This window comes from Paramacrobiotus metropolitanus, unplaced genomic scaffold (genome assembly GCF_019649055.1).
Source record: "Paramacrobiotus metropolitanus isolate TYO unplaced genomic scaffold, Prichtersi_v1.0 Parri_scaffold0000001, whole genome shotgun sequence".
NCBI lineage: Eukaryota > Metazoa > Tardigrada > Eutardigrada > Parachela > Macrobiotidae > Paramacrobiotus > Paramacrobiotus metropolitanus.
In genome coordinates, this window is record NW_026570221.1 from 1,643,529 (window position 1) to 1,715,395 (window position 71,867).

Genomic DNA, 71,867 nt, shown 5'->3' on the forward strand with positions numbered 1-71,867 from the left:
TTGATGCCCCATCCAGCCAAAACCAAACCTGTTCTTAATCATGCTTCTGACGGAAGGGTTAACGTACATGCTCGACTCGAGAATTTGGAGTGGTCACTGTGTACGGGAAAGACCAATAAGACTTTAATTGGCTTTGAATATTTAATGTTACGCCTACGCGCTTCTGGCCGTCAACGGTCTTTGTGCCTGTGCGGCCATTCGCAGTGTTTACCTTACCGGGTTACGAAACATTTTGCAACATCATCTAGTGTAGATATTCTGCTCCCAAAACTATACGAATTTGATCGGGCACGCAATAAGAAATAATACCAGAGGTTGCAAGAATAGCAAGATAATACATAATAGGCTAATTTCTAGTAAGTAGATAAACTAATTGTAAGATTGTATTTCGCGTAAATAATATACAAGTGCTCAGTGTACTTGCGTACAAATAATGTCCCTTATGAACAGTACCTCTGAGAAAACATGAAAGAATATATCATCTATATAGATTATTCTTGCGAAAGCCGTGCCTATAATGAGGTTTTACATATTTTCTAGTCTTAAATTTTAAAAGTGCGCTCGGTGTTATCCCAGATGGGCATATCCAACTTATGTAAGCTAAAGATCCAGCAAACGTTCATACCATGCATATGAGATTTATACCAAATTAATGTAAAAACTTTTACGCAGCTAAGTACAAACAAATACGCAAAAATTATTAAGCAGTTGGTAAGTGCTTAATTCAAAAGCTGTTTTTTGAACATGGAAGCGTAAAAAAAATCTAGGATATAAGAAAAGATGTTCAACTTTGGTCAATATGTACACATATCCATAAATATATATATATATATACATATATATATATATACATATATATATATATATATATATATATATATATATATATATATATATATATATATATATATATATATATATATATATATATATATATATATATATATATATATATATATATATATATATATATATATATATATATATATATATATATATATATATATATATATATATATATATATATATATATATATATACTGTATGGCTAATGGGCAATCCAAACTTCCCGTTTTTTAGGCTAAAAAAAGTAAAGAGTAATGCTCGACAATAAACTGTTGCGTTACAGTCCAAGATTGCACACTCTACACCGATTATACACTTTAAATTTGCGCTACAGAAATTTGGTTAACATTGGCATAATAAACGAAACATCGAAAACGGAAATTATTCGGCCCAGTTAACAAACGCTATGTCATTTATTCTATTATCTGTTCACGGCCTGGTGGGCAATGGCATGCAAACCGGGCCTGGTAATATTATTATTATAATTGTTTATATAAATGCATACACTCGCATGTTAACTGATTTGTGGTGTTGTTTATACTCCAGCACATCATATACAGAGTATAATGTCGTGCAGTATGCAATTTAGCGCGTCAGCGACGCATGACCCTTCGTATCACATGTCTTCCGACAATCGTCTTCGTATATTAGATGTACAAAAACTTTGCCACAAGGGAATCCGTGAATCATTGCGCGGGAACTGAAAGAAGCCCGGAAGGGACGCAGAAAGCAGGAAGATACTTCCGTGTAGCCTCAATCGCTTGTACAGTGATACAGTACACTTTTTCCAAGCTCCGCAGTTCCGTTATACCGATCGACTGTGTGAGTATATCCGGCTAAAAAGACCGGCAGTGTTTCGCGCAAGATGTTGTCCTCATTCCCCGTGAACACCCAGCTCAGTATGGAGCTGTTCTCTCAGCTGTCAGTTGGGATTGTTTGCCAATTCTCTGGTTTTACCAGCTGGACGTATATGGAGATGTTGTAAATCGGAGTAATCACTTATGCCGGCGATATAACATATTTTCACCGGGTTTACTTATATCCCGGTCAACAACTTGCATGCTGTCGACCAGGATTCTACCAAACTGTATTTTGCTGCAGAGGGATTTGTGTGATCAAATCTTCGGCTGAATCGACCGACTTGTTATTTTGGTAAGATTTACAACATTTAGTGCAGTGGAATTAATTCAAAGTAAATTTTAATTTGACGGTCAAGGATGCACGTACAGTAATTAAAACAAAATTTATGTGCGTGGAAATTCTTGTACAAATTTGTACATGCAGAGACATAAACTGCATGCTGAGTATGATTGCTCATTGCACTGCATGAATTCTCAAGTTTGTTATTTTTTGCATTGATGTTATTCCTGCTGGAAAAGAGAGAAATACCATATAGACTGTAAAATTTGGGCAACCGATACTTCACACACCTCACCATCAGGATCGTGGATGTCTATTATTTTCTATTACGAAATGCATATAAACCGTGCCAGTAATCTGTTATCAGTATTGTTTGTAAAATTATTAAAAATTGTATATTAACAATGTTTGCCAAAAGTAACAGATCTAGATTACCGGCATCACTTGTCCTAAAATTTGCTTTTACGCTTGGTTCGGGAAGATGTAATCATAAATGGTTTATATACACATTTCCAGATTGGTGTATTTCCTATGCATGCAATTTTGCATATGAGTATTACACGTGCCAGTGTTCTGTAATTGTGCGACACTGGTGTGCATTAGAATCGTATTGCTCTGCAGCAATTGATTTGATGCTGACAACGCCGAAAGCACAGCTGCTAATTTAATTAAGCGCTTTTCTGCATCGTATTTCCGGTACGCCGACTGCACCCTGCCTTTTTAAATACACACGGGAGTACCCATATTTTTTACGCATTGTCAAGAAAATGTTCATCCCTAGCTGGATGAGCAAATGAGCGTATCGATATACTGCCTATTGGTATCGCTGTAGCGTTTGATCTGTCCGAAACGATGCGTGGCAGCATGCAATTGCAATCAATATAGAGCCGGCGTTGCGGGATGCACTTGCGGGGATGTTCATGGCCGTTATATGTTTTCAGGCCCCACTAATTGTCTCCACCTCAGCAAGTGTCCGTGCCACGCATGGCCGTCGCAATTCTCAGTTTCCGTCGGGAATTACAAGTTCGCCAACTGCAAGTCCCGGAAGCCATTGCCTTTCCCCGCTGTAGTCCGCGTCATGAGAACGACGAACAGCAGCGGCCCCAGCAAGTCCTCCTCTTCTCCGGTCTGGCACAACTGGTGCTCGGCGTATCGGTGCTCATCACACTTAAAATGCAGCTGGAACGTAAGATACGCTTGAAATTGTGAGGTCACCGTTATGTGGATTTATAATGTTGCATATACATGAATATATAATATATTCATATTTCGAATATTTTCCCAAAGTATATTTTTCCCATACGTCATATTTAGCAGACATCTGTATTCCGCACACCATGCATTTTCACTCTTGTCGCTCGTACAAAACCAGAAAAGTCGTCAAGTGAACGAACACCAAGGTGCCCAAATTAATTCGCAATTAGACATATACACAGGGTACATGTACATGTTTTCGTAAAGTTCGCTTCATTGATATGCAGTGAGACGCAGTGCTACCGTGTAGTACACGGAAAGACAATTTTTGTCAATAGGAAAATATTTCTGCCAGCACGTACGGTAATTTGAGAAATACATATCGATCTTCTGGGAACAGAACAAAGGCGCGCAGAATTGTTAAGGTGTAAAGATGCAACGGGCCCATGTAGGCGGCAACACCCGTTGTGAACAGTGCAGCGGAAATGATAATATTCCCCTTTTACATAAAATGTTTTCTTCTACACACACAGATGTCCTACCAACGGCCACCGTGGCTTGTGCCTGGCTGATGTTTACCGGCATCACGGGACTGTGCGCTTCGTGCTACGTGACAAGCAGTGTCGATCATCGATCCCTGGAATATCATAATCGTCCCTATCGGAAATCGTTTATTATTTGTTTGCGAGTGTACATTGGATTATTGTTAATTGGGGTAAGGTTATACGCTGTGCACCGGTGTTTGTGTGTGTGCAGCAGCGTGATCAGCAATTATTACTGTACATCTGAATGTACTCGTACCGTATAGTCTCTACTTTACCGCGCAGTTTTTGCAAAATATTCCCTGTATAGTGCACAAGGCGCAAGATTTCCGCCCAGCGGCACCGGAATATGCATTTTATCCCGGGCCCACCGGTAGCAGATAAGAACCGACTGGCGAACGGATCGTTTTTGTTGTATGATCGTCTGTACGGGGGCCGTGTATATATGCGGTCGATAAAAGTCCATCAAAGATCTACACCATCACCACGCCTAGATTTTAATGACACTCCCGGGTAGTGATCGGTTTTATTGCTTTTAAGGGAATCCCGAATGCGAGCATACATATCAAGGCCGGGGCAGGAGGTTGTGTAATGTATAGGTTGTGATTGACAGGTCATTCAGCAGACGGTCTGGGGTGTGAGCTGCTTAACTTGTTTTTCACAGTCGGCTCAGGAAATGCGCGAGACTTACTCGAGTAGGATCGGGAAACATACTGTGAAATGAATATGCAGATAAATCTCGAATCCGGGATTTGTCTGCATATAGAAACCAGCTGTAACGATCATGCACGAGATGCAGATTTTTTGGACAGATTGCGGATTATTCTAATTGAAGCGCTCTCAGTTTATAGTCACGTTTCTTGTGCAGACATGGGTAAAGCTGATAATAAAATAATAGTACAGTAATCTTGAGCATGCATGATATGCAGTGAATGGGGCCGCACTGACACAGACTGCTTGTATCCGTACAATCAATTTGCGCAAACAGTAAATTTTTAAAACGTAGATACAGTGGCTTCCCCGTTTTTACACGAGCGGTGTGCCTATGCTGACTGCAATAGCTTAAAAGCAGCAAAAATTGATCAGCTACACAAGAATTGATAATAATCGTTTCGCGTACAAAATTATATACACCATAATATTAGCATGCGTAGCCATTAGAGTATATCCTTACGAAATTGTTCATAAAATTTCATTTTCACATAATACTGTAATATTCTTCTATTTTTTTCACATAATACTTTTCGTGATAAAACCAGCTAGGTGCGTATACGACACAAAGCGATCACTTAACATCGTGTACTATCGAAGTTTTAGAAACAAGTTCAAACAACAGAAGATCTTTTATTCATCTTTGTGTATGTGCTAATCTTTGTGTATGTGGTATGTACTCACTGAAGAAAATACGTGTTTTCCAGGTAGCCTTGACCATCGCCATGTCGGTACACGGCGTATTCAAAGACATCTCCGATCCTCCACAAGACACCGGGATCATGATCTCCTGGGAGCCGGGAATGTCCTGCCTGGCCTTTGGATTGTTGTTGAGCTTTCTGGACTGCATGATTATTAGTGCCGTGCGCAAAGCCCTTCGCCAGTACTACACACCTCGGAATTGCCGCACTTCAGGCACTACAACGACCACTACAACAGCAGCACCGGCACACCGGCCGGCGGCAGCAGTGGCGACAGCGCGTGCTGCTCGTGTTACATTGCGGCACGAACCACTCCACATCACAGTGGGTAGTCTCCTGCCTCCGCCTTATCCAGGTGTCGGGCATGCGGTAGAGGTGACGAATCATAGAGTGCGTGCCGAGCTGCAATCAGCACAAGTGCCCTTATTGACCTCCAGTGCCGCCGGCCGTGCACACGAGAGGCGGAATCAGCTCTCACCTACCTATTCATTACCGCCATCCTATTCCATACAGATGCCGCCTTCCTATTCAGAGGCCATGGGATTTCATACAGCCTCCTCGTAATCAAAATTTGACATATTAGTGTTTCGAATTTTTCCTGTTTCGGCATTTCAGAATTTCAGGTTACGCAATATTACATGTACTTTTACTGGCCGAGATATTATGGACTGCAGAAGTATAATTTTATGCCGTCGATGTCAGCCTCTCTTTTTGGATGCTTTACATGTCACGAACGTTTGCGGGATTTTTGGCTTGCATAATTATAAGTTCGATGTACCCGTTTGGGCTATCGCCTATCACTGAGCGCACTTTAAGGATTTCAGACCAGAAAATAGCTAACGTAAAATCTCTTTTTAGGCAAGGCTTAATTTACATTTGGCCCAAGCATCATATCGATGAACAAATCCTTTCCCGTTTTCTCAAAGGTAGATAAAGTCACTGGTTGTATGCTGTGCAAGTAATGAGTACTTGTATATTATTTACGCAAAATACAATCGTGGTTTATCTAGACTTACTAAAAGGGAGCCTATTATGTATTTTGCAACATTTAGAATCATTTCTTGTTGCACGTCCGGTAAAAATCGTATAGTTTGGGTTTGGGAGTAGAGTTTTCTACACAGGATGATGTCGTAACCGTAAGCCGTTTTTAAAAAGGTAAAAACTGCGAATGGCCGCACAGGCACAAATACCGTTGAAGGCCAAGCCACAGCGTAGACGTAATATTAATATTCAAAGCCAGTTAAAGCCTTATTCGTTAGAAGTTTTTCCCGCACACACTGGCCACTCGACAAATTTTCGAGTCGAGTATGTACGTTAACGCTTCCGTCAGAAGCATGATTAGGAACAGGTTGGGTTTTGGCTGGATGGGGCATCAACAGGCAGGCAATAGCGACAATTTCCGGTAAACTACTGTAATGTGCACGCAGTACGCACTGTTACTGGAGTCAACGGTGACATGCGCTTTTGTAGTTATCTCTTGACCCTGCTATTCAGTGATTCCATGTGATGTTTTTGCTAGAAAACCAAACGCAACTCTTCTTCTCGGCAATGGGTATATAAGGCACTGATTAAACATCTGCCAGCGAAAAGACTCGAAACGCGGTGACTCGGATAAAAATATTCCATATTTTCGTTTTCAGTCTTTTCCCGGGCGCAGGTCTGCAACACTTTTGGGTTCAACTTAACGAAACTTGCTGCTGGAACATTATGAAAGTTTTGGCATTGTTAATAATTATTACTACTTCGGTTATGCTTAGTGTCATTAACGCCATGTTGTACCTCAATCCTAGCGGTAAGCTGGCAGAATAATAGTTCGCACAGGTAGTATTTATGTGACAGAATGTAGTTCCGGATGACTTTTTTATATTATTATGTTTACTGGACCCATACATGGTTATCTCTGCTCGTATGTAGGCTGAAGTACTAGAATTAATTTATAATGCAGTACTAATTAGTATCACCCGCTGAATTGGCGGGTTGTGCTAATTTATTAGTGCCGGTTAATGGAGCTAATTTCGCTCTGCGAATTTCCTTCATTCGCTTCTTGTTACAATGAAAAATCAGAGCCAAAACTCGCACTAAGAAGCAAGAATAATTGACTGGACTATAACACACAATAATAACACATTTATTAAGGTTACCCCTATTTTGGCTTTTATCGTTCGCAAATACAGAGATGCAACGAAAGTAAAGTTTACCAACGAAAACGTACAGGCCATCTTACTGAACTCTGGGCCCATAATTGGTATGTGAGAAAGGGTTTAGATGTCGTCTGCGGCTGCGGCGGCGATGACAGGATTTCCTGCTGGCGCCTCCATCAGGAACACATCGGTACAGTCATTCTCAACACAATGTCTGCAGAAAGAAAACGAATCACCGCGAGAATTAGCACGTATGTACGCGAAACTGCGGAAGCCGCACCGAGCATGGTCAGTGATAAAAAGTGCGGTTGTTACTATTTACTAATTGATTGATTTATTTACTTATTTTCGAGTAGCCAAGCCCGTAAACAGGCACTCTTACATAATTATCCTTATCCGTTAAAGAACATCGAATATGCTAGGCTAGTCAAAACACTAAGATGATTCTGTGCCAACTTACAAAATGTCATCGCGCATTTCTTCAAATGCATCTTCAAATCCTACATCCAGGCATAAATACAGATGATCTGGAATGTCCGGAAGCGTGAATACTCGGCCATAGAAAATGAACTGAATATCCTCGTTCGCGCCGTAGTGACCGAGAAATTCATCGGACGACACCGGTGGATTTACAAAATTCTGGATGAGGCCGGGGTCTGCAAACAAGCGCAACAAGTACTTTATGTGCACGTATACATAATTAGTGTACATAGTTATTTGAATGTACAACACGTATGTGCTTTGTAATATTAACGCTGACCCTCAAAGACAAACGCTGCAATGAATTGTGGATAATTTTCCACATCCATTTCCTGATCATGCTCTTCGTCCTCTCCTCCTCCTCCTCCTCCTCCTTCTCCTCCTCCCTGGGCGTTTCCTTGGTTTTCATTACCGATTCCTCCGACAACATGAGCGGGCACTCCTGGATCAACGATTTCCACATCGTGATATCCGTTCACGATTATGATCCCTTCAGGGATTACCGGAACCGGCTCGACTATATCGTCGAGTTTCTTTGGGACAAAGTTGTCGGAACCGGCACCGATTATTTGTCCATTCGAGGTTCCTGATCCGGTCGGTCCACCGCGGATCATGTCTTCCCAGAAACGAACGGGGATATCCAACAGCTTGCTCATAATGATCTGCGCACGGAAGGTCTCGGCGGTCAGCATCTGCGGCGTCATCTGCTTTCGCGGACGTGAGTTGCTTACGATGGTAGGAGCGATCGCATTCACCAAATTAGTCGCCGGCATGCGCACATTCGGCGCCAGGGTGATCCTACAGTCGCGAAGATGTCCAATCATAACTCAGTAAATTACGAGTCAGTTTTCATTACACGTAAACATTTTACGGACAGTTTATTGTGCTGTGATGTCGTTAATGGAACTATTCACTGCGATCTGTAAGGTATGTCACCTGTTTCATCAAAACCCATTATTAAGCTATAGTAAAAACTGCGAAAATACAACTAATTTAAGAATAATTACTGCACTAACTAAAACAGGATTATTTACTTTCTGAAATGCAGCATCAGATACGCCAATGTCTCGCGGTTGACCGGTGGTAACTTGTTGATCAGGCGATAAAATTCGTCCATGTTCGCTGATGCTACACAGTGGATAACAATTATTAAATACACCGCATATGTAAGTTAGCCAACGAAAACGTATAGGCAGTCTTACTGAGCTCCGACCATAACTGGTATGTAAGTAAGGGCTCCTTTAATCCACTAATGAGATTCTTCAGCAAACTACACGCCACATGGACATCGTACAGGTCATCCTAAAGACAGTACTGCCGTTTTGCTTTTCGAATCTCCATATATATCATACCGGCTACTTTACCTTCCGAAATTCATTATTATTCTTCAACAGACTCCGTCTGAGCTTTTTAACTTGTTTGACTGATCCGGGAACTCGATATAAACCTTCTTCGTTGAGATGTCGCTCTATGAAGCGCACCAACTGCACAAACAAAGTGGGGACGCGTGGAGTTTCGGCTTGTGCAACTCGAATTAAATCCAGCTGCGATAATATGAAACATTAAGCTGTGCACCAACATATCGATCTATAAAATTTCAAACATTGTATTATTTTTATGACAAAAACTGTCAAATACATTTAGAAAATTTGTATACTGTAAATATTGCTATTCAACCAACTCTTTTTTGTTCTTTAATTCAATTAAAATAGTTTTTGTTCTGAGATATTACACTTCTGAGATAATCAGCTGTGTGGCATTCCTCTGCAGTAAGAAAAACCAGCATGCTAGCAAACGCATTGCATTTTGATCGCGATTTTATGTATGTAATATGCATCACAATATTACGAAAACTGACTTTTAATTTAAAAGCAAATAATTAGCATTACGCACCCAGCGCACGGATGTGCCGTTGGACGGATCGGCATTCGGTCGATCTCGCTCCGGGGCACACGGTGTCGTGATAAGGGCCTGGCAGGCGTCATGCACCACCATCCGGCAATCGGAACACACCAGTCCTACGCGCCCGAAACGGACCGGAATGCGGCAGAGCATACATTTGGTGGCGTACCCCATCCGCTTGGACACGAAATCATGATGAACATCCAAACCACCGCCCACGGAGCGGGACCGGCGGCGATTTAGGATGCCGCTTACTACCTCCGCGCGGGGCATCTCCGACGGGCCGGGCACGTTGGCGATGGAATCTGCATCGCATCGAGTCGCGTTGCCTGCAAAAATGCCAGCACAACTTTTAATAAATTATAGCGATCGTAGTTGCGATAATTCCTATGAAAAAAAGTCATAGCGTTATTGAAAGAAGTAAGTATGCAATAGATCGCTGCGTAGCTACTTTAGAAGTGATACTGCACAAGTACGAGCTACAAATATACATGGGTGTGATTATAATTTTCAGCATTACCCACTTTTATTTTCTATTCTAGTTGTTAAATCACTGTTTCTTTATTTGTCACGCTCTCTTGATTGCTGCGTTATTTTATTTTAAAATAACGACGTTATTAATTTGGTAATTTACTGTAAAATGAACAATTACTGTGGCATTTTTTTCACATTACAAGCGATCACAAAATTTTTAAGGATAATTTTTAATGCCTTACTTTGCTGGATGCGCTGTCCCTGGGTCTGTTCGCCAATTAAACGCGGAACACTCTGACTACGTCGGCCATCGTGCACATCTGCAAAGGCCACGGAGCGTCGCGATCGCGTCGACAAGGATGTTCGCGCCTCAATCGGAGCACCGCTCTCCGGAATGCGGACGTGTGTCTTTGAAATGATCTCGACATCTCCATCGCCCCTTTCCTACGCAGAAGAATTCCAAATCAGATTCGACAGCGAGAAAAATGCGTGAAGAGCGAGGGTATTTAGTCATTTCTTCGGAATCATTTTGAACACTAACTCGCTGCAACACTAACCGTCTGAGATTTCTTGTGATTGTCCATATTACTGCGTCAAAAAATATGGACAACAAGTCTCCGACTCGGAGAATAGATACCAGACAAAATGATACAATTTGTGTCTCCAAATATGTACTGGAAAAGGTGCGAGACTAAGAGACTATCATTATACCACTCAAATCGGAAAACCTGATCAAGTAAAAATTTAAACCAACAACTCTAAACGCAGCCTAAAATGTTTTGAGTTCTCAGGTTTAAGTCAAATCAGTACTTACAGGTACTGCGCCAAATTTACTGTACTGGTACGTATGTGCTATAGTACAGTACTTTTGGCGCAGTATCTGTACGTATGTACTGTACTAGTTAGTACACGTACCTAATAATTATTATGAGCGATGTTTTCGGTTTTTATAAACTTCCCGTTTTTGGAAATTGCACTTGTGCAAATTGCAAACAACATAAAAAGTGGTAAAATAAGAAGTACCTAGTAGAAAACTGCTGCATAATTCTGTACCTCCAGTATGTACAGTAGTCGTCATATCTGTGACACAAAAGCAAAATTTTAGGCGGGCTGCCACCAAACTGCCTCCCGGTGGTGGTTGAACCATCTGGTTGGCATATGTCCATTCACGGAAACTGTCACTAAAGAAATATCTGTATTTGTCCATCATTGCTGCGAAAAGTATCCATTTTTATGGAATTTAAATAAATTAAAAAAATAAATTTTAAATTGGCTTTTCTGGTTTATTAGGTTTTCTTTTTTTAGCTGTCTGAACAGTTGAAATAGTGTGTTTTATGCGTAATTATCTAAGCTTGCAAACTGCCGGTAAGTTTTTTTGCCCGGCAGTATTGCAAGGACAAAACAAGGTTTTTCATAAGAATATTTTCTGTACAGATAGGACATGGATGAAGTGAAAGGCATATCCGAATTTGTCCCTTTTTATGCAATGTTTTCGAAGTTTTGTATAGGCCGTATATCTACATTTATCCTGGTAGCATCAAACATACAGTACGTGTGCTAGAATACTCTCAATATGTACTCGGTTTTTAAAAAAAAGAACTGTTTTCTTAACAAAGTATTACATTTCTTTTATTTTGCCGTAAATCGCGTATTCTTTGCGTTGAGTGTTTTCTGACTAATTAGGTTCCTGGACATACCATAATTATTTGCTTACAGCATGATCTTGTTCCATCGAAAACGCATGCATATTGCATATTCTGACACCAGCAGATCATTTTCCAAAATGGGCTGCCAAAACTTTCATGCATTTTAACTGCTGCACTTTGTTGATGCCGGCAATAATTACGTACAGTTTTCCCGTTAAAAAGTTCCTGTCAAACGTCATCTTGTCGGTCAGTCTTTACAACGCAATCTACGTCAGGCAAATACAAGTTGTATTTGTATTATACAACCAAGCCGTTTTGGCGGCTTCGACCAAATACATTGCGTGTTACGTAAGACAGTAAAAGAAAAGCGACTTAAATTTGCATATCCGATGCTATACCAGGAGCTCAACTTTTACCTGTGATAATCGATTCTCGCCATACAATTCGGCTAATAGCGTTTGTAAGGATAATGCGCGAGCGCATGTTTCATATACGAGTACAGTATCATGCTAATTAATTTAAGGTCAGCGCTATGCGCCCCGACAACCGGGGTGCAAATTGGCTGTGCGCCCGGTCGGGACGCGGAAAAAATTGGCTGTGCGCCCCGGATATTCAGCGTAAAAAGTAGTGGCTTTTTATGGTACGTAAACTTGTCAATACACACTCACAGTACGGTCCAAAGGTTACCAGAATATTTATCTAGAGACAGCTGACCTTGAATGCACATAAGTATGCTGCTATAGAAGTATGACTTATAGGACTGATTAGAACACTATTAACAAAAAAAAACTAGAACCTTGTGGGAAAGCAATTGTGAAATACCGTAATTAGCGAATTTGTGGCACTGGGCGGCAGATACGATAGTTCAAACGCCCTAGTATAGGTGCGCTTATTTTGTTGAGGTGCCGCTATTTCAGCGTTTGCCACTATTTTTCAAACAGCAGATTTCGTATGGGCCATTATTTTTCAAAACAAGAGCGCATCCTGCTCTTTAGAAACGAAAAAAACTAAAAAAAACTAAAAAGAAAACTAAAAACTGAAGCTATAGTTGGTATAGTTACCGGGTATATGATGATTACATGCAATTACACGACTTGCCTGCAGCATCCCGGGGCAGGCATAATGCTTACGATTGCTTGATACATGATAGCAAATTAGCAATCACCACACATTTTTTTTACCGTGTAACTAGGTATTTCAAGCTACTCGAAGCTGCTTTTTCAAGCAGTATGAAAGAGTTAACGTCTGTAGTCAGACGATTTGAAAGCCTGGGAAAAACGCTTAGTCGCTTATAGTAACACCTTTTTGTGTGAATGCCTTATTTCAGTCATGTTAGATCGTCAAACTCAAAAATTTTTGAGAACCAAAAAAATTGTCCAAAAAATCCGGTCAGTCCTTTGGGGCAAAAAAAAATTTAAAAATATAGGTGCCTATAGTCCGCGGAAAAAACGGGTGCGAGAATTATCTAAATATAATACGGGTGCCTATTCTAAATAGAACAGGGTGGAGAAGGGGGTACAGGCTACAGCAAACGGAGTGAAAAGGGTGATCTTAAAGAAATCAATAAATCTTCTGAATGGTATATATTGTATTTAGGGTTGATTTTATAAATTTTGTCCAATTGTATCGGAGAAACAAGTTACGCAGAAAGACAGCATAGGCCTGTGTCGTTAGTACAGAGGGGGATACCCACGTGGGGGTGATTTCTTTGTTGGTTTGAACGGCGTCGCTTGCTACACTGAAACGCCAGTGAAAACCCATAAATACATTGCAAGTTGCAACCCGAGCCTGCAGTGATTGCTCGGATTACGTGGTTAGTACAAAAAGATTCCATGCAGCAACCAAACGATTTGTATTAAAAATCTCCGTGCAACCTGAAATTAGCAGTAATTACAACTATGAGTCTATGAGTACCCATAACCAGTAGTTTTTCGCCATCAGTAAAAATGCAGTGTAACAGATTCTAGTAACAGTTTCACATTTTACGGATTAATTTTGGAATCGTACTGTAAAAACATGTATGAAAGTTGGAGTTTTAATACTTCTATCACGATGCGCTTTAGAAAAGAAACGCCATACGATTTTACCGGCTGCAATGAGAACGCTCATATTGACATCCGTACGCCTTCGATAGTACCAGCTGGACATTATAGCATCACTCTGTGAGACGGAGACCATATCGTCGCACGATACAATGGACGAATTAATCAGCACAGTTAGATGAGCATAGTCTGTCGATGGATTCGTTATATTTCGCATTCATATCCGCGACAGCTGTCTCTATTGGTGGACCATGGTAAACAATAGCTGCTAGCGACAGTGGACTCACATGTCCCCATGTGACAATCTCCACTTTGAACGAAGCTGCACCGGTTTTCGGTAATGAAGCCGCGCTTTGCAGAAGCAAAATATTCATCTTCAGAAAAAGTAGAATGATGAGTAATAAAGGTCATTTTAAAAGGTGTGTTAACATAAAATCGGATTCTGTGGGGGCTGAATAAGGAAGTTGAAAACGATTGCGATTTTATCGCAGTTCGCAGGATTGCCGTACAACAGGGAACAGGGTAAATGAACCTCCAAGCTTCTACATCAATATTCAGGGCAACATGACGCCGATTAACCATTTTTGACAAGCGGTATTTTACTTAGCGCTTGATGATCGTGTAATCAGATCAGAGTTAAGCAGGTAGCGTATTCAGATCAGGATTAGAATTAATCCGTTTCGCCATTGGCAAGCGAGATTTAGAAGCAAACTGAAATCGAACTGGAATCGAATTCTCTCACTTCCTTTACTAGTACTCCGTACAAGGCTTGGCATTTTAATGAATAAACAATAGCTGATACACGTACATTAGGTACATAGAATGGACAGTAATTTTGGCATCTGCAAAAAGAAGGATCAACAGATATATAATTCAGCATTCAATACAATTACCTGGTACTGGGCGTTCGGCGAGTAATCTACCCAGGAGTATTCATTAGTATTACGAGTAATCTACTGATTCTACTCACGAGTATTATTCCTCTTTTAGTGTTCATTCGAACCATGACATTTATAGAACGTTCGTTCCACAACCGAACTGCTTGCTTTGATCATATAGCGCTGAATAATTAAGCAGACCCAAGATAGTTTTTGAAAACCGCAATAACTCTTCACATTTTTGTGTGACTCTGAATTTCAATGCTTTTATGTTGTTTTTTTATTTCGTTTTGCATTTACAGATATGTCTGTAGATCTCGTCGTCTCGATAAGGAGTGATTCCTACCTTTGCCGCCGCCAAAACCTTTGCCGTTTTAATTTACCGTCAAAAATTACCGTTTAGAAAGCCTTTGTGCCGTTGATTAACCGTTAGGCAATAAATTACCGTTGACACTTTACCTTTTTCCTGTATATTTACTTGTTATACGTTTTAAGTAAGTAAACAAAACGTAACGTACACGTACATCGATGAATGTGGCACATTACCAACTATTAGTATTAAATATATTGTACGGACATATATGTGAAATTTTACGCAGTTTTATTACAGTAGTTCAGTTCCTAGCCACACAAACAAAAATTACTGACACCGCAAACATAATAAATTTGTGCAACAATTTGCGTAATTGGTCCATTAGTATTACACCACGCTGCAAAACTTAACACAGAAGTTAAAGAATCATTCTTCCGGTACAAAAATTATTCCATTGTAAGAAAGTTAGCAAGAAAATACTTTCATACACACATTCTCTTCGTTACAGAAGGATACGGGTGTAATGACATCTTTCATGATCGGTAACGAACGAATAAATTAACATCTGCGTCGCACTACTTTTCTATAGTGAACCAGTAAATTTTTGTGATTCCTTACGAGTAGAGTTTTTTTTGCATGTAAGTATTTATAGTGCACCAGATTCATCGATGTATGTGTACGTTACGTTTTGCTTATTAAAACCTATATCAAGTAAATATACAGAAAAACGGCAAAGTGGCAACGGTAATTTATTGATTAACGGTTAATTAACGGCAAAGGCATTCTAAACGGTAATTTTTGACGATAAATTAAACGGTAAAGGTTTTGACGGCGGCAAAGTTAAAGGTAAAGTTGAAAAAGGCAAAATGAAACGGCAAAGGCAAAGGGGCGGCAAAGGTAAAGTAGGCCGACCCGAGTTAAACAATAAACTAGGGACGTTACAGCCATAGTTTTTGCCTAAACCTATCCAGTCAGCATAAATTAAACTCTGAATTACTGACGACAAGTGACCAGTGCAGAAAATTTGAGCTGTCGTAAAAGCAACTAAGTAAGTGTCGTAATGCTGTCAGCCAATAGGTGGATGCCATGATTCTGGTAGTTTAAGGTAGTCTAGTGGTGTGTCCTCCGAGCAGGCAGTACGTTCTCTGCATCCCCTTCCCTTTGATATCTATACTCCCGCGTTCCTTGACCTCGTAAGGCTGATAAGGAACGCTGCGGAGAAGGTCAGCCGTTTCCGCGCTCAGCTGAATATAGCCAGGAAGCTGTAGCTCTGCATTCGTGAGGCTGTATTATTTACTGTGTCGCCAAATCTACGAACATTTTGCTGTATGAACTTTTAACTGGGTGACAACATTTGCTTACAAGCAATAGCGAGAATTCAACCCCAGCAACGCACGGCCCTACAAACAAGTCACATGATACAGCATACATACATTTAAGTTAGGTGCTGCCAATGTAACCTAATTTTATGACTCTGTTGATATTTATTGAAAGTTGACGACCAGCATAGTTGAAAATCTGGAATCTGGTGCATACCGGTATGCATACCAGGTGGTGAATGATTTTGATTTTGCGTTAGCTCAAAAAATAATCGAGACCATCCGGAGCGGCCAGTCTTCATATCTGCTTCCGACAGTTGACCATCCCACTAGGCAGCTGAGTACGGTTATGCAAATTCTGGATACATCTTGGAATGAGCAGCCAACACTGCGCCCCGATTCTTCTAACCTCCTCAATCAAATGACCAGCAAACTCGGCTTATCCTTAAAACAGGATACATCATTTTTTGATAATGTATTACACCGGCTGAAGAAATACGCTGACGCTTTGGAAGACGAAGTCTACAATCGCGCTCTGATTTACGTATATTACGAGTTGTATTCAGAAATTAGACCAAAACGTAGCCGGTACCATTGTTTTCCAGATTGCCAGAAGCTTGTGGTGAATTGTCGTATGGATATCGCAAAGTGAAAATCTCATACAAAATAATGCCGGTGCTGTAAATATCTGCGGCTTTGTCTGGATGACCTTTGGCGTCTCGTAACAGTTCTGGCTCCGTCCAGAGCAGTTTCTTAGCGTTGTCATGCGGCTTTTCTATCGCACGACCTCACAAACTCTGCGACAATGCCACGTATCCAAATTTTCCAGTCTTCAAGGTAAAATGACGATCAATAAGACACACCCATCGCGATAGATGACCGTGGTAACGAAGCGATGTCTTGGTATGGATGAAATGTATTGCCTACATTAAGTTTAACGGTTTAACAACATGACACAGAAGTCTCAATCAACAGTTGAAAAACGTCAGCAGCCAAACAAAGACATACACATTGGCCCTTACACGAATAAGATCCACAGCCAGCGAATTTTGAAGGTCCATATCCAAACGATTTTGTAATCAAAAAGATCATTGAGAGACCCGCGTTCACAGAATGACGCGACAAACAGCAGCCGCGTTCTGCTAAGGTCCAAGCTCAGTCCAAGGAGAACATTGATATTGTCTGAATTAATGTGTCGCAACTGCAACGACAACCAAAGAAAACTTTTGATACTGCAAGCAATTATTCAAGTGTATGCTAGCTTACTTCGTAAATCAGCCGAGCCGTAGGCCTATACCGTTCCGCGAACGCCCCAATGGCGGTATTGACGTTATCGTCCAGTGGCATGGAATAAATTCAGACATGCTGCTGTACTGGCAAATACGCCGCCGAATACTACAGCATAATCAGAGTAACTTATTACATTTCTTTGATTTTTCAAAGCCTTGGAGAAATTCGTGTACGCACAACGACCTTTGCTGTTGATTTCCTAATGCCACTTCCACTCGTAACTTTAGATGATTATAAATTTATAACTGCGAAGCGGATTCTCAGATACCGTGAAAGTACTACTGCAGTAAAACCTGTGACCTTGAACACTCGCGTAAATTGAACACTGGTGTACATTGAACGGTCATTACGGAACCGGCGCGTCTAGTAGACTATGACACAGGGGGGACCTCGCGTAAATTGAACATCTCTCTAAAGTGAACATTGAACAAATTAGCTGGCACGGATCTTATAATTTACTAATATTTAGTCCTTTTGAAAATGAACAAAGCGCCAGAACCTGGTTCAGGAGCGAAAAACATAAAAATTTTCGTTTAACGGACCAAAGTTTACCAACCATTTGCTTGTTGCAACTTTAACACAACACGATTTTTGATTTGTTATGCGCGCAAATACGTACCGGTATATTAGGCTTGCTAACGCGGCCGCTCCCCTTGGGGCGGCGGCCGTCCGCCCTAAGAATCAGGTTTAGTGCATAGAACCACTGCCTCCTGGGGGCAGCTGTTCTGTACATTGAACAGGCGTCTACATTGAACGAAAAATTTGGAACCGCAGGTGTTCAAAGTACGCAGGTTTTACTGTAGTACCAAGGCATATAATTAAGATATATGTACCGTGGTACCACTTTGAATCACGTGTGTTCTCGAAAATAAGTGAGTGTCCTTCCCTAGCTTTAAGGCTGCAAGAATATTCACAAGTTTTGAATGTTCTTGTAGCCTTAAAATAATAATAATAATAATGAGTTTATTGTCCTTGCACGGAGCGGTTGCCCCCTTTAAGCTTCAGACAGCGAGACAGTGGTAAAAAACATACAGAACGTTACGACAACATCGTGAATCAATAATGACATGAAAAACATGAACGTCAGTATGCAGCAAACAAAAATTATATACGTAACAATTGAAAAAAACAACAGGAGGGAAGATTTTTTTTGTAGTTGCGATCAGTTGATTTCTATCGTGGAAAAGGGGAGGGAGACGATCGCGCTGGTGTCGATGCATAAAACCAAAACCCACGTTAATAATTATTGTCAAATTTCAGAAAATGTTTTCAAAATGAAATCGTGGGAGAAAAGGAAAGCAAGGACACTTACGCACGTAATCGCCGTGTTGTACTGTTTCAACTAGATCGCAACCGTTTAACAACTTTAGTGAATCTAAAGTTTTGTAGTACAGCAAAAAATTTAGGTTTACAAGAACGAACACAATTAGGATAAACACTAGTTCTGAAGACTTTCGCTGATGATATATCGTCCCATTTTACGGTCCTTAGAGCTTCCGTAAAGGCATCCAGCGTAACGTACGCAATGGGTTGCAAAGGAAGTTCATTCCAGACGGACACAAGGTTGTTAAGATACGATCCATGGACAGGGGTCACAGTTACTCCGCAAACGGTTATCGGGGCGGGTTTGATCGGACAGGGATGCTTCATTAGGCGTTCTGAAATTCTGGTGTTTCCTGCAACAGACTCAAGCACGGCAGCGGAGAATGTGAGTGGTGATACGATTAGATCACCCATCGGTACCACCCGGAAAACTAACTTGTATATAAACAAAAGTGCTTTTTTGAGACGTCGCGTTTTAAGATCATCCCACTGAAGCTCTTTTAGACGTTCTTCGTAATTCAAGACACTGTTGCCGAGCCGCAATGTTCTAGAAAATCTCCTTTGGCAACGTTCAATGAGATTTATCGACTGCTTGAACGAAGGATTCATAATGATGCAGCAGTAATCGATAACTGAGAGGACAAGTGACTCGTAAAGTCGTATACGAGCACCATAGTCGGTGTAGCGAAAAATGTGGTTGATGTAGCTGATTCGTTTGTTACATTTCTTTACCAGATTTTCGCTGTTGATCTTAAAGTTTAGTTTTCGGTCGACGAATATTCCCAGGTGTTTTACATGTTCACACTTTGGTATTGGAACGTTGTTGATGCTGTATTGATATGGGAAGTCAAGGGAGTTTTGTCTGGAAAAATGAACATGGGCGGATTTTGCAGCGTTCAGAACAAGCTGCTTGTTACTCAGCCACTCACCAAGATGCGTTAAGTCTTCCTGTAACAGCTGACTGTCCGATGCGTCGATGACTGGGCGAAACACAACAATGTCATCCGCAAAAACAAAAGCGGTGCTTCCGTTTTTCAGCGCACGTATGAACAAATTGAGGACACATAAAAACAACAAAGGCCCTAAAACAGAACCTTGAGGCACACCACTGCGGACAGGTAGCGAAGTCGAAATTTCATTTTCCACTGTAACACACTGCGACCGATTTTTTAAATAGTTAGAAATGAGATGCACTATCTGACTTGGAAGATTCATCTGAATCAGTGCGTCGATGATTGATTCATGAGAAAGCTTATCAAATGCTTTTGAACAGTCCAGAAACACAGCGTCTACAGCGTTGCTATTAGTAATAAAACCATTCACAAATTTCACAAAAAGGAAAAGCTGTAGTTCAGTGGATCTTTTGTGCCGGTAGGCAAACTGGTGATCAAAAAGAGTGTTGTTTTTCTTAAATGGTCACGAATTAACTGGTCAAGACATCGTTCAAAAATTTTCGATACAGGATTCAGCATTGAGACCGGACGGTAACTGCTAGGTAGCCTGTGATCTGCAAACACTTTTGGCACTGGAGTTATGAAAAAATGCTTCCACCTTGCTGGGAATACGCCTTCGTTGATAGCGGCATCAAAAATCATTTTAAGCGGCTTAGTTATCGATAGCGCTGCGATTTTTAAACGTTTATTTGTAATTTCAAATTTACCACTTGACGCGGCAACAGAAGTTTTCGCAAGTTGTTCAAAAATTAATAGTTCTGAAATTTCCCAGGTCTCCTGGTTATTGCATAATACATTAATGTTGGTACCAGTACTTACAGTGAGCATTGCACACAGATTGAGAATCTTGATAAACTGTATTAAGTATTTTGGCTTTCTCACGATCTGTTGCAACCGACTTGCCATCGGCCACCTTGAGCGGTGGCATGCCGATACGATCATTCACTGACTTCATAAACCGCCAAAATTTAGAAGGATTATTACGGAAAGCTGTAGATATATTCGAAAGCTTGTGTTTTCTAAACTTCCGCACCAGGGCATCACACTTCTTTGAGACAGTTTTCCATTTCATTTCCAGGTCAACTGATGCAGTTTTTCGGTACAGTTTAAAAGCTCGATCCCGAGAATTGACTGCTTTTTTTATGTTTTTAGGATATTTTACTGAACTTTTGCGTAATTTTACATTTTCACAAACAAAAAAGGTTTTAGCTGTTGTCAGAAAAGTTTCTTCAACTTTTTATGCTCTTTGGTCTACGTTCAGACCGCAAAACAAATTTGCCCAGTCTACAGCATTTAACGCAACAAGAAATTGGTCGACTTTATCGTTCTCAATTTTCCACCGCTTGACTGTGCGAAACTTTCTCCGATACTTCTTCAGTTTCAAAGAAAATTCAAAACCAATATGGTCATTGCTGGAAGTGGGCGGGCTAATTGGGAATGCAGGCTCGAAAAGTGAATTCACGCTCGTCATTCCGCTTCCGGACTCGTGTCGCTGTTGCTTCCCAATCACGCGGCCGTGGACGCCACTAACGCAAAGGAATTGTGGAAAGCGAAAAGTGGTCAGACAGAACTCCCGGAATCGATCTACTTGAAGTCGCAGCCCGCATGGGATGTACCGCTCTGCAACATGTCGCTGTCGACACTGCTGGAAGTCTTCCGGGACGATGAAACTAACCGAGCCCGCCTCCTTGCCCAGTCGAAACCGGAAGCAGGTATCTGGCTGAATGCTTTGCCATCGGCGCATATCGGAAATCTCTTAGATGACGACACCCTCAAGATATCAGTCGGACTCAGGCTGGGCGCAGTCATATGTGAAGCACACGCATGTGCCAAATGCCGCAAGCCTGTAGATGTATACGGCCACCATGGACTGTCATGCTCGTTTTCGGCCGGGAGGCATGCACGACACGGTGCTTTGAACAGCATCGTGTGCCGATCATTGGTTTCGGCGGGCATTCCAGCAAAACTCGAACCTCGTGGCACATCCCATACATCTGAACGTCGCCCAGACGGATGCACGACCTTTGCCTGGAAACGTGGTATGTGTCTGGCTTGGGATGTCACCTGCGTCGACACTGTCGCCTCATCCCATATCAAGTCCACTTCCTCAGTTGCCGGATCCGCCGCGGCCCAAGCCGAAGACAAGAAAGCCAGACTCTATGCGTATCTTGTAGGCAGATACATTTTTGCAGCACTAGCCTTTGAAACGTTCGGGCCCTGGGGAAAATCGGCATCTGCTTTAATAAAGGAAATCGGCAAGCGGCTACAGCAACACACCGGGAAACCTCGCTCACACGAATTCTTACGTCAACGTCTGTCGATCGAAATACAGCGAGGCAACGCGGCTTCCGTGCTGGGGACAATGGAAGGCGCGGATAAATTAGAAGAAATTTTGGTATTGTAATTCTCTATTTGTTGCCAATTCATGTATTCTAACTGGCTTGTGCTAATAAAATATATTCACCAATTCACGCTTAGTAGACAGAGATCAAGACAGTTTAGTCCTCTAGTGGGAAAATCGATTATCTGTGTCAGTCCAAATTCATTAACAGCTTTTAGTAACTCGCGGCTAGCTGGCCTGCTTCCAGTTTTGGTTGTCCAATTTATGTCAGGCCGATTAAAATCACCCATGATTATGCATTTCGTTAATAAATGAGCAGAGAAATTGGAACGCAGATGTTCAATTAGCGCAGGAACAGCAAACATGCTTTTATCAGGCGGAGCATAAAAGGCAATAAAAATTCGATCAAGAGACAGAGAGTGTACACAGAGAATTTCAAGTAATGGAGTTTCCAGCTCCGTCTTATGAATTCCACGTAACGTATTACGAATTACAATAGCCACACCACCACGACCATCAGCTCGGGCCTTCCGAAATACATTAAAGTTATCTAGGTCGGCGAAATCAGAATCTGTCATAAATGGTCTGTCGTATGTTTCCGTGAGTACGGTCACATCGCTGGCTGAGCAGAACAAACTCACTTCTTCACTTTTATTGTTTACGCTTCTGACATTACAGCATCGAACACGGATGTTTTCAACAGGAGCCGGATGCTCCGGGTGTCTAACAGATACAATTCGATGGTCCACACAATTTGGTAAATTAATATTCAGAGACGTAATTATTCCAGCAGAATTAGTTTTCAAAATTTCATGGTCATTTACCGGTTTTTTGGAACATTTTGATTGTGAAAATAACGCGAATTTTTGAAAACTGCGCAGTACGAGCGATCATAAGCCGAATGGTAGTTAGCTTGCGAGTAAACCTTGCTGTCACTACAGAGCGGGCACACAAATAAAAAATCATCGTTTTCCGGACAGTCAGTAGACAAATGGGTTTTAGCACAATAAGCACATCGAGGTGATTTATCACACTTCGTCGAAGTGTGACCATAAGCGCAACACGTGGAACACTGCGGTACGTGTACGTGGTCTTCAATGGGGCAACGTGACCACTGAATTATTAGGAACCGTTGGTCAGTCAGGATATTGCGAGTAGCCTGGCTGACTTCCAAGACAACTGCGCATGTGGAGACTTCATCGCGGCGGCTGGTTAGGCGTGTGACCAATTTAATACCTGCGTTGGGTGGGAGGATGTTTTTAGCTCGAATTTCATTCAAAAGGTCATCATTGGACAGTGTTTTTGGGACTCGGCGAACAATTACTCTTGACATTCTGGGTTTTGTTGAAACCACATCATAACCTAACGCTTCTGCATGATTTTCCAAGATAGACTTACCGTTCTCGGCGCTGTCGGCATTTTGGAATTGAAACAGAACACGCTTACCACCGATGGGACGGAAACTAGCTTTGTGTATGGTTTTCAACTTTCTTACGTTCGTTTGTGTCAGTGATTCTGTTGACCGAAGACCGGCTGGCCGTGTTAACTGGCTGTGATCAATTATCCAGGATAATTCCGCTGAGTCAGATTGCAGACGATGTCTGGAAATGATGAAATAAAACAAATTGTCACTGTTTCATAAAAAATCGACCATATACCTAATCATGCGATAAGCCACTGCAATCAAGATGCCGCAAACAACCACAAAAACACCAACCACACTTCCGATTATCTTTCCCGCATCATCTGAAAGTACAATTATCGAATTAACCACTTGCTATTATTAGGTATACATTATGGTATCCCCAGTGATGACGTAAAATAAGAAGGCGCTATGTTTACGTAAGTGGTAGCATAGTGAACGTTAGCGGGTGACTTCACCTCTTGGAGCACAGGGTCCTTTGTTGCCTAAATATCCACAGATCGGTTCGTTCCGTGGAGGCTGGCGGTTTGGTTTCCCTGCCCAATAAATTGTGCTGTTCACTTGGATTTCGGTACTGCCATAATTCTCATACATAACTGTCTGAAAAATACTAGAATTATTAAGCCACACTTAAAATAATGTATAATTGTGAGGTTACATCCATGCGATTCGTCTCAGGATTCAATGATTTCACCGCGAAAGCAATACGTCGTTGCCGTGAATTCATCGATAGCAATCCTTAAAAACCTGGTATTGAACGTGCGATTGTAGAATAACGAAGCAAACCCTTTCCCATCGCTATAATCGAAGTCAGGCTGTTTGGCAATGCTTTCGTTCAGTATTTGAAAGAATATCTCCACGGAACTGTAGGCTGCAGCCAAAAACTGAACCGCCTACAATTAGAGCAAGCGTGCAGGGAAATCTTAAAGAGGCCGTCTTGGCAGCACGAAAATGTTACGAACTGTTTCGTTCCATTTAATCGTGTAGTTGTATTCCGCTTTCGCCATCTCGATCCAGGTATCTCGCGACTCGCAGCGTGTCGGATGGACTACGAATTGTAGCATCAAAGATTTCAACCAGCAGCAAATTTCGGAAGGCTTGTCTAGTAATTTCGTCGTCGGCATCGCCATACTCCTACGTATAGTTGCCAAATGGTTTGTACGGAAACGTCTGTCCCACTGCGACAAATACCTGGAATATTCATTTCAGTTATAATGCAGTCACGTTACACCTGTACATCTAAATCAAACGGAAACTCCACCGAAGCGCTTACATGTTCTTCAGAGGTCATGTTCGCCATGAAAGCGCTTATCTAAGGGAAAAATTTCCGAATTTTATTCATTTTCTATTATTACAGTAAGATACTTGTTAATGCATCTTACCATGAAGCTTCGCAGTTTGGTTGCATGTCCGAAAAGCATCAGGACTGTTCGAGGAAGACAAGAAAATGAGTAAACGAAGTACAATTCACTGGATGCACGCAAAGCAATGTTATCCCGTCCTAATTGGTAATACGATCTGCCTACCGCGACAGCTTTTCCGGAATTCCTCCAAAATGCCATCGTAGCTGGATGCATTGATAGCGCTGCACGTATCGTCGGATGACCTGAGCATTACTTATATTGTTGAAAAATAAAGAAATTACTGGCGACTGGCACATCTGACTCTCGTGAAGGAATTTCTATTTCCGCAAAGCAGTTTAATGGAAGTTATTTCTGAAACGAAATCTCTTTTCCGCCGTCAGGAAACGAACATCGCGGAGGCTATTATCGCTACATCTCTGTACTCTGTACTACAGTCATAACGTTATAATATTGCTCTAAATAAGTATTAAATTACTAAAGTACACCAACTAATTTTGCATAATGTTAACCCTTTACTTTTGCATGGATCGCTTTAAATTGGTTTCAACCTATTTGAAACACCTTGTTTGCCTCTTTTGCGCGGCTCCTGCATTCTCTTCCGCGAGTTTTTATGCACGCTGTAATAGCAACACTAAAATCGTGCCGATAAAGCTACTGTGTTATTATCTGTAAAGTATAGAGTGCCCAAATCTTTGTTATACACCGCGTGACAAGCACACCTCGAAACAGGTAATCTTTTTTAGTATTTTTTTTAAAGTTGAAAATGTTGAAAGAATTCTGCCGGCGTTTTGAACCCCGGAAATTCGGCCGGCGTTTTGACCACAGTAAATTCTGCCGGCAGGAAATTCGGTCGGCGTTTTGACCACACAAAAATTCGGTCGGCAGGAAATTCTGCCGGCGTTTTGACATTGGCCCTGCTTGAACACCCGTTGGCGAAATTACAGTACTTGCGCAAAATTACACATCATTAATTTTTAATGCGTATCAGCGTATGTAAATCATTCCGGGCTGGAGTACAATAAACGAAATAATGTTAACATCAAACTTTAGAATTGCGCCTTGTAATGAATACAGAAAGTGTTTTGCTTTCAACAAGATTTAGCGACATATACGGGTAATGTACTGAAAGAAGACTTTGCAGACTAGGTATTCACGCTTTTTAATCGGTAATTAGCGCTGATTGATACACGCACTAATTTACAAGGAGCCATAATCTTGCAATTTATTTGACAATAATTACCAGTTAAACCAGCAAATAAGTGCACTTAGCGATCACGGTTCTTGTTGCCACAAGATCGACCCACCTTTATTGTAGTAACAGTCTAAGCGTGTCTGAAAATTTGCCGAATATTGTATAGTACATACAAATTGCTCACTAAAAGGTGCTTCCGCTGCCAAGATATCTGTACTGTAAACTAATAGGGAGTGAACTGGAAGGAGTGGATGACAATTTCCACTTCCTGTCCGTTACTGGGTGCCAAGCCATTGAATAACCACAGATTGATCATCGCCGGCATGGGACTCTGCGGTACATCCACCGCATTGGCCGGTGCAAACGTCCAACTGGCATATTCGTCCAACCGGTTGTTATTTTGGTACCCGTGCTGCCCGCTGAACAAAATATTGTTACTCCGCCACGCGAACGACTGTGTCGTATATGTTCCCGACAACGCCAGATCAAACTGATAAGACGTCTGCGGCCGACCGGCCACGGATGGATACACCGTAAAACTAGCCGGTTTCCCGTTGACAAAGCCCCATTTGGCGTATTCAATGTCGATCTCATTGGTCCGATCGGACCGACATCGGGCGGCGGGTAGTTGAACAGGCCCAGCACAATGTTCTGATCCAGCCGATCGATAGGGCCTTCCATCTGGAACTGGTAGCGGCCGAAGCCCAGTCGCTGGATAGTGGCTACTTCCGCACAATACCACCGCCCATTGTGCTGGGTAATTTTCAGATGGAGGCGACCTTGGTCGTCCAGGAAGGCGTTGTTCTCGTCCCAGTTGTTCGGTCCCGGACTGGTTCCGTTCCGGACTGGTGCTGCGCAGTGCGCACCGACCATTCTCTACCGGAAAAGGTTAGTGTCTTGCCATGGACGCTTTCGGTCAATAAAATAAAAGCAAAACATATCGCTACCGCTTCTAGCAAGCTGCGTGCAGAGAACCGGGGTGAGTGTGCCATGTTGCGTTAATTCCGTACAAGCCTTATGAAATTTCTTAGCGGAACTCAGCTGAATAATTTACCGGCATTTTATACATAGAGTATACTCAGACGGATGTTCGACGCGTATTCACGCTATCTCGCGCAACATATTTTATAGTTTAGCTGGAAATTCCGAAAAATACCGGACTTTTACAACCGGTAAAAGCCTAAAAGGTAGCGACTGACGACTGCTTACAGCAGCTGTATGCGTCCTTTTTATCGCTTCCTTCTAATCAACACCACATGGACTTTGGATAAGAGCCTTAAAAGAGATTCCATGAATGGAAGATGTTATGAATTTGTTTTGTTGAGGTATCTAGCTTGTCTTCTGCTCATGCGCGCCCATATGTTGCAAATTCTGGACAACCACGACCGACCGATCACTTCGTCTGGCATCGACGTTACAAGCAGAATTATTTTTCGCGTATTATTAAACCGGGGTATTTTGTTAGCAACAAAGTTTCCCAAAATCATTCAAAAGCAACGCAGATCAAATTAAGTTAAGTACACCAATACAATACACCTGTTGCATGTACTGCAGACATTAAACAGGTTAAGTTTGTACCGTGCAACGGATCATAACGCGCTTCTGACACGTTACCTCCAGTAAGCATTTTTTTAAACTGTTGCTCTGGATATTGTTGAGATCGAAACCTTCATCGCTTCAAATAAAGGAAATGCAGTTACTTAAAGTATAAAACATATCCACTTGTAATTCTACCATTAGAAGTCGCGCCACAGTGACTCGGTAGAATGATCAATGAAGTAATTAATAATGCGTGTACATTTTCCGACATCAATATGCCACGCACAATTTCCGTTGTACGATGTACTCGGTATTGTCCATGGTCTTGAACTCCGCTCTTGTCACTACTATTGTTTAAAGTATAATCGCTGAATCGACGCTGATTAGGGTGTCTGCTGCTGTAAACAACCAAAACGTAAACTTTATATATAATTATACAGTACTGCATACGCAGTTAGAAATGATAACCGCGCAACAATACCACAGTAAAGGATTGTTAGCCGTGTTTCACGTTCAAGTGATGCTGATAACACTATCGCGTGCTTATTGTCTCCTGTTTTTGATTCACGTTTGCCGTTTCGTTTTGTACATCGTTTTCCTGTAGCAGTTGCTGTGAGCATCAGGCATTCTTGTACACAAATATAATTCTGGAATCACCGTCGATCATTTTAGAAACTAACATGCGTACCACAGCGGGACTATTGTTGATTAGTGCCGCTGGAGCGCTGGGTGCGCCTTCCGGTTTCCCAGGCGGTTCAAGAGCGGGTGCGCAAGCGATGTGTAATTAACATGGATTTTTCGTATTCAGATATAATCTGGCGAATACTACAAATAACCACCAACTGTTTTTTGCACATACTTAATAGTAAAGGATAGTGTTGCTTGATTTATTAATTATTGTAGACACTTGCGGAAAGGTCGCTACTGGTCAACGCAATAACGTGCAAAGTTTTATCAACAAGATCGTCGGTGGATCAGAAGTAAGTTCCTTTGAAATCTTTCAGAGCGTTACTTTGCTAGTTTGCTTATTTTAACTACGCCAATATTTTCTACTTTCATGGCTGATTTATGAACACAGAAGCTGAGAGCTTTTGTTGTTGTTTAAACGGTAAATTAAACCGAAATTAGAACCGTGACATCGTAATGCTCAAATCATTCGGAGAACCGTGCGCGAATTCAATGCATCGAGCTATGATGGTATTCTGGAGGAGTTCAGGAAGTGCTGTCGAGGTAATTTATTGCGTTACCGCATTACAGCGCAATAAGATCCCCTAGATCCCCTTACACAATCCGTACGGACCCGTATTTACCATATTTCACTGCGTTGAATACGTGTATAAGTTTTCGGCAAATCTATACAAGTACATTTTCTTTGTGCAGCAATGGTGTTCTTCGGACACGAACAACTGCGAAACTTCATGGTGAGCTAAGCATGAAGTTCACTGTCTCTGCTAAATAATTTCTTTAAGGGAAGGCATCCTTTTCAGTAATTCTGGTGTTCCACTTTAGATAAGCGCCTATAAAGCTGGCTTGACCTCAGCAGAATACGTAAGCTCCGCATTTTGTCACTTCTCGGCTTCCAAACTTGGCTGACTATCTGGTCTGTTTCACCCGAAGGTATATGTGGCGATGGGACAAGCGTTTCCGTACGAACCGTTTGGTAACTGCACATGGGAGTACGGTGATGCCAGTGACGACATCGCCAAACAAGCTTACCAAAATCTACTGGTGGTGGAAATTTTGGACGCTACAATTCGTAATCCATCGAACGCACTGCGACATAATTGGAAAGAAACGGCAAAAATCCAGTATAACTGCACAATTGGTTGGATTTTGGAATGAGACAGTTCGTCAAAATGTTTTTATATTGGTTGTTAAAGTAATTATTTCGAATTCCTAATCAGTCGTCATTTTCGTGTTTTGAGTACAGCCGGTGCAACATGTGGCCGCGTCATACAGCTCTGTGGAGCTGCTCTTCCAAATGTTAAACGAATCCCTTCTTGAGCAAACTGGCTTTAACTACAGCGATGGAAAAGCGTTTGCTTCACTGTTCTTTAATCGTTGCTCAACACAAGGTTTCTAAAAATCGCTTTCGACGAATTTGGTCAGCGACGTATTGCGTTTGCGGTAAAATCACTGAATCCCATAACAAATCATATGGATGTAGGTAGACTGAACGCTTCCGGACGCCTGAGCATGCTTACGACTGGCATAATATGCAGCTGCGGCAATTATTGTCATAAATCTTTTTGTTCTGCATTTCACACAGTAATGTTTGGGAAGTATGGTAGCAATGAAATTCAAGTACACGGCACAATTTACTGGGCAGTAATGCCAACAACAGGCCTCCGCGAAACGAGCCGATCTGCGGATATTTAGGGAGCAAAGGACCATGCGCTGCCAAAGGTGGCTTAGTCTTTGACCTTTACTAGCTTTCAAGTTGTTTGTGGAACACCTTTGCACTTGGTTATGGCTGGTTCAGTGAATGCATTCGGCGCTAATTTGCAGATGGGTTAAGAGAAACTATCGGCATAGCCGTGGGTGTTTTGGTGGTTGTGTGCAGCGCCATCATGGTTACCGTGGCTTATCGCATTTTTCGGTGCGTATTCCAAATCCCACTAAACGTATGGTGTTTGTGTCACGGTGGATATTAAAAATCAACAATTTTGACCAAGAATTATTTTGCAGGCAACGATTGCAGTCAGACTCGGAAGAATTTTCCTGGATTCTTGATTATAACCATTTAGTGCGTCCAGCTGGTCTTCGATCAACAGAATCACCAACAGAACAGAGTGTAAGCGAATAACAGAAAATGTTTGGTTTATGTACAAAGTACTGTGAGGTAGGAACTGAACACAAACTGAAAGCTTTCTAATATGTATTACGAACACGAAACTGGTTAGTCATAAGTCTGATAATTCTTTAGTACTCGGCAGTATATCTACCAGTACAGCATCTGTCTGAATTTGTCCCATGCCACTGCTCGATAATGCTGTCATGGAGACTTTTACCACACCTTCCAGATCTACGGCTCGACTGGTTCATGAGGTGAGCAGAGAACATTCTTGCCAACATTGCATACAGTTTTTGGGTTTCTTTAAATGTTTTCCAGCTCCGACATATTATTAGCTCAGACAACGTCAATGTTCTCCTCGGATTAAGCTTAGCACTTAGCAAAACGCAATTACTGTTTGTTGCGCCTTTCTGTGACCTGGGCTCTCTCCATGACCTTTTCGATTTACAAAACCGTTTGGACATGGACCTACAACATTCGTTGGCTGTGGATCTTATTCGAGTTAGTAACGGTTAAAAACTTTAGCATTTATCTTTCTCTGTTACTGCATCCTTCTACGAAATAGGCGGTCGTTAAATCAAAACGTACGTAGGCGATACATTTCATCCATACCAAAACATCTCTCCTTTACCACGGCCAGTTAACGCGACGGGTGCCTTATTGACCGGCACTTTACTCTGGAAATTGCCAAGTTTGGTTTCCAAGCATTGTCATATAAACTCTGCGGCCATACAGCATTGGTGCTGCATGATAACCCAGTGAAGCTGCTCTGGACTGCGCCCGAGTTATTACGAGTACGAGACTCTAACCATAGTCCAAACAAGGTGACGGACATCTACAGCATCGGCATTATTTTGTACGAGATCTCCACGCTGCGCTGTCTCTACGAAAATTCCCGACCAGCATCTGGAAACCTAGAAAATAACGGTAAAATAAGGATTTTATAAAGTTCGATATAAATAAACGCGTATTAGTACTCTAGCCAAAAACCATTTCTCTTCTGTTTAATCATTCAACATTAACGGTGGACTTGGACTGCGAACCACTAAAGCGCTAGTTTTTCCCGCCTTTCTGGTGTCGGCATTTTCGGTGGTTTCGCTGGTTTCCGAAATCTACCAGCCTGCGACGGTGGCGTTACTGGATTCCGTTGTAGAAGAATGGTCCAAATGGTCAAATTGCAAACCACCATCCGATGAAAGCAGGAAATTTCAGTGGGCCTGGGATCGACCTTCGATAGACTGTGTCGTGTCATCCCTGAAAGCGGCTGCTGTAAATGAAACGGACAAGGCAGTGCTGCTGGCCGCTCTCCAACGTGACTCTGGCGCCTTGTTAAATGCCCTTCCAGCACCTGCTCTACATACATTCTTGCGAGACGAAGAAGTCAGAGTTGGTGTTGCTCTCCAATTTGGGCTGCCCGTTGTGGAGGAACATAACTGCGTAAACTGTGGAAGCCGATTGGAAACAAACGGCCACCACGGTTTGTCTTGTCCTAGCAGCAAAGGCAGACGGTCGCGACATGTTGAACTGAACAATGAGACGAAACGCGGCTTGGAGCTCGCCGGCTATCCCTGCCAAAGCGAACCGGCTGGATTGTCTGACAAGGACGGCAAGCGGCCGGATGGGATGACTTTGATTCCTGTGCGCGAAGGAAAGGCCGTGGTATGGGATGCAACTTGTTGGGATACTGTGGCCGTGTCGCATGTGCATGCTAGCTCCCTGAAAGCCGGGAGTGTCGCACAACTGGCGGAAAATTTCAAGCGGCGGAAGTACGCTTTCGTCGAGGGTTTGGGCTATTTTTTCTACGCTCTGGCGGTCGAGACGTTCGGAACTTTTGGAACATCGTTTGCGGAACTGATTCGTTTTGTTGGCCGGAAGATCCGCGACGCTACAGGAGAGCCTAGATCCACGGCCTTTTAAGATAGCGATTAAGTTTGGCTGTAGTAAGAGGAAACGCAGCAGCTGTTTTGGGTACCTTGAGTGCACATCATAAGATTTTGAATGACAATAATGATTACGGGTGTTTTTTCAATGTTTAAAATTTAATTATTTTAATTAGTGTAAACCTGCGGAAGCATAGCGATATGTGGATTGGCTGTTGCCCATTAAAAGAGTAAAAGTTCAACCTTAATCAAGGTTCATTCAACAATTAAAAATAATCATTATTCGGGAGTACGTTTTCTTGCATTAGCTCAAAAGTAATCGACGCGATCCGAAACGGGAATTCTCCGTATCTGCGCCCAACAGCTGACCATCCAACGAAGCAACTCAGTATGATATCAATGCATACCCTACAGATACAGAACTGTTGGAATGAACAGCCGGCACTTCGCCCGGATTCACTCAACCTTATCAATAAAATTACCAACAAAATGGATACGACTTTCACCCAAAATACTTCGTTCTTCGATAATATACTACACCGAGTGAAGAAATACGCAGACGCTCTAGAAGACGAGGTCTATATACTGCTGAACTACAGATTGAGCGGAAGCGCTGTGATGAACTGCTGTGCGAAATTCTTCCGCGCATCGTCGCCGAACGCCTTCAAAATGGGGGAAAGGTCGAACCCGAGTGCTTTGAAAGTGTAACTGTGCTGTTTTGTGATGCGTATGGATTCGAAACCCATGTCGTGGACTTGCGGTCACCGGTCGCTGTCACGGGGTTTTTGAGCAAATTATACTTTGCTTTCGATCCCGTTGTAAAGACTTTCAATGCGTATAAGGTGGAAACAGTCGCCAGTTCGTATCTTGTACGTAATGTGCAAACCCGAGAGCGCAACCATCTTTTTTGGAATTTTGTCTCGTTCTACCGGTACAGGTGGTCAGCGGATTGCCAGTGAAAATCGTCATTCACATGAATGGGATTGCCTATTTGGCACTGGCACTCAAGAAAGCGTTTACGGTGTTTGTAGAGACCGATGGTCTGCAGTTCATTGGCGGCGTGCAAACCGGTAACTCAACATCTGAACTTCTAATTGCAGGTTAGCACGATTAACGTACTGCTTTGCATAAAATTTGCTTAAAACGTGAGCACTCACACTTCATCGAACTTTTAAAAGAAATTGAGACTAGCTCCGCCTTGAGCGCAAAATTTACGGGATTCAGGCCGAGAGCTACAGCATTTTGCAGTAAATTTATAACCGGCCAAAATCTTGAATATTATTAGGATAATAAGATAATCCGTAATAATATTCTCACTCCGAAATGAATTCTTCCCCGGAGAAAATGCGTCCAAACATTCTGCCAAAAAAACGTTTGTTGTTGACCATTCTGCTGTCTAGCGTTTTGATCTCGCGCCATGTCGCCAAAAAATCCTCACGAAAATTTCATGTGCGAGACATTAATATTAATGTTTTCGTGGCTGATGCTGCATTTCCCCTGAAAACAAATTTGATGAAGCCGTCGGGGGCTATAATTTGTCCGATAATCAAGTGATTTTTAATTATCGTTTGAGTCGAGCCCGCCGAATTATTGAAAATGCTTTTGGCATTCTCGCCGCTCGATGGAGAATTTTTCGCTCACCTATGGAGTACACACCGAAAATGGTAGAAAAGATATGCTTGGCCTGCATCGCCCTGCATAACTTTTTAAGAGACCAGGATGACCCCTCGGGAACATCGCAGTACATTTCGCCATGTTCGGTTGACAGGGAAAATGATATCGGCGTTGATGTTGATGTTGTTGATGCTACGTAATAACTAATTGCGCAAATACAATTAATGTCTGTTTTGGAAATAATCACAATCACATCCGGATGCTTCCCACCAAAAACGGTGCGAAGACGCTCTTCGCACTCGTTTTAAGAAAAAAGTGCGAAAGGCGCCCATACTTTTTGTTCGATGCTAAAGATCCCTTAGAACATTTTGCGCTCACACTTATTAGCACTTTTCGTCTTCGCACTGTGCGAAGGCCTTCGCACTTGAAGTGTGGCCCTAGCATAAGTTCAAATCGACACAACTTTTGAAAAGTGTGGCGGTATGTTGAAGCTGTTTTTGCAAAGAAAAGAAAACGGATGTAGAATTTATTTGCAGGTGCTTGAACAGTCTATTTTGATGTTTCTGCTAATGTGTTTTTTAACAACTTTGGCGACTTGCTTGGCTACGAATACAAAAGGGCACACGTACGGGAATAATAACGCGGCATCGGCGGCGAGCTATGTAGGTGGCAGCCGTTATATTACACATCCTGTAGCGAAATTGGTAAAATTAGAATTATTTACGTTTTAATATATGTAGCTGTTAAGATGCGATATTTTGATTATTTTGCACATTTTAAATCGAAATCACCGAAATCAGACAGTTTGCTGATCGCTTATTAAAAAACCGTTAAACCAGTAGGAGCACATTGCAAGGAGAGCGATTCTGAGCGATACGTTTCTACATGAGTGAGAATCGAGATCAGAAAATGGAATACCAAAGATCGAATAAAATCGTATTTTATTTGATCGTAAACATAAACACCAAAATCATCAGCGAAAACCCAAACAGAAAACACCGAAGTGAAATCTAGAGATCTTTCACTGAGGTCCAAAAACCTCATAATGAATCGGTGGAATCCGATGAAATAGAGATTGGCTGCACAAGAGCGGCTCGGCAGCTCCAATCCGGCGGTCCAATCGGTGACCGACGTGAGCTCAGAGCCGACCGCTCTAGCATGCCACGGGTGGGGACACGACGTACATCTGATCCATATCGATATCGGGGGATGACTCGCTGATTAGTGGCGATTTTAACATGAATACGACAAATCGTGAAAACATCAATTCTGATCATAGAGATCAACGTAAATGAGAAACAAAAGTAAATGCGCATCACATTATTAGAAAATCGTTAGCAAAAATCACAACGTAAGACGATCGTCAAAATCGTTAACACAACCAGTCGTTATCAAATGCATTTCTAAATGCGTAATCAACTCGAACCAAAATGAAAGCTTTATTTCACTGCGCGAATTCTGGATTCCGAGAGGACTTACAGTTTCACGGGGCGATTATCGTTAAACTGTCCAGGTTGACCATTCATCACTGCGCATCGTACACGTCTCATCACTTCTTCTCTTCATCTTCCGCTTTCTGCGTTTCATCGTCCGGCATTTTCTCATCCGGTTTCTTCACCATACCAATCGCTTCGAGATTCAAATTCTGCATATCTTCCAGCGATGGAGCCACAGGTAAGTTGTTCACATTTCCGACACTGCTCTGATCAGGCGCATTAGCGGGCGCCGTCGTTTCCATCTTCTCATCTTCACGGGGCGGCTTATCATTCCGTCCTGGTCAAAACAATGGTCAAAACAATCATACCGCACGTATTCAAGATACCGCACTGCACAGCTCCGTTTTTCAACATACCCGTTCTTATCTCTATGAATCATAACGTATGCACCATAGTGCGCTGCACTGGCCGTATACCAGCCAACAGAGAATGATGTCTGACTTTTCGTACTGTCGCTTTAATCTTATCTTTCTCGCCCTGTTTCTGAATTATCGCTGCACCATAATACAGAAAATCGATAATTTCATACGGACCGTCGTAACGATCGCGTAAACCTTTCAATTCTTCTTTCTTTTCCGGAATACTGAGCCAAACGGCGTCACCGATAATGAATTCACTCTGCGTTCGTCTGCATTTGCCTTCCGACCAGGTCGCGCCCGATCGGATGGTATGCAGATCCGAAATGATGCGATATTTTCAGTTCACGAAGTAACGATTGCATTAATCGACCCATACAACTAGTACCTTGATCGGTATTAATTTCAAGAGGGGCACCATACGACAAGATCACATCGCAAAGCAGGAAGTTCGCAACGTCCCGTGCAGACTGAGTTTTTATCGGTTTAGCGATAACAAATTTGTCAACTCATCGACAACGATTGCAATGTGGTCATTACCACGTTCGGTTTTAGGAACCGATCCTTTAATGCCCAGCTGGACGCGAAAGAACGGCTCACCGACTTTAACGTCTCGCAGTTTGCCCGGCGGGGCGCGACGAGGCGCTTTCCGGGCGTGGCAACCGCGACACTTTCTTACATAATCATCGATATCGGTTGTCATGTTATGTCAGTAATATCGCATCGTAAGTTTTTTTAAACCGAGATGACCACTGGCGGGACTGTCATGCATTCCTTTCAGAATATCGACTCGCCAGTGTTCGGCACCACAAATCGCCGGTTAATTCGATCGTTTGCTGTAGATAATCGATACAGTACAGTAGTATCCCGGCCCAACCTGACGCGTTGTTTTTTATCCGGGGGGGTCTAAATTTTTGGACCTAGGGCATTATTTACGGGTCTATTTTTTGGACCTGGGTTATGATTTACTAGTGTGTCGTCGCGGGCGTGCATGTACCGTCGTGGCGGAGCCACGACGGTGCATGTACGGGGCGCATACGTGAAATAGTACACAGAGTCTCACGTACTGAAAGAAAATTTGTTTTAACTAAGGTTTCAAAACTTAGTTCATACACAGGTGGGAAACCTTAGTTGTTCTACACTAAGGTATGGGAAACCTTAGTTGATCTACTGCCGCAAACGAGATTGTTTTTTTAATTTTTTTATTCGTTTTTTTGTTATTCAGATAGTCAGTTTTTTAGTGGTTATCTGACAAATCTTGTACTAAAATTGAATTCCGTACAGAACGTAAATTGAAAAGTTATATAAGGGTAAACAAATACTGCATCGCTTTCCATGATTACCGTATAACGATCAGTAATTACCGCGGTAACTAAAGAATGTTACTAGGCATATTCGATGCTTGACATTCTACGACTGAGTTTGCAGTTGCATAACTTGGTTCTTCTAACGGTAACAGTAATTCTGCGTAAATCTTGTTGGAATACCGGCTACTTGACGAGTGATTGACGAAGGAAAAATCCTATAGCTTCATAATAAGTGTGAGTTTGGGGTATTTTTATTACAATAAAATACGCCATTTGGTGGCGCACAAGCATTTTTAAAGGCATAATATCAGTTCAGCAGGTATTTAAGGGGCAAGGTTTCTTCTGAATAGCGGCGGCCACCACACTTTATTGAATCGTAACGGCATCGCCACACACTGACAATGCCGATGTACTGATTCTTTATGGAGGAACTGCTGGCCGGTATCATCCGACACCATGGGCTTATTAAACCGGAATTCACAGGAGCGTTTCAAATGGCTCGCTTGGTTTCCAATCGCATGGGGGTGGAACCGATGTGGAATCCTACTGTAGATCGTCAGGTCAACGAGTTGGTGACGGCTTTGGCACGACGATGCCCATGTATTATGAACTGTCCGGGACCGATTGCTACGACTTCGAGTGCTTGTTTTGTTGAAATCATCATCCTTATCCTCAACGTTGCTCGACGATGCCGATGTACAGTGATCTTGCGATGGGAGATTTGGCTTTCTTCGGTGGCGTCTTCTAGATGCTTTCATTCACAACTGGCAACTAAAATCAGTGTTCCAAGTCATCATCTTTATCCTTGACTTAGTGGATCGGAGATTAAACCACAACCAAAGAAAACAGATCTTTGGAGAATGCCATTCTTACCTAGCTGCAATCGTTTTCGCTAATTTGGGTGAGTGATGTTTCTTAAAGTGCTGTTCCAGTAGTTGGTTTGCAACACTTTCCCCACCGCTTCCGTCACGACAAATCTCGCAAAAACAATAAAGAAGATGAAGTAAAGAAGCGTTAATAAAATTGTTTCACATCTGCGACCCATTGGGGTCGCATTCGGAAACAAACGCCTTGGGTCGGCCATAGCGCGACAATGTGAAACGTTCATGCTTAAATACTTGCTGTTTGCAGGTCATCGCCTTAAATAACTGCAAACAGGAACATTTAAGGCGCGAAATAAACCCAACTAGCAAAAGTGACAAAATGTATGGAACGTTGTCTTCATTTCCGCGCTTTTGCGCACCCTTTGGAATGTGCATTTGTGGACCGACAATGTCTGGAAAAACTAATTTTGTGTTTCTTTGATCAGCAATAGTGACATACTGATTGATAAGCCGCCATCTAAAATAATTTACTGCTACGGAGAATGGCAGAATGCTTTTCATAATTTGAAGAACGTAGAGTTTGTCAAAGGCATGGATAATTTGTTTCCGCTGCTAGGCGATACCGTCTCCGGCGAGCAAACGTTAATAATCATTGACGACCTGGCTTCTGATTTATGTAAAGACGACCGTTGCTCCAATTTGTTCACGCGTGGAATACATCACAACAACGTTTCAGTCGTTGTTCTGCTGCAAAATTTATATAGGCAAGGAAAATCGATGCGAGACATTACCATCAATTCCCAGTACTTAATACTATTTAAGAGCGTGAGGGATGTCCAACAAATAAACTTACTAGACCGTCAAACAGGATTGAGACATTTAGTGGAAGCGTACAAAAAAGTGACTGCTCAATCTTATCAGCCTGATTATTGATATGCGACCCGTATGTCCGGATTATTTAAGGATCCGCTCTCATGTGTTGCCACATGAGCAGATGAGAATTTACACCAATCGTTGCCAAAATGTCGGAACGCGTTAAAGCCTTAGCCCCTTTCCTGATCACTTTGCAGAATTTGAAACCCAAACAGCGCAAAGTTCTATTGGGTTATTTGAACAAATCGCAGATGAAAGCTTTGGAAAAGATTGCTGTTAATATTGTTAAGAACACTGTGGCTCTCAGCCCTACCGAACTGGACAAGTGCAAACGCCATCGGAAAGCATTAAAGTTGATTGCTCTCCGGCGGTACCCGAATAAAGAAAAGCGGAAAATCCTACAGCAAGGAGGATTCATTGGAGCCATATTACCCGTTATAGCCGGAGTGTTGACGTCACTGATTGGAAATGGATGAATACTACATTGTAGCGCGCCGTGACATGGAAGCACGCCTACATGAGCAGATCCAGATAAACAAGGAACCTCCCGAAGCCAGAGCGGTGCTGTCATTGGATGCCTTGTTGGCCAAAATCTTGCATAGCACCGATATAAATGAGTATGAAAAAGCCAGCCAGTTATCAAGCATCCTGGAGCGTTTCTTAGCTTTAAAACAAAAAGCCTTGCCAGACGAAAATTTACTGGAAATACCGAATGTTCCCACCATTCAGCCATCAACGTTGACCTTTGAATCTTCGAAACCTCCTCCAACTTGTTCCAAAAGGAAACGGACCGATTACGATAATGAAAGATCTTCAAAACAACCACGTGTTCCGTTATTCCCTGATACCTTACCGACAAGAGGGCGCAAGCGCGAACGGGAGGGTGAAGAGGATTTCCACGGTACTAAAAGTTCTTCAAAGCAACCACGTGTTCCATTATTTCCGGACATCCTACCAACCAAGGGGCGCAAACGTGATCGGGAAGCCGAAGAGGATTTTTTGCCGGTGAAAATTCCACGACGCCCGTTATTTCCGCCTACTCTACCCACTAAAGGCTCCAAAAGAAGAGTGGTTTTGGAAACTCCTATCAAAAAGAAAAGACAAGTGGGAAGCGGTAGCAAACGTTTACCGTGGATTACTTTGCCATAATGGCGAGTTGGATACCCAGTGTTTTGCGACAATGTCGCATATTTAAGATCAACTGTGTGTCAACTTGCTGCAACAATGGAGAAACTGATGAAAAAGTACTTAAACCCAAGAAATCCCGGGGGTCTTGGCGGCATTGCAAGATTCCAAAGGAGTTTAAAGACCAGAGCCAACAAACGGAAAGCTTTGGAGATTCTGCAAGGGATCGATGCGTACACGGTGACGAAGGAGAATCGCAAACGGTTCCCACGCAAACGAGTGGTCGTGACGACACTGCAGCAACAATATCAGGCGGATCTGGCTGACATGTCCAAATATGCCGAAGAAAACGATGGATACAAGTACTTGCTGTTTGTCATTGACTGCTTTTCCGAAAAGCTTAGCGTAATCCCTCTCCGAGGAAAGACTGGTAAAGAAACCAAAACAGCTTTAGAGCAAGCATTAAAGGAACTGGGAGAACCGGAAAAGCTCCAGTACGACAAAGGAACAGAAATGTTGAACAAGACGGTGAAAGACTTCCTCAACGGCAAAAGGATCGCCATGTTCACTTCCGGAAACGAAGACATTAAATGTGCAATGGCGGAACGAGTCATACGGACCATCAAGTCGCGAATATTCCGCCTTTTCCGCGCACGTGTTGCAACACATTATTTGGACAAGCTGCAGGACTTGGTGTATTCGTACAACTATTCAAAGCATCGGTCGCATGGAATGCGCCCAGTGGACGTCAAGCACAGTAATTCCTTATCGGTCTATCACCGTTTGTATCCTCCAAAGATTGCGTATCAACCGCGGTACAGTGAGGGCGACGCTGTGCGGATTGCTATCAACAAAGGCAAGATGGAAAAAGGCTACGCGTATCGATTTAAGGAGGAGATCTTCTACGTTGTGCAAGTCATTCGCATTACGTTCCCGTCTATAGGTTGAAAGACTATCAAGACAATCTCATCAAAGGGACATTCTACGAACACGAACTATCCAAAGTTTCAGAACCGGATCAGTATACCATCGACCACATTGTGAAACGTCAAGGCAACAAGGTACTGGTACGTTGGTTAGGATACGGACCGGAACACGATTCGTGGATCAAAGCATCATGTATGAAGGGGCTCCTTTCTACGTGACGCTGCCTAGCGACGTGGCAACAGAGGCAACCAACACTGCCTCTAACTGGACAACCAAACTGAAGCACCCCATTACTTTTAAAGGAAAGTGGGAAATGGCCCTCGTCGAGCTGCAGTACTTGAACTCGTTTTATACTTTGCCCGTGGAACAGAAAATACAAGTGAATATTGTGAAAGAGTTCCGGTTGAAAAAAGACGACACAGGTTTTATTGAATCTGTTGATTACGTCATCCATCAAAATGAAATCACCATTCCACCGGGCAACTTCAAGAACGCTGAACTGTTACCGCAAACCATCAATTTGCTGGTGCCTAAAGTTGGAGCATACATGGTGGATGATACGGTTCATGCCGATAAAAGCGCCTTGTCTCACGATGGAGCCTTTACTGTACAGTTCCTCACCCCAACGAATCATCGTGTTCGACTCAACATTGGAAACGACCGCGCGTCTGTTGTTTTTCCGCCGGGGTCATCAGTTTTGCAAAAGATTCTTGGATTTGACAGCGCTGAATTCAAACCGGATGTGCCAGTGGAGAGTAACGGCAATGCGCGGGGCCCTTTTCCCATGGAAACCAAGAATAGTCAAATTAAATACCTCTCGTTCCTGACCAAGCCGCCTAATCCCAAACTGAGCACTTTTATTTCGGAGCGCCCTGTAAACACTTTGTTAGGGAATCAGAGCCTGTTTGTGTACAGCGATGTGGCCGACTACAGCTTAATCAAAGACACAGCAGCGCAGTTTTTGCGTTCTGTACCTATTAGAGGAGAAGTCAACCAGATTGTGGAAGCACGGTTCGACATTCCGCATTATGTTCCAGTTTTACGACAGCATTTCGAAACCATTCACCTGACCATTGCCAACGACCTGGGAGACGACGCCAAATTCCAAACCGGGAAATCGTTGGTGAAACTGCATTTCCGACCCCATAGATTGTATTGGAAATGCCTCTGGTTCCGTACGAACCAGACCCGCGGCGTTATGAGAGCGTCTTTCTGAATCAAACAGGAGGGAGCGCGCTTATACGCTACCGCGGGACATTGCAGAATGGATCGGGTTTTCCACAGACCCTTAAAAAGTTGTTTGCCAAGATTTCTTCCTTTGCAGCCCCTCTTTTAAAGCAAGCAGCTCCCCATGCCAAAGCCGCGCTAGAAGCGGCCACTATCCATCTGCAAGAAGCAGCTACCGGGGTTATTAAAGATGTAGCAGCACGTGCTGGAGCCGCTATTGAGAAACGTCTAGCGCCGCAAGAGGGACAAGGCCGAAAACAATTGCGACGGATAAAACGTATTCCCCCTAAAGATATCCCCGACTTTATATAAAAATGGCTGTGCTCATGGTAGAAGATTCCGAACCGGCCATGCAGCTGGAGAATCAGTTATTCGCTCTCCCGGCCACCCTGACTGACCGTGGGCGAACGGAGAACGAGAAACTGAATCCTACCACCATTCTGACCGATAACGGTTCAGCTGGAGACATCAACTTCTTCATTCCTCCCAGCAATTCTGGTTTACGTAGCTTGGCTGACATGATACTGGAGTTGGAAGTGGGCATCAAAGTGCGGAAGGGTAGTGGAGAATGGGAAGCGATGACAGCAGCCGATGGTGTCGCGCCCGTCAACAATTTTCTTCATTCTCTGTTTTCCTCGTGTCACGTGACGGTGGCTAATCGGCTCATCTGGAATCATTGCTATCTTATACGACCGATGCGCAAAATAGTCAATTGACATCGGCAGCTTTCTACCACGATACCGCACTGCGCTTCAACGATGAAACGCTTAACAAGGGCGAAAAAAACCGCAAAGCTTTGTTTGATGGCGGAAATTACGTGCAGCTTTCGGGCAAGCCCTTTGCTGATCTTTTCGACCAGAGTAAACCGCTCTGCGCGGGTGTGCCAGTCAATATCCGACTAGTGGTCAGCCGACCGGAATTTTCTTGGCACGTGTGGGATCAGGATGCTACAAAGTCCTTCAAACCATTCATCCGCAACGCGCGACTATCAATTCGACGATATATACCATCACCTGATTTTCTAACGGCCGTGACGGGTGAATTGTTGAAACAAACCGTAAAGTACCACATTGAACCTGTGGTAATGCGTGTGTCCGATATTGCTCAAAAGACACAGAGCACAGTGGTCAGTAATCTGCAAATCGGACAAATTCCCAAAGTGATCTTCACTGGATTTGTGGACAGTGAAGATTTTCATGGATCAAGTAAACGCAATCCGTTCAACTTTCAAAACTTTAACCTGACGCAAATCAGTGTGGAAGTAGACGGGCAAAGTTATCCCAACAAACCGTATATGGCTGATTTTGAACGCAGCCTATCTTTGGAATGCTATGATGGACTACTGGATACGTTGGGCAATCGACAAAGTCTACAAGGAAGTCTCCCGTTTACGCGCACGCAGTACAACCAAGGCTACACGCTATATGGGTTTGACCTCACGCCTGGACATACTGGACGCGGGCCGTTAACATTGATCAAACAGGACAATTTAAACGTGTCCGTTTCCTTTGGAAAACCATTGGAGAAAACTATCATGATGGTGTGCATGTTGGTGTACGACAGCGTTATTGAGATCAACCAACACTGGCAACTGATTGCGGACTTTTCAACATGAACAGCCAGCAAATCAGCGAGGCCTTGCAGGGCCATCCCATTACCACCCAAACTTTTCGTGGTGTTTTTGCCAGTAATGAAGTACCCCCGTCACTACAACCCTATCCCGACAAATACCGATCCTGCTGACCAGGAAAGTGAGCATTGGATTGCTTTGTATCAAGAAATGGATGGAAACATGGAAGTTTTCGACTCGTATGGCAAGAAGTTGGAATCGTATTCTTCAGACTTTGTTAGTTTAGCCAAAGAAAATGAAATTGTCTTGCAATCCGAGCAGATTCAATCAGATTTCAGTACTGTGTGTGGCCAATATTGTCTGTTTGCCATTTTACGACGGTGTAGTGGCGAGTCATTTACGAATATTGTGCTTTTGTTTACTGATAATAAGGCGAGCAACGACAAGATGGTGTGCCAGTACGTTAATTGTTTTTCTAATTTAAAAACAACCATGGTTGATGGAAATATCATCCGTCAGATGTGTAAACGATTAATAAAATGATCAGCAAAAAATGAGCAGCGCTTTTGAACTGTAAATGAAACAAAGTATAAGATACAAAGGTAATATAATACAACAACCCGCTCAACATTCGTCAGTTAGCAAACGACCGACACGGTCACGCAATTCCTTTCCATTGCTAGTTAAAAATCCAGCAACGTTCAGCTCCAGTGCTTGTTCCACGCCCAGTTTTTCTTTGCCAAATAATATGCCATACACCATCCGCAATTCAGTCAGGCGCTCCATAGCAGCATTCCATTCGCCGTCAGTTGGGCGCTCCTTGCCCGTTCCACCCGTTCCGTCATCGGTCAGCTTGACCAGTCCCACCATTGCTTCCACTACTTCGCTCAGCAAATCTTTGTACATTAATCCTTCCTTGACAGGGTCCGGTTTTCCCAGTTCTTTCTGAATGGCCGCCATGTCTTTGAACAGCTGCATGTCTTGCAACAGTTCCTTCAAGGCATCATGGCACCGCTCTCCAAAGGAAATGTCATAGCGCGTAGGGTACAGATCGCCAGCTGGTTTTTGATGATAGCGCCGGATTGTCGCTACATTGGCACTATTGAAGCGGTTCCATCCAAAATACATTCCACCATCCAGGCGGTATAATGGGGTTAACTTGCCCGTTTGTTTAGGGCGATGCTTTTGCCCCACGTAGGCTTCCATGAATGATCCGGCTGTTCCTTCCACTCGCCAAATACCAAACGGACAACATGGTGGTCGGTCGTGCTGCGGGCGACGTAAACGAATTTGTCGTTGCCCAGGCGGTAGACGGGGCGGCCTTGTTGGGTAAAGGCAAATCGTTGGTGAGGCTTTGCATCCTCCAGCTTGGGCTTCTTGACGTCATCCAGTTTAGGCTTCCGGGGTCGCTTGATCGATGGTGGGGGCAAATCCACAAACTCCATTTTGGAAAAAAGAACTGAGCGTTCTGAAGAAACTTATCAGCTTTTTATAGTCGGGATACAGGACGTAGTAACAATAGATAGTGATACTGGTAACTATTGATTGTTACTGACCTGCAACAATCGAACGGGATCTGGTAACATTGAAAACTTACCAGTGTAACAGTTAAACGAGATACCTTCCACAGCTATAAATGGCAGTGTGACGCAGCAGTGGCCATTTATTCTGATCCAAAATGGCCACTCCTTGTATTCTAGATGCTGACTGGTTCGTTATTGCCGGAAAGAAATACATTAAGCAGCTTGCCTTTTACTGTCCGGAAAAAGAGCAGCAGGAGTTGTACACTTTTACGCGTTGCTGCCAAATACGGTGCATTATTGCGCACCCAAGCACGCCACTCCCACGGATTGTTGTGGAATACCGAAGGGGAATACCGTCACAACCAAGTAACCTGCGCCCTGGAGGATATGTTCAAAAAAATTGGACGGCCGAATCAGATTCGCTTCTTCGCCAAGGGACAGGAAAAGTATCGCCTCTTGGAGCAGTACTTGCCGGAAGTCGCCAACTTGGAAAATTTTGGTTGCCCGCCGTATCATAAGCTGACCACCCTGCCCTTGTCCACCTTGCGCAAAGCCGTGCGTTTCACGCTGTGGTACTATTGCGATGCCGAAAATCACCAATGTCGTTGCCGTTGCGGATTTAAACACTACCCTGGACCTGAAAAAAATTGAAAAGGCGCTGCCAATGGCTCGGTATATACCCCATCGATTTTCTGGATTACTTTTGCGCATCTTGGAACCATACAAAGCGCACCGTCAACTGTACCGCAATGGCAAAATTACCGTCAACGGACCCCGCTCAGAAGAAGGAGCCCGCGAATTGTTGCAGCATTTCACTAACATGTTAACTGCTTTCGGCTACCAATGTACTATTTCTAAATTTCGTATTGTGAATATTGTGGCTCATCATACATTTTCTCAAAGTGTGCATATTGAAAAATTTAGCAAGTTTTTCCATTTGGAATATACACCTGAATTGTTTAGTGGTCTAGCCATCAAGTGTAGTGTTGGCCGTGCTGTTCTGTTTCCATCTGGCAAATGCAGTTTTCTTGGTCTGAAAACCGCTACTGATTTACCGAAAGCGGTGCAACGCGTCGAAACCATGCTCGATCAATTCAATAAATTTATTTCAATGTGAAGCCATAAGGCAAAGTGTTATATTCCGCATCAACAATGCGATGTTTGTCATACTTCACTTGCAGGCGTTTCTCCATGCTAGTAGTACATATTGACAAATCTTTTTTAACACGTTTAAGAATATCCGGATATTGAATATTAACAGAAGTCCGATTTTCTAACATTTCTAACATGGTGCAAAAGTTAATTTGCTCACTCGTTTGTCCATTCAACGTAAAGCCTTTCACTTTGACGACAGCATCTCCATCATTGGTGACGTAGGCATACGTTTTAGCGCCCAAGCTAACAAACTGAGTGATATGCTGTCCTGGCTTCAGTTCGTTGGTCAGGTCGCCCAGAAAAATTCCGGTGGGTGGATCAATTAGCCCCGGTTTGGTCACAAAAAAGATTGAATCTGCAAAGGTGCATGTACAGTAAAGCTTTCCCAGAAACAAAACTTTTGCGGAATGATCTGGATTACCTGTATCAAAATACAGTAACCGGTCTTTCACCATATCCATAAAATTGTACAAGTGTAGTCGTGCCCAACATGTTGTAAATCTGCGAAGCAAACCAGGCTCATTGAAAGTCACAGAAGAAAAATTTTTTTCTGTACTTACGCCGCCAAAATGACGTTGGTGTTAGGATTGCGCTCACAAACCCGCTTTCTTTGGTGTAGGCTAGTTGCACGACGTCTTCCGTAAACATATCCCAGGACTGTACGTGGTATTTTCCGGACAGCAACATATCATAAAACTTCTCTGGCTCGGTAATATACATTGTGTTGGGTTTGTTGTCTTGCATTCCCAAACGCCCCCAAAAGCTGTAAAGGCAACACATAAGTTGTACACGGTGGCGTAACATCCGATACTGATTTACCTGTTTAGGCACAGCTTGGACAGAGATCGCAGTCCCAGATTCGTATCAATTTTGTCATAATCCAAATCAATCTTTTCATGCTGTTTGAAATCCGATATATATTAGTGCTTCTCCTCCTCGGTTTGGACGTGCGGCGGCCATCCACTGGCTTCCGTCTTAATTTTTAAAAACTTGTTGATATATTCCTCGAAAAGGTGGTCATCATGTTGGTCGAAATGCCACACTTCATAGATCTTGACAACAACGTAGCCACGGTCCAGAGCAGCAATAATTTCCGGAGTGCACCACGTGCCCGTTAAAGCGCGCTCTTCGTCCGTGTGCTCACACTGATCGTTTTGATAGTTGTCCACACATGTGCGGCTCAAAGGAAACGTTAACTTTCCACCCGAGCGGTGGGGAAGCACGGGAAGTTGTAGGTTTCCAGGCCGTAGGATTCGGCATTGCACTACTCCAAAGTAGTTGCGAATATCCCCAAAGTCTTTAGTTATGATGGTGGGATGGCCGATTGGGTACCGTTTGTTTTTGTTGACGCAAAGATACTCGCTGTTGACGTCAAAATAATTAATCTTTTCGTCACCGCTCACTTCATGGAATAGCTTGACGGCGTTGGTCCGACCACCGTAAAAAGCATCACGAGGGTTTAAAGGTGCGATAAATGACAGTCCCTGGACAAATGCTCTCATTTCGGGATCCGCCTTTACTTGGTCGTGATACTCATGCTCCCAGATGACGGTTAATCCATACCCTTGGTTCCGGATGTACTTTTCCCGCTCCAATGTTTCGTTATAATTTTCCGACATTGGTAAATTACGCAGCGGATGTATAGTATCTCCAGCATGACATCGAGGGCATCCATGGTACCAGCAGCCGTAGAATTCGTAGACGTGATTAATATCCGGGCGGAATCCGTCAACAAAGTACGGTCCAATTTGATGTTCTGCTCCAGTTAATACAGATTCAATTTCATAGTCTTCCTGCGATTCCATCCAAGCCAGCCATTTTTTGGCGATTTCCGACTGATTGCGGTTCTTGGCATGAACGCGTTGAGGAAGTAATCCGATTTGCTCAGGTTTCAAGATAAAGGATTTCCAGAATCGATTGCACACTCCCGCAATGGTCATTGCCGATACAAAAGGACACAATCCGTTGCTGATTTCTTGGAATAGTCGACGGAATTGCTGGCAGCACAGTCGCAGGACCGTCACATCCATCCGGCAGTAATCCACAATCTCTTTTCGAAAATCGAAAACGTGATTTTTTTCTTTGGATTCAACGTCATACCACTGTATAAATGATGCTCTGGATTTCCTGTTCACTGCGGAAAATCCATACTCTTCGGGATCAGGAAAAGGCGTGACCATGTCCCAGTTTTCTTTCCGGTTGAACTTATGTGGAAAAGTTCCTTTTCCAATATTGGGTATACCGAAGGTCGCCGGCCATTTGGCTAGGCTTTGCGGATTATAGTTGATGCTATCACGGAAACGTATGTTATACTCTGTCACATCCAGTTGCATCAGCTTTCCGCCATTCATAATAACATTTGGAGTGATCCCGTTCTTCAGCAGCCAGTTCAAAATGAAGTAACCGTCAAAAGCCTGCAAATACTAAAATGTCAACTTTTGGATACTGATAAATTTTCAGTATACCTTAAAATTGTGAGCGATAATGTAGAAGTCTCGGTGTCTTTCGTGGAACAGAAATGCGCACAAGGAATCAGTAATATCATTTCCCAATGGCACGCCGTCCTCAGGGAAAACCCATTCGTGGCCATCATCGTCCTGTACCACCTGCAGTTAAAATAGCTATAATTATCTTTAATAAGTGAATGAATTATCACATACCGCAAGGTTAGGGACCAGCTCTTTGTTTTCCGCCACACACGTCTCCAGATCAAAGTATAAAAACTTGGCATTCTTGTGTTCCTCCAGCTCTTCATCCGTCACTTTTCGGGGTTTCATAAAACATTCATGGGATTCAGGTAGATCATGATGTTTGCAGTTCTTGCAGTAAACTTCGCCGCACTGATGTTGGGTAGATCCTTTGCGGTTCTTTAGTGAAACCAACCGGAAACAATCTTGGCAAACAAATGACGATTGACAGATGCTTTTTCGTTTTTTCTGTTGAATTGTGGGACCAAGTTTGTGCCCCGCAAAACATCCCTTGCCAAAAAATTTCCGGTGGCAATCTTGACATTCGATGATATTGTCTTTATCAGCCTCACAGTTCGAGCGCAGGCATAAATGGCAGATTGACTCGCATCGGTGATCGGATTTTTCATTGTAACCTTTGTTGCAGTTATAGCACCAGTGACTTCTTCGAAAATATGCTGGTAGCGACTTGAGCAAATCAAAATGATGATCGTGATGCAACAAAATGATGCGTCGATCTTGTATGGGTCCACTGTATACGATACTGTTGGCGTGGTCCACACTGACGATAATAATTTGGTAATCCGGAAGTGCCGCTTGGAAAGATTAAGCGTCCAGGATTGTGTATTCTCTTTCGTTTAGTCCAGCTTTCTTGATGAGATCTTGAGCTTCTTTCGTTTGCAGTTTGTTTCCTTCTTTTATGCGACGGTATTGTAATTTATCACCATCAGCATATGCTTTTCCCACTACCAGTGCTCTGGCCATGCATATTTTGTCCGGGTTGGTGATCACAATAACAGACTGCATCCGTTGTAGCCTTTTCTTAAGCAGAACTGGAACTTCTCGGACACAGCTACCTTGTGGAATTTCCGTGTGCTGTACAAAAACTTCAAAATGTTTATCAATCACGAATTCTTCGTACGAATTAAGCACACGTTCCACTTCCGACATCCACCGGTTGACCGTGAGTTGAGATTTTTGAATGGATGGAGTCCAGATGGGGTAATTCAAGCTTTTCGAGTCCAATCGGATGCGCACCATTTTTTTAGCGTTGATATTGTCTAGCACATGATCCAGTACATACTGAAGAATTTCCATGATTGCCATAGGCACGCCAGAAAAAGGAATTCTTTCCAAATCAGTGACCTGTAGAATAAATTCATGTTTTATTCGGCTTTCGAAGGGACCTTAAAGTGCTCACCTTTACGAAATAACACTTTGAATGCAGCCGAAACTTCTTCCATATTCTCGAACCGGCTTCGTTGATCTGAATGTGCTCAGTAATATCGCCGGAAAATACTGAATCTGCAAAATTAAACCTTAAACTTCAAAAAAAATATTTTTATTGCAGTACCTTACTTGTTTCCTCATCTCTTGACCTTTTGGACGAACTTGGATTGGTTTCTTCATTACGACGCTTAATTCCTGATTTATTAGAATTTTCCATATTGAAAATCGTGAATCACAACACCAAAAAACAACTTATTTTAAGATAATTTAGAAGAATTTATGAAACTTGAATGAAGCAAACCTTGTACGAAGTCAGTGTTTTTATACCTGCCCAAATATGTCAAGAATCGAATATGCCTAATAACATTTTTTAGTTACCGCGGTAATTATTGATCGTTATACGGTAATCAGGGAAAGTGATGCAGTAATTGTTTACCCTTATCGAAACTTTTCAATTTTCGTTCCGTACGGAAAAAATTTTAGTACGAGGTCTGCGAGCCGATTTTCTCAATGATAAAAAGATAAATACTTAACTAAATGAAAAAAAAATCGCGTTTGCGGGAGTAGATCAACTAAGGTTTCCCATACCTTAGTGTAGAACAGCTAAGGTGCACGAACTAAGCTTTGAAACCTTAGTAAAAACAAATGTTCTTCCAGTACGTGAGACTCTGTGTACTATTTCACGTATGCGCCCCGTACATGCACCGTCGTGGCTACGGTGCATGTACGGGGCACATGCATGCCCGCGACGACACACTCTAGTAAATCGTAACCTAGGTTCAAAAAATAGACCCGTAAATAATGCCCTAGGTCCAAAAATTTAGACCCCCCCCCCGGAGAAAAGAAATGCGTCAGGTTGGGCCGGGATACTACTCAGTACGCCTTGATACATTTCGAATTCCGAATGTTGCTTTTTGACAAACATACTTTCGACACGACTTTCGATGTCATGGATCATCTTCTCGAGACTAGGATCGCGTAATTGTTCATAACAAAGGAACGCATACGAAGACTCTTCCGGTCGCATTTCGTCGGCGGGGTCGCTCAACAAGAGTGCCCATCGCGTTAATCGACCATTTGTTCCTTGCTTCTTCGACGCAGGTCGTATTAAATTAGTTTATGCCTGATGATTGGTTCTTACAGTAAACGGCATATGATCGATATAATGGCAAAATTTCGTAACGGCAAATACAACCGCCAAGCATTCGAGCTGAGTAATCGGATACTTCTGCTCTGCTGGCGTTAATAATCGACTTGCGTAAGGGTGGTCGTCCTGATGAAGGACGGCACCCACACCAATCGTACTGGCATCACACTCGATAACTGTCGGCTTTAAAGGATCAAATTTTACCAAGCACGGCGAATTCGTCAGCGCCTGCTTAAGCGATTCGAATTCCGCATCGTAAACCGGAGTTTGACGACGTCCTTTCTATTTTTAAATAAATCGTACAAATTCCGAGTAATTTTAGCGTAATCTTTTACGAATTTCCGATAGTAATTAGCTAAGCCAAGAAACGATCGCAATTTAGTTTCGGTAGTCGGCTTGGGAAATTTTTGAATCGCGGAAATCTTATCTCCATTGGTACGAATACCGCTTTCCGATATTATGTATATGACCGAGAAAATGTAACTCGGTCTTAGCGATATGGCACTTCGACGGTTTTAGCGTTAAACCGGCTGCACGCAATCACTCGAATAATCGACGAATTTTCTTCAGTAACTCTGCTATCGTTTTAGCAGCAAATTAAATCGTCAAGGTAACTGAAAATTCCTTCATCGCGTAACGGACTGAGAACCTTATCGATCATTGCCTGAAACGTTGCAGGCCCGTTACAAACGCCGAACGGCATACAAAGAAATTCGTAGAGGCCGTCCTGCGTTATGAACGCAGTTTTCGCAATCGACTTTTCATCCATTTTTCGTTACGTTATTGAAAGCGATATAATTTATACAAAATCGAGAGCCGATCGACCCATCTGGGTTCGTTTTCACCGCAAGGACTACGGGAAAACACCAATCGGAAATCGATGAGCGAATCATACCTTGCTCAAGCATTTCTTTGACGTGCTCTTGGATAAAGGCACGACCTTTCCAGCTTATCCGATGAGGTCTCGATTTATTCGGTTTCGCATCACCAGTATCGATCGTATGTTTATAACCCATAACGTTTCCATACGGTCGTTTTGACGTAGGAAACAAATCAGAAAATTCGACAAACAGTCTTGAAACTGTTTCTTTTCGGCATCGGTTAAATCGGGATTTATATGCATTAAATTTATCGATTTTAAAACCTCGCTATGCTCTTCCAGCGTACGCGGCTTGGCGTCAGCTGTAGCAACTACGGGGTCATCGTCCTTCTCATGCGTTTCGATTACACCGACCTAGGCGCCTTTCTGGACTGTGCGACGGGACATCGAATGATTTGATTCAAGGACTTCAAATTTACCATCGTTCGGCTTCACGAGCCCGCTTTCCGGCATCATTTTACCGAAAGAGTACAGGCTGGGATTACCGATAAAGATGTGCAACGATGTATCCAACTTGGCATGACGTCTCGTTGAAACTGACACCCACGTCGCACTTGGATCGATATTAAAGTCGTCGACCGCATACACCTTTACCAATTTGCGTTTCGGACAAGGATTAACGATTTCCAGACTTCGAATGCATCTGCGAATTCCCATTTATCATTATTCGATTCAATTAAAGGAATCGATTTTTCAACCGGCGTATTATTCCAAGCAGCAATGATTTCTTTCGGAGCTCTATCGATTAATATTTTGTCGTATTTATCCGCTACTGCTGCATATTTAGCTGCGGTTTCTTTCATCGTCTGGCCGATTTTCATAAGGGCCGACAAGGATGTCGATTAAATTTTTATTGGAATATCCTGGATGCGTATCGTGAATATTATGGCCTCGACTTTTGAAAACATCATCGCTTTCTCGGTAATTAATTTTAACGGTATCGTCTTTCATCGAAATTTTATCAATTTCCACCATGCAAGGTTTTCGGGTTTCGATTTAATATCGCTCGATGGGGTGTTTTTGCTTTTTGCCAAGCGCGAGTGCACAACGGGGAGCCCGGAAGAAGCGAGGGGAGTATCGATGTTTTGGATGTCCGGTGTAGCCGCCGCCGGGCTGTCTACCGTCTCGATTTTAGTAAATTCAGGAAATTCATCTTCGAATCGAACTCGAGTCGGAGTCCTAGGTTTAATCTTATCGTGAGTTATCGATAGAAGTTCTTCAATTGGAACGTCCCCGAGTAACAACTTAATTGCAGTCTTTTCGTCCTCTATTAATCGATGACGAATAAAGTCGACAGGTACAAACAGTCCACCTGAGAGCTGAATGCCTTCGTCCCGAAATTTTTGTATCAACTGATCTTGGAAATCATCTCAGTATTCGATTTCTTGTTCGATGTCGGTCTCGAGCGCCCAAAGTTCCACTTGGGCTGCCACAATAGCCCGATCATCTTCGTTTTTACGCGACTCTTCAAGTTGTTCGTTATAGTCAGCAAAAAACCAGTAATTATCCTGGACGGATCGCTGTATATCATCGATAAATACGCGGTATTCTTCGTATAAATTTCCCCAGGCATTAATTTTTAATTTATCGTTGGTGTTATCGGCAAACTTTTTCCGTGCCACGGGCGTGGGAAAAATTTCGCATTATCCCGACTGCGCGGAGGCACGAATGCTTCCGCCTGAATCGATTTATTGGCTCTTTCGGGTATCGCTTTAAGCTTTACAGGCATCGTTTCCTTTACAGGCATCGGTCCCTTTTCGGGCATCGTTTCCCTTTCGGGTATAGTTTCCTTTGCAGGTATCGATTTTCCTTTACAGGCATTGTGGTTGCGGACTTTCTCCGTGCCACGGGCGCGGGAAAGACTGGAACCGGTATCGGGGCATCGATCGCAGTCGACGCAACATGTACACTGTGCGGACGGTTTGAGTTCGATGCGACTTCTGGCGGAGGCTTACAGTCTCGCGCTAAGTCTAATTTAATAATCGAACCCTCAAGAACAATGTACTGAAATCGGACCAATAAATCTTGGCCTAACAGTACTGGAACTGCATAGTTTATCGGTTTGACGTATAAGGAGTGTTGTATCGTTGTATCGTTCGATCGTTAATCGTTATTGCTACGGCGCAGTAGTCAGTAGGGAATTTTATATTTCACATGGTTCGGCTCCGTTCACTAGAAACTACCGCGTCAGATGAACAGTACGTTAGCAGACTAAACAGCGTTAAAAATGCTTGTACGGATGCACACTTGCAGTGACGTACAGCTGAAAAATAAATCGAGTCGAGCGTGCCGAGAGCGTGACCAACCTGCTCTCGGGGAGGCGGTTAGAGCATACAAAAAAGATCCACAGGCAGCATACGCTGGCTTGTCGCTCTAACATATGGCTGAGCCGTTGCACAGATCCACGTAAGGCAGACAGTTTTTACGCGTCAGCCAACGACGTTGGCTTACGGCGCCTTACGTCGCGAACGGACGTAAATCAACCCGTAACGCCAACTTCTACCCGAACGGCGAACTGGACGTAACTTGTTTCGAGAAATCTAAAATTCGCTAGTAACTGGAAAGCTACGAGCACCACCGACGCCACGAATGTCCAGCGGTCTCGATAATGGGAATGCGGGATTTGATTCACACGTAAAAATTCATCGGAAACAAGAGATGTTTCCGCCCTTGAATCGATCAATGCATTAACCTCAGCGCCATCGACACTGACGACATGCATGAGCGCACGAGTTCGCTTCGGTTCGCATGAGTTAGGTTTCAGCTGGGAAATCGTACAGGTATCGTTAACGTTATTCGCATCGGTTATCGTATCGGTAATAGTGAATCCATTAATCGACATATCCGGCGGTTTGGAAGGTACAGGGACTGCAAAGCCGGTGTTTACTGCCCGTTCACGTCTCCCTGGCCGCCACCAGAACCGCCCTTAGCACCACCGGCAGAACTGCCGGGGCTCCGAGCGTCTTGGCCGCCACCACCAGAACCACGATGATTCTGGCCGGACTGCGCTGCCTTATCGTTTGTCCACGAGTTCAATCGACGTCGATTTCCGTTATTCTGACTCGGGTAATTATCGCTTCGATTTTGGGAATTTCCCGGTTTCGGCGAAAATCGCTGGCATAACGGCGGGTGCCGTCAGCCCAGTGATACGCTAAGTACACCGGATTCTGATCGCGTGGCACGTCTCTGAACTCGCATTCATCGATCGTATGGCTATGGACATCGCATTTAGTACAGAGCTTATAGGAATCGCTGTTACCGGAATTACCAGAGTTTTGCCGACCAGCGAAGCCCCCGCGACCACTAAATCCACCTCGACCGTTTCCTCCGCAACGACCGAAGCCGCCGCGATTTCCTCCGAAATTACCACCGCGACCGCGGGGGGCGCCAAGGCCCAGGTGACCGTGTCCGGCCACCATAGCCGCCGCCATCATTCGATCTGCCCTTCTGGCTGCCACCACCATCCGATCGCGCTTCTTCAGCATCGACCGCATGCACAGCAGCTAAATCGTTTCTCGATTTATCCTGAGTTTTTCGCGCTTTAATATCGGTAGGAACTTGGAAACCATCTGGATCGCTAGACACCAGATAACGAATATACTGGCGAAGCTGATCGATTGTTTTCCGGCTGTTTCGTCATCAGTTTATCGTATACTTTCTGATTGGTTTTCAATCCACGCATTACAAACAATACGAAATGTGCCGGATCGCCCTGGAAATTCGCTCGATCGCGCAGTAGTTCCATCGTCTGGAGATACTGCTCAAGCGATTCTTGAACAGGTCGATATAATCGATTTGTCAGTTCTGTCAGCGCGTTAACCGACTTCTTACTGTTACCGAATCGTTCTACCATCTTCGATAAAAAACCTTCGCTTGTAGTGGGTGCCGACGGCGATGTCAGCAACCCATCGAATCAAGTCAAGGCGTCATCCTTGACAGCGTTAGCCAAATTGGCGAGTTTTTTAGACTCATCCCAACGATTTGCCGTTGCTGCCAATCGGAATCGCAAAACAAACCTTTCAACGTTGTCTTTCGATCCACTAAACTTCGTTGGTTTAACCGTATTATCCTTAAAGATCTTAGCCGAATCGGCCTTGACCTCGGGCACCGGTTTAACGACTTCCTTAACGATTGTCACTTCGTTTTCAGCTTCAGCGGGAGAACGGACAACCGTTCTCGACCTACCGCTCAACGACCGGCGAACAACCGCGACTAATGCCACTGCCAGATAGTTCGGTTCGCGACGGCTGTCCTTGATGTCCGGCAGGCTGTGCCGGACTAACAGGAAGCGATCGCTACTGCTTCTCGAGTTCTTCACACATCGTTTGCAAAGCATCGTAATCTGCCGCTAATCGATCAAACCTATCCCGAGCTTCGTTTCGCTCATGACGGTATCGATCTCGATCTTCCATATTCTGCTGCATTTTGGCGTCCTGCTGCAACTTGGCATTGCCTGCCCAGAGCAGCTTTCCGCCATACTTCTTCACCTTTGCTTCCAGGTTCGTTTTCTCATCGACTAGTTCTCTCTGACTCATCACGACTTTATCCTGAAACTTCTGTCTTTCACTGCGTACTCGATTAATCGTCCGTTCGTGTGCGTTAATCGTATCATCACGTAATTTCATTGCGGCTCTGAACGTGGAGATCTCTGCTTGCAGAGTTTTCAGACGCTCTAAAGCCTCAACTAGAATCGATTCATCACTGTCATCGGCTGCGGTCTTGTCAGCATTTAAACGAATTATCTTCTTTAATTCAGCGATTTGCTGGTGAGCCAGCGATAGCTCTTCCTGTAATTTGCCAGTGACTTCACCCGCGAGACGCAGGTTCTGGCATACTCACCACCCGTCACCGACGATTTATCGATCGAGACCTTTACTGCTTCCTCTTGGCTTCCAGAACCGATAACTGACCGGAAACTCGCCTTACTTTCGTTCGATGGGGGCGATTTTTCTTTTCCAGTCTTCACAGGTATTTCACCCATCGTCGGAAGCGGGCTGCGTCGCATAACCGTGCTTCGTTTGAATGGCGTTCGCAAATCGACTGCGGTGGTGTTGTGGAGAGTGAGTTCACCCTCACTGTCCACATCACCTAGGGCATACGGATCGTTACAGTCTTTGTTTCCCATAAGAATCGAATCGATAGACATTTCGCTTGATCGAGAATCATTCAGATTTTCTTCAGCAACTGATGAGTTGTCTTTCAATTCGTTATCGACCATATTAGCGGTTTTCGACTTTGACGCCGGGCGGTCACCGCCGGGCGCCTCTGGAATTACTGACGATCTTTCAAGGAGCGAGCTAGGCTCAACGGTCTCCCGCGCAGGGATTTCCGACTGAACCTGTCGATACTTCGTCCATATTGAGTATTCACTGCATGAGTTACTGGGGGAGGGGGATTCACTACTTTTTGCTTCGGTACTTTCTTCACTGCTGGCTTTGATTTTACTGTTTGCGTGCTCGTCGACTAGCTATCCTGATTAATCGTATTATTCGAGTTGCTACGAGGAGATAGACTCTGTGCCATACTGTGCACCGAATCTACGAACGACGAAATTAATCCCTACTTTTGCTGTCCTGTTGGCGATCTGGTCATCATTTTTGAATCGACATTATCGAAATCAATTTCAAAATCAACTCAAAACTCAATCGATAATAATCCGGATTAAATTCACGATTAAGTTTCGAATAAATTCTCACAACCTCACTTCATCTTGTTCACACACATGACATCTCATTAATCAACACACGTAATTAATCGATCAACGAATCTCATTTTTCAACGAAATTAATGATCGGGAATTTCTCGAAAAGGTCAAAATCACAATATCGCAGAATCAACACGGAGAAATCAAAATTTAACACACGTACGTCGAACAATCGCAACGGGGCAAAAGTTCAACCAGGCATCGACACGATCAACGACGCGACAGAAAGTTTCCGATTTTACAGTAATATTATCGCATCCGCTATCATTGATTTCCTCTTCCGATAAAGATCTTAACTTGCTTTTGCAAGCAGAACTTACCAGGAAAGATCCAGGGGTCGTTGAACGTGTAGGAACTTGTCCGTGCTTCGTAAATCCGTAGTTCTTCAGAAATCCACCACGCGCTTCGTTGGGACTCTGCCATAGATGCGGGGCTTATTAAGCCTCCTTAGATACACAGGAATCCGAAACGTTGCTCGGGTGGGTCGGGCTTTGGGGGAATAACGTGGCTGATCCGAAGAAACAGCAACAAGTTGAATCGGGAAATTAGAATCAGCTATTCACGACGGTGTCGGTGAATTTCTTCGCTCCAACACGCTGTCGTACAGGGTTCCACTAGGGGTCACTCGTTTGCGCCTAATTCTCGACACAAACAGATTGAAAAACACAAAGTAATCATAAACTCGCTCTTCACCAAAATGAAAACTCGACGCATCCGCTCAAACCGCGCTACTCCTTATTGATCTTATTGTAAGTACAGGGTCGTTACACGACACGCATCTTCACCATGCAAGGAGAGCGATTCTGAGCGATACGTTTCTACGTGAGCGAGAATCGAGATCGGAAAATGGAACACCAAAGATCGAATAAAATCGTATTTTATTAGATCGTAAACATAAACACCAAAATCATCAGCGAAAACCCAAACAGAAAGCACCAAAGTGAGATCTAGAGATCTTTCACTGAGGTCCAAAAACATCGTAATGAATCGGTGGAATCCGATGAAATTTAGATCGGCTGCACAAGAGCGCTCGGCAGCTCCAATCCGGCGGTCCAATCGGTGACCGACGTGAGCTCAGAGCCGACCGCTCTAGCAACATACAGGATTTTATAAATTTTACCGGCTAAAATTTTTACGCTTTTGCATTCCTGGAAAGCATCGTTTTGTTTATTGGTTTATTATTATATTGATTTATTGATTTATTTATTGGTTATTATTGGTTTATTGATTTATTTATTGGTTTCCTTCGTGTTCAGCAACGATGATTACACACTACGGTTACAAGTTCCAAAAACAACCAAAATCATTGCAAATTAGTATTTAAGCTTATAATCTGTAAACTGCCGTGATGTACATATTATTGTAAACATCTTTTTAGTATACAGTTTAGTATCTATGCTTGTCGGTTCGGTATTACTGCGGTATGTAAATAGTTCACTTGCCGACATTGCCGTCATAACACTTTACTGCTAGTTTGTCTTTTTGATTTTGCTCATCGCTTTGAAAGTGCGCGTATAAAGTTTTTGCTGGTACCACGAGAGAACTGCATTTTTCTGAAAACATATGCCAAGTGGCGTTCTCTAACACCAGTGTCCACTGCTTATACGGTTAACCAGTGTGGACTGGACTGGATATGATTTGAATACTCGCACACTTAAAACATGTCGTCTAAAAATGAGTGTTCTTGATCTGAGTAATAGGAAGTATAAGCTATTGTAACTGAATGTATAAAACGGTGCTCATTCAAAGTGCATTGCCATACCACAAAATGTTATGGTGCAACTGACCGCGCCGGAACCGGAGTATCGGGAATCTTTGTACCATCGACTGAACATAAAAGTGAATGCAGTGGACAAGGAAAGAATATATATGTATGTACACACATTTCTGCTTTCAGGTAACGCGCTGCATTTGTTATCCGGACTAGCCGGTATGACCTATGTTATAATTATGTATCACTATGAACTTAGTGTGTCCGCAAATTTGAATAAAGAGATGAGCAGAAATGAAAATGTGTAAATTGCAGCTGATGGAATGCTTGATCGGAGAACATCCATCCGCGATACGAGGAACACATTTATTTTGATACAACACATTTTGTAGTTGCGAGAAATTAATAACCCTTCCGGAATCCTGCGAACAATTCGTGCAGCGAGATCGATTGCAAGTAGATCGATGTGCTAAGCTAAGGTAACATGCCGTACATCGATTCTGTATCGGTTGATTCGGCACAATACGGAGTCTGTGTTGGTAAACGGGCAGGGGATAAAAGGTGGCAGTGGCACCTGCCACTGGCAACTGCCACCGGCAGTGGCAGTTGCCACAACGCGTTCTGGCAAGCGATAAAACGTGGCAAGTGTTAAAAATTCAGAATCAGCTTGAGACAGTTTTGCCATCCAACGATAAGTTTTTGGGAGTATTAAATGAGTGCTGTTTTGGAGACGCAGCTGTCACAGAATTCACTCAGAATCAGTGTCGCTCACGATCGAAGCGCGGTAACGCTGCAACGCTGTTTTGGAGACGCAGCTGTCACAGAATTCACTCAGAATCAGTGTCGCTCACGATCGAAGCGCGGTAATGCAAGGTATCGTAATTATAATGCGACGGTAAAGCATTCAGCTAAGAGCAAGCTATCTCCAGAAATCGTTTGATTTACATTACTACATTACACATAATGAAAAGCTAAGCTACAGGCGCGTGGCTCTAGGGCTGAGTCTGACGCTGACTACTAAACAGAGACAGACTATTAAAATTGGTCTTGTTAATTTTTATCGTTATGTTAGGGTTTTCTTAATTTTAAATTTCTTTGTTTCTTGGATTTCTTAGGCTTTCTAAAAACAAACAAACCAATAACTCTATGCAAACCTAAAAACCCTAAGAATTGTAAGGAACGCAAAAAGCGCAAGAAACCATAAAAAAATTAAAAAGTCATAAAAGGCTTAAAAATGTTTTGTCTATGCGAGTCAGACTCCAATGCCACGGCAGACACAATGCAAGCCGAATTGCAAGCGTTTCTGTCCATTGATGGATGTGGCAGATGTGACGGTGGCCGCATTGAAGTGCCAAACACCGGCTTAAAGTCCTCAAAGTCTTCCATTACGCCTAACAAACTATTAGACAACGAAAAGGTAAAGGCCTGCTCGGTTGACTCTGCCAAACAAAGAGCGCGTCTGGATATAATTCTTTATGAATCTACGCTGTAGGTAGTCACTAGGTACTACAGATTTACTCGGCTTCCTATTATTTCGTCCACCATTCACTTTGTCTACCATTCATTTCGTCCACCATCAGTTTGTCCACCACTCACTTTGTCCACTAATTATTTACGCAATTAAACAGCAGAGAACCGTTTAAACCGAAAAAAAACCATTAAAACCTAAGAAAACCAGCACATAAGAAATCTACAATTACATAAGAATTACCTAAGAAACCCAAGAAATCCTAAGAAAACCTAGAGCATAGTAATTGTCTTCAGCATAATGTTTGGTGCTGTAATAATGTGTGTTGCATAATGTTGTAATCGTTTCCTAAAAAAACCAATGAATAAGTTGCGGAAACCTAAGAAAACCTAAAGCACTGTAGTCGTTTTCAGTAGTGTTGACGGTTGCGTCAAACCTACCGAAGTAGGTGCGGTAGTGTGAATCGAACCGTATGGTGGACAAAATGTACGGTGGACTAAATGAATGGTGGACGAAATGAGTGGTAGACGAAATGAGTGGTGGATAAAATGAAGGGACACCCGGACACGGATTTACTCGGTGTGCAATATTTTTAATTCTGTTTGTTTTCGTTTTTTATCTTTTGTGGACAAACCCTGAGCGAACACTAGGTTCGGTACCCCTCGTACTAATTCGCACGAAGAATGTTTTTTATAATCAGGATTCACCATACTTGACGTGGACCATGCACGTGCCCGCTTTCAAGAGTTTAAGGATTTTTGAGCTGTTAATAAGGAGAAAAGTGGTGCCTTCCTTCGGTATCTTGATTTTCGAATTTTTAACTGTTGCCACGTTTTATCGCTTGCCAGTACGCGTAGTGGCAACTGCCACTGCCGGTGGCAGTTGCCAGTGGCAGGTGCCACTGCCACCTTTTATCCCCTGCCTGGTAAACGCCCGCATTAAGTCTGGAACTGTATCACATGATGCCACGACCCCCGTTTGACGCACTTGGCTCTCGAGCAGTTGCATCATCCTGTTGAAATTAATTGTTTGCTTTGTCGCGGATGTCAGAGACCGCTCACTCGAGGCGGTAGACACCTCTTGTGGCTTGCTCTGTCGCCCGCACGCAGGTGGCCACGCCACTCGTGCCGTTATAATATAACGCATATTATACGCTGATTACTCAGCGTATACTTTGTCTACGCTGACCAATCAGTGCACTAGCTACGCACTCGTGAGGATTGTGGCCCAGTCTACGAGCGATGCCATGCTTTGCGGTATCAGCTGTTACGCAGCTGCAGCACGCCGCTTCATAACGTTGACTTTCACCGAGCTAGCTGGCAGCCACTTTTTCCACAGCTTTTCCGCATTGGTTTTTCTGTTGTTTTTGTGGTGGCTTTATTGATATTCAATAAAAGAGATCGCTCCATTTCATCCCCGCTTCTGTGTCGTTCTGACATGGTAGCAGCTACGTTCGGTTTTCTTTCCGCGAACCCTCTGAACCCCCAATGGAGGCAGTTTTCGGTCGAAGGAACCAGCAGCGACTAAAAGTAGTCCTGTGTCCTGCGACCTAGAAGTGGTCGCCACTCATCTTCCTGCATCATACAGGCTGCACTGGAAGCCTGCAGCGCGACGGATTTACTCATACGGGCGTGCGCCTAAAAGTAGGTGCCCCGCAGCTTGGCTCCCTGACGCAAAAACTGCGCAGGAACGATCCAGACCCGATTGGCGCCCTGTCGGATACGCTGCGGCCCTCACGGTGGAACAGGGTGAAGTCGACGACGGAGCAGCACTGTCTAGACGAAAGATTTCGGTAAGACCTGCTGTGGCGTCGTAGGTTTTCGTAGAACTTTCGAAAAATTCGTGGTTTTCCGTAGAACCTAACCTTTAAAAATTAATAACTTTTGAATCTTTTAACCGATTTGCATAGAAGTTGCATTTTCAGATTCCTCGTGAAAAGTTACACTAGAATTGTGCACTTTTACTCTCGACAAAATTTCCTACGATTTTTCCTTAATTTTTTCGGCGAAAACAACCGCCATTTTGTCCAGCCAGAAAATTTCGCAAAAATTCGCGTAACGCCAGTGTGGTCTATCTCCATATAAAATTCGACCAATCACAGCATTTGGGAAACTTCCCCATGTTATAAGGCTTGTAAAGAGTCATATTGTTTTGTAAATTTTGCTCACGGCACGCGTGAGCAAAATAGAGCTACTCGTGACGTAGAGCTAACTGCAAGACCACTAAGTACGTGACGTCACACTGGTCAGTAACATAACATAGGGCCATAGGCAGCTAACGCTAAACCTGAGCTCTAGCGTACCTGACCAGCACCGACCTGCGATCGAGACCCAGCTCAACGTTCCGGTCCTGACCCAAAGACCAAGACCAAAGAATTTTCTAAGTCCCAATACCTTGGGCCAAACTCACAGCGCCTTGGCCAACGTGATGCCATACACCAGCCATGACCAGCTCCAACGGAGACTGTTCAATCCCATGGACGGGCGCCGTACTAATGACTACGCCAAACCTCTGGGCAAGAGCTATGCCGTTGCGCGCGACTCAACGAGTTCGGTCGAAGCCAAAGAAAGGCGGGACAAACAGATCCTGCCCCCTGACTAGGGCTCAAGTGAGGAAAGCCTCGACGTCACTCTGGACGACACATTCCTAGAGGCGCGCGAGGCACTGTCCGAGGCCAACTCGCCTCGAGACAGCCAACCAGGCGCCGATAAGTCGGTCCAGGCCAATAGTGTCCCTCGGGACTTGGCGCACCAACCGGCCATACCTGGTCCGGGCCAAGTCCAACTTGAGGCACCAACAGTGGCCACAAGTGAGGACAAGACACGACACAGTGGACCCGGTGCCGAGAATCTGGCCCCTGCCAACCTTGTCGCCCAGGACCCGACAGTAAGTCCAACCATACCTGGTCCAAAGCGGGTCCAACCTGAGGCACCAACAGTGACCAAAGGTGCAGGACCAAGGCCAAAAGCCTGGTCCAAAGGCACGTGACCAGGGCCAACCGCCCGTGAGTCAGTTGCCAATTATGTTTGAAGCTGATGGCTCGAACCACACAACGCCATCGCCAACTAACGACATCACGGACGCGGCTGGCCGGACCAAACCGGACCCGGACCTCTCATCAGTGGACCTGCTTCACCTTATCAGGACCACGACCAAGATTGACATAAACTAGTCAGCCTTGGACCTGAGCCACGCCGAGTTCAGCCCTCAAAAGCTGATCCAGGACAACCCGTCCGAAAAAATCGAAGAAGTCGAAATCCTCAGGACCAGAGTGAGGGACCTGACCAAACAACTTTTGGATGCAGCTGAAACCGCCTTCTCAGCCAAAACGGTGATGAAGGAAGAAATCGCCAAGTACAAAAACCTCGCATCCAAAGCGGAAACAGAGACCAAACGTGTCTTGGCTCTACAGGCCCAGACCTAACTCGAGTTTACTAAACTCAAGTTGGCCCCATGTCCCGATGCCAAGCGAGACCAGCTCAAAAGGGACATCCATCGATTAAAAGTAGCGGTGGCGGGACTTGAATTCATACTCGCCTCGACGATGACCGAGTTGGCCCAGGCCAGGACTGGCCTGACCCAAGCAAGGGCCACCATTGACCAAACTGACGAAGAAACAGACCGTCTCCAGACAGACAATGATCGCCTAAACGACGATCTCACCAACTTGCAGGACGAAATCAACCGCCTGCGTAATGGATACAACATGCTGCACCAGAAATACCAAACTCTGCTGCAATCAACCCAACCTGGAGGACAGTTGCATAACACGGTCCGACAAATGGAAGCACAAATCGTGCAACTCCGGCAGCAAAATGCCATCCTTCAGGACCAGCTCAGGACCGAATCAACGATCCATGTCCAACTCAAGAAGAACAGCCCCATTGGACAACAGAACTTTGTCCAACTGGAGCAGGCCTTCGCCCAAGCCAAACTGGTGATCCAGGGCTAACATGACCGGATCATCAACTTGGAGGCCAAACAATGCCGGCCTGGTCAAAGATTACCAGACGGCCACCCAACGCATCAACGAACTCAGTGAGGACTTGGAAAAGCTAAGCACGGAGAACGCTTGCTTAGACGCAGAAAAATCGCATTTTGAGAACATACATTCCGAGATGTCCGCGGAGCCACCCTCATATGACACCTACTCGGACTTGGATACACAACGCCGACAAGCCAAAGTCGATGAGGCGCTGCGGCAGGACCAACGGTTCTACCACCAGCCTATGTATTATCAGCAGCGTTATCACGTTAACGTACTCCAAACGGAGCCGTCAACGGGACAAGGGTTGACCATACCGGCGCCCTCGAGCCCCGTGAACCAGGGATCATCAACGGCGACACCGACCGTTCCGCCACAGCCGATCCCGACAACTACCACAGCCACTATTGGTCAAACGACCACAGTGACTCCAGCAACACAGACACAACCGTCTGTGCCAACCTGGCCATTCAGCTTTGGCCCGAAACAGCCGACGTCTCAGAACCAGACGCCGAGCCACGGACTCTTCGGGTCAAGCCCACAGTACCCAACCTTTTTCCCGAACTTGAATTCAAACCCGAGTTCATACTTTTCCCAGGGCCAGGCTCACACTTCTGGCGCTGATCCAAACCAGACCAACCAGCCGAGCCCATTATTTCAGTTCGGGACACCGGTACAACAGGGACAAATAGGAGGCCAAAGCGGCACACCAATGATGCAAGTGCCACTCATAGGCCAATTAAGCCTAACTGGCCCTCCTACCTCATCGGCAGCCCAATCAGGCCAAATCCAGCAACAAACGGGCCAAAGTGTGCCCCCGGGCCAGAACGCGCCCCGGACCAGCCCCAGGGCCAGAATGTGCCCCACCCACCCAGCGCCGCGCCAACAGCGGCGACGCCACCCGGACCAGCTGTTCAGCCAAACCCGGGCCAGAATATGCCCACGCTGGTCCAGCTACCCAACGGGACATACGGATGGATGGCGTCCGCCTGGCCCAGTGTCACAGGTACTGCAGCCACCACCACAAGTAGTGGTACAGCAGATAACACCTGTACCGTCACCAAGGGCCAGCCCACCTCTGAACAATTTAGAGGCCATCGACCGATATGCAAAGGTCAGTGCTCAGGCCAACAACCGTACCACACTGCCATCATACGACGGCGACAAGACGGGCGTGAGGGGATGGATTGCACAGATCAGAAGAATCTGTAAGCAGTCGTCCGACTTAAACAAGCCAGACCCGGAATTCATGAGCCGAATCTATGCGTTCTTGTCCAAACCGGTCAAGGAGTGGTACACAGGCCAGGCAAACCGCGAAAAATGCGACGGTTGGACGGTCGAAGAATGGTTTCAGAAGTTCCAGAAGCGATATGCCGATGAGAACCAGCAAGCCAACGCTCTGGGCGAAATCTCGCACCGTATCTATCGACACGGATACGAGACGCCTGAACAATACTATAATGCAATTCTGACTCTTCAGACGCGCGCCAACCTGGACAGTAGTACATGTGGTTGACTAACCAGTACTTTGCGCATCCGTGCATTTGCACGGATGCGCAGGTGTAAATGTGCATTTTCGCACATGTGAATTTGCACTGTTGCGCACAAGTATATGCGCATATGCTTACGTATTTGCACGCATATGTATTTGCACAATTGAAATTTGTTTGTATACTATCTGCGCAACAGAGTTCGCTCTGGTTGAAAGTGCCATGCACCATGGTACATGGCCATGTACCATGGTACATGGTACAGGTACCGTTACCATGGCAACGCGTACCTGGTGCCAAGGACCGTTCAATTGCTCACAACAGCTATACAACAGCGCTTTTAAATATGAAAATCTAATTAGGTGTGAAACACAAATCAGTGTGAATTCTATCGGAGTGCTGTTGGAGAGTTATTTCTAGTGCTTGTGAGTTTTTTCTTAGTAATCCCATCTGAAGCGTTCTATATCAAGATGGACCAGTTATCCCAGCAAGACCTAGATGACTGCGCTCTTTTAGCTAGTTTAGACGACTGGGTGCACGATTATGAGCCGTGCACATTACCTGCAGCCAGTGCGTTGGATGACTGGTTGATGACAACGGAAACGTTACTGATCAAACAGGAGGTCAAAATCTAGTGGAGTAAGCACACGGCCAACCATTCGTTATTGAGGATTACGTCGCCATCGAAAGCAGAGGACAAAAATTTTCCAGGAAATACAATCTCCATTTTAAATGCTTCTGCGTAAAAGTAAGTACTTTCTGTACATGATTATGTATAGTTTTTCGTTATGAGGTACAACCATAGGTTTCTGAGCTTGACCACATTCCATTCACGGAAATTCCAGTCGTTATAACTTTTATCCTGGAACACATTCTTCAGTCTGTTTTACGTGATATTGGTGACAAAGAGGTGGTTCGTCTCCGTATTGATTCACATTCGTTGGAACGACCAATATGGACACCACCCATCCAACGTTCTCAACTTACCGTACAACGATGGATGGACGAAGTTGAAAAGGTACTGCAGTCAAACGAAGTGCACTGCAGTGTATTGTACGGATATTTCAAAAGTATCGTCAAGAACTTTGTTCTTGACGATACTTTTGAAATATCCGTACAATACACGGAGCTGCCTCACGGAGGTTGTCGACGGTTAGTTCCGCAACTGCTGTATCGAAAGTTAAAGAGAATGAAGACTGTAGTGGAGATAAAGAATACAGATACTATTTGTATGGCAAGGGCATTAGTGTTTGGTAAATCGTACGCGGACAATGACAGAAAGCTGGTTCGCCGACTTCGTGAGGGTAAAAAACTGCTGACCAATGAAGCCAAAAAATTAATCAAGCGGGCAAAACTGACTGAGAAATCGCATGATCTGACTGATATCCCGTTGTTTGAAGCTGTTTTACCCGGGTACCAGATTATCGTTCTCAGTTTGGACCAAGGCAGCAGGATCGTCTACAGCGGAAAGTTTCAGGAACATCATATTGTGTTGTTGCTTTACGGTCACCATTACGATTTGCTTTTATCGCTACCAGCTTTTTTTAAGAAATCATTGCGGAAAAGGGTTACTCTGATCGACGCACTCATCGGTGTAGTAACATCTGCCAGCAGTGTTTACGAACAAATTGCGACCGGGATTCAACAAATCCTCTACACTGTACTGAATGTAAGCGCATATTTCATGGGCAAGGATGTTTTGACCACTATAAATCGGTACCGAAAAAAAGGGCTGGGAAATCTTTGTGCAGCACAGTTAAAGTGTGCAAAGAATGCCGGAGCGTAGTCTCACAGCGCAACCGAAGGCGAGGAAGTGATCATCAATGCGGAGAAATCTACTGCAAAAGTTGTAACGTCCATGTTCTACCGGAAACACATCAGTGTTTTATGAAACCGCACACTGTGACCCTGGAAGAGCGCCAGAAGAATGAAAATGCGCAGTTCCTTTACTTTGATTTCGAGACCTACGTTCAAGATGATGGCCAGTTGGTTCCAAACTTAACGATCGTGCAAGATGATACGGGAACACAATGGACTTTTCCTTCTACTGACGAAACATTAGGAAAGTGCATAACCGACCAGTTGTGCGAATTTTTGATTTGCGAGAATCACACAGGGCATTACATCATCGTACACAATTCTAAAGCGTTCGATGGATATTTTATTCTTCAATGGCTTTTAGAAAACGGTGTGACCCCAAAAGTTATTATGAACGATGGAAAGATTTTGCAGTTGGATGTCCCGGGTTATGATATTCACTTTCGTGACAGCATCAATTATAATCCATAAAGTTTAGCCAAATGGCCGGCAACGTTTGGACTACCGGACATTAGTAAAGGAACCTTTCCCCACAAGTTCAACCGTCAAGAAAATTGGGACCGTATTGTATCGTATCCTACCCTGGATGAATACGGGTTCCGCACGATGGACAAGAAAGCGCAAATCTCTTTTAAAAAGTGGTACGATACCGATGTTTGCGCCAAAAACGGTCTTTTTGATTTTCGCAAAGAATTCGTAACTTACTGCGAAAACGACGTTACCGTTCTACGCATCTGTTGCCAACAGTTTCGGACTTTGTTTATGGAAATCAGCAATGGTCTTTGTCCATTCACATCCGCTCTGACCATCGCTGGGCTGTGCAACTTGTTTTGGCGCTCATTTATTTTGAAACCAAATCAAATTGGACTAGTGCCGCAACAACGGTTTGCCCGCAATCGTTTGCAATCGGTCAAGGCTATAAAATGGATTTCGTGGATGGAAAACGAAGATGATTGCGTCATCCACTCTGTGGTTTCCGGCACCGAACAGAAAATCGGTCCGTACTACGTGGATGGATACCGAGAGGACACTGGTCACATCCACGAATTCTATGGATGTTGGTACCATGGCTGCCTTACATGTATGGATCCGGAAACGGTGCATCCGTTTCGAAACCTTCCAATGCGTGACATTTATAAAGAAACGATGGACCGCGAACAGTACCTGCGCTCTCTGGGTCACCCGGTTACTACTGTTTGGGAACATGACTTTGACGCAGACCTTCGTATTGATTCTGAAATGCGCAAGTTCATTAATGATATAAAGATTACCGAACCGTTGAATCCTCGGAACGCTTTCTACGGTGGCCGGACAAATGCCGTGCGGTTACTGCATACGGTGTCAGCCGATGAAAAGATTAAGTATTTTGATGTCAATAGTGAATACCTGTTTTTCAACAAAAACCGCCGATATCCGCTAGGGCATCCTATTATTTTGACAAAGAGCTTCCAAGACGTTGGGGAATATTTCGGTTTGGTCCACTGCACGGTACTACCACCGGGAGATTTGTGGCTACCCATTTTACCATACCGTTGCAACGGCAAGCTGACTTTTCCGTTATGTGCAACATGTGTTAAGGAACAAAGCATGCAGAAATGTGGCCACTCGGATTCGGAAAGAGAAATGACGGGAACGTGGTGCACACCAGAGTTGCATGCTGCTGTGAATCGGGGATATATTGTAACCAGGATATACGAAGTGTGGCATTACGAAATGTTTGACGATCATCTCTTCAAAGAGTATATTGACCGTTTTTTGAAGATCAAAACGGGAGCCAGTGGATGGCCATCAGGTATTACCATAGAGAATGAAAAACGGAAATATATCGCTGATTTCGCAGAGCGAGAGGGGGTTCAGCTGGATTACAGTAAAATCAAAGAAAATCCCGGCCTACGGGCTTTAGCCAAGTTATGCCTAAACAGTTTTTGGGGCCGACTGGGAATACAGGATAACAAACTGAATACCATGTACATTCATGACCCCAAAACATTTTATGAAATGTTGTTTTCTGGCAAGCACCATGTGCGTTCTTGGGATCTCATTGATAACAATGTCGTGCAGATCACATGCACCAAAGAAGATGGATTTATCGAGCAGAATCCGAATACCAATGTCGTCCAGACGGCGTAAGTTTTGTGAAACCTTTATTCAACATACAGAATTTAACACTGTTTCTACATTACGTTCACCACCTGCTGGGCACGATTACATCTATACCAGTTTATGGATATGGTTAAAGAGCGCCTTTGGTATTTTGACACAGGCATTTAACTGTAGCACAATGTTTTAACGGTAATTTTTTGAATTTATTTGCTCTGTAGATTCCGTTTTCTTTGTGTCGAAACCGGGATGGTTTGACCCTCCTACTGGCCGATTTTTGGACGATTTGACCGATGAATTAAAACCTTGACAACACATTACGCAGTTCGTCAGTTTAGGCGCGAAGACTTATGCCTACACAACAAATGATGGATATTCGTTAGTCAAAATCAAGGGATTCATTATCAATAATCGGGTTAAAGAGAAAATTAACATGGAGTCCATGATGAATATTCTCCACACGTCTGGTAGTATTGATATGCATTATGATGACGTTATTAAACGCATCTAGTCAAAACTTGTTCTGTGCACTAGTGATGTAACTAAGCGTCTGCAAGTGACGTATGATAAGCGGCGCATTACGCAAGACTGGAATACTGTTCCATACGGATATACCGTTGAATAAATTTATTGAGTAGCAAAAAACTGCTGTATCATCCGACCAACAAAATCTACAGATATTTGTATGTCATGCATTTCTTTCAATCCCAAAAAGTTGCACTTTCCGGATGGAAAAAGCACAGCAGTACACCCGGACAATTTTATACGTAAACCACTAAATAGTTCAGGAGTATATTCCAACTTGTAACGTTGGCTAAGTTTCTCAGTATGTGTACGCTTATCGAAATCATGGGTGACAACAACGTTAACAATTCGGAATCCCAAAACGATACAACGGTGCCCAACTGATTGCAGAATCTTGATAAAGTGGTCAACCAATTCTCTGGCAGCGGATTCCGAACGAGCTCCATTGACCGTGATTTTTCCATTGGAATATAGTTAGCAATGTGCTTTATAGGGAGACAGAATACGAATGAGTAAGCCGGATAACTTGCGGGGACTATACTGCGCCATCGATACTTTCTTTTCAATCTCCTTCAGATTGAGGGTAGTGTTTAAATCCGCAATGGCAACGATATTCATGATTTTTGGCATGGCATTAGAACCACAAACCGAACCGAATAGCTTTGCGTAGTGTTGTTTGGGGCACATCCGTTAGACG

General features: G+C 43.7%; 5 protein-coding genes and 1 long non-coding RNA gene across 7 annotated transcripts; 2 read left to right on the forward strand and 4 right to left on the reverse strand.

Moving 5' to 3' along the window:
* Positions 1-1,633: 1,633 nt before the first annotated feature.
* On the forward strand, positions 1,634-6,009 carry LOC129580664 (uncharacterized). Its single transcript, XM_055471301.1, has 4 exons — positions 1,634-1,998; positions 2,928-3,172; positions 3,714-3,895; positions 5,141-6,009. Exons 2-4 carry the CDS (start codon positions 2,971-2,973, stop codon positions 5,696-5,698), a joined length of 942 nt encoding a protein of 313 aa, XP_055327276.1. The 5' UTR covers positions 1,634-1,998; positions 2,928-2,970; the 3' UTR covers positions 5,699-6,009.
* Positions 6,010-8,024: 2,015 nt separating this feature from the next.
* LOC129593142 (rac GTPase-activating protein 1-like) lies at positions 8,025-10,829 on the reverse strand. Its single transcript, XM_055489374.1, has 7 exons — positions 10,689-10,829; positions 10,374-10,575; positions 9,649-9,986; positions 9,120-9,299; positions 8,958-9,057; positions 8,790-8,883; positions 8,025-8,553 (listed from the first exon to the last, which is right to left on the reverse strand). Exons 1-7 carry the CDS (start codon positions 10,713-10,715, stop codon positions 8,025-8,027), a joined length of 1,470 nt encoding a protein of 489 aa, XP_055345349.1. The 5' UTR covers positions 10,716-10,829.
* Positions 10,830-16,656: 5,827 nt separating this feature from the next.
* LOC129581671 (uncharacterized) lies at positions 16,657-17,504 on the reverse strand. The gene is made up of 3 exons (XR_008689526.1): positions 17,352-17,504; positions 16,922-17,252; positions 16,657-16,773 (listed from the first exon to the last, which is right to left on the reverse strand). It is a non-coding gene; the product is annotated as an uncharacterized LOC129581671 (long non-coding RNA).
* An 8,676-nt stretch (positions 17,505-26,180) lies between these two features.
* LOC129602800 (uncharacterized) lies at positions 26,181-27,978 on the reverse strand. 2 transcript variants are annotated; one of them, XM_055501962.1, is made up of 2 exons: positions 27,830-27,978; positions 26,181-27,091 (listed from the first exon to the last, which is right to left on the reverse strand). In XM_055501962.1, the coding sequence occupies exons 1-2, from the start codon at positions 27,840-27,842 to the stop codon at positions 26,439-26,441; spliced, it is 666 nt and encodes a 221-aa protein (XP_055357937.1). In that variant the 5' UTR covers positions 27,843-27,978; the 3' UTR covers positions 26,181-26,438. The 2 variants fall into 2 exon arrangements, with proteins under 2 accessions (XP_055357937.1, XP_055357928.1); XM_055501953.1 differs by having other exon boundaries at positions 27,794-27,978.
* Positions 27,979-42,491: 14,513 nt separating this feature from the next.
* LOC129593316 (uncharacterized) lies at positions 42,492-43,792 on the forward strand. The gene is made up of 2 exons (XM_055489603.1): positions 42,492-42,735; positions 42,903-43,792. Exons 1-2 carry the CDS (start codon positions 42,492-42,494, stop codon positions 43,790-43,792), a joined length of 1,134 nt encoding a protein of 377 aa, XP_055345578.1.
* A 3,553-nt stretch (positions 43,793-47,345) lies between these two features.
* LOC129593397 (uncharacterized) lies at positions 47,346-55,863 on the reverse strand. The gene is made up of 5 exons (XM_055489725.1): positions 55,638-55,863; positions 50,314-50,417; positions 49,086-49,292; positions 48,891-49,031; positions 47,346-48,839 (listed from the first exon to the last, which is right to left on the reverse strand). Exons 1-5 carry the CDS (start codon positions 55,861-55,863, stop codon positions 47,346-47,348), a joined length of 2,172 nt encoding a protein of 723 aa, XP_055345700.1.
* Between the last annotated feature and the right edge of the window lie 16,004 nt (positions 55,864-71,867).

Coding starts and splice junctions, on each gene's coding strand:
- LOC129580664 (XM_055471301.1), top strand. CDS start 2,971: ATGGCCGTCGCAATTCTCAGTTTCCGTCGGGAATTACAAGTTCGCCAA. Junction 3,173..3,713: donor ACTTAAAATGCAGCTGGAAC/GTAAGATACGCT, acceptor CTACACACACAG/ATGTCCTACCAACGGCCACC. Junction 3,896..5,140: donor TTGGATTATTGTTAATTGGG/GTAAGGTTATAC, acceptor CGTGTTTTCCAG/GTAGCCTTGACCATCGCCAT.
- LOC129593142 (XM_055489374.1), bottom strand. CDS start 10,715: ATGGACAATCACAAGAAATCTCAGACG. Junction 9,300..9,648: donor ACGGCACATCCGTGCGCTGG/GTGCGTAATGCT, acceptor ATATTATCGCAG/CTGGATTTAATTCGAGTTGC. Junction 8,884..8,957: donor CCAGTTATGGTCGGAGCTCA/GTAAGACTGCCT, acceptor TCCACTGTGTAG/CATCAGCGAACATGGACGAA.
- LOC129602800 (XM_055501953.1), bottom strand. CDS start 27,842: ATGCTTACTGGAGGTAACGTGTCAGAAGCGCGTTATGATCCGTTGCAC. Junction 27,092..27,793: donor GCGTTATGATCCGTTGCACG/GTACAAACTTAA, acceptor CTTTTCCGGTAG/AGAATGGTCGGTGCGCACTG.
- LOC129593316 (XM_055489603.1), top strand. CDS start 42,492: ATGGCTGTGCTCATGGTAGAAGATTCCGAACCGGCCATGCAGCTGGAG. Junction 42,736..42,902: donor GGGCATCAAAGTGCGGAAGG/GTAGTGGAGAAT, acceptor TGACATCGGCAG/CTTTCTACCACGATACCGCA.
- LOC129593397 (XM_055489725.1), bottom strand. CDS start 55,863: ATGCGGTCGATGCTGAAGAAGCGCGATCGGATGGTGGTGGCAGCCAGA. Junction 49,032..49,085: donor AGCTGGTCCCTAACCTTGCG/GTATGTGATAAT, acceptor TTTTAACTGCAG/GTGGTACAGGACGATGATGG. Junction 48,840..48,890: donor TTATCGCTCACAATTTTAAG/GTATACTGAAAA, acceptor TAGTATTTGCAG/GCTTTTGACGGTTACTTCAT.